At 38.5% G+C, this 71,668-nt stretch overlaps 5 protein-coding genes and 2 pseudogenes across 6 annotated transcripts; all 7 read right to left on the bottom strand.

Moving 5' to 3' along the window:
- Positions 1-4,502: 4,502 nt before the first annotated feature.
- LOC144654395 (histamine H2 receptor-like) lies at positions 4,503-5,505 on the bottom strand. Its single transcript, XM_078514537.1, has one exon. It carries the CDS (start codon positions 5,445-5,447, stop codon positions 4,503-4,505), a length of 945 nt encoding a protein of 314 aa, XP_078370663.1. The 5' UTR covers positions 5,448-5,505.
- A 7,457-nt stretch (positions 5,506-12,962) lies between these two features.
- LOC144654139 (histamine H2 receptor-like) lies at positions 12,963-13,886 on the bottom strand (annotated as a pseudogene).
- A 1,593-nt stretch (positions 13,887-15,479) lies between these two features.
- On the bottom strand, positions 15,480-16,433 carry LOC144654396 (histamine H2 receptor-like). Its single transcript, XM_078514538.1, has one exon. The coding sequence runs from the start codon at positions 16,422-16,424 to the stop codon at positions 15,480-15,482; it is 945 nt and encodes a 314-aa protein (XP_078370664.1). The 5' UTR covers positions 16,425-16,433.
- A 2,631-nt stretch (positions 16,434-19,064) lies between these two features.
- Positions 19,065-26,495, bottom strand: LOC144654311 (uncharacterized; annotated as a pseudogene). Its single transcript, XR_013570895.1, has 9 exons — positions 26,447-26,495; positions 26,094-26,168; positions 25,557-25,631; positions 25,270-25,332; positions 24,660-24,874; positions 23,944-24,069; positions 22,022-23,581; positions 20,332-20,727; positions 19,065-19,183 (listed from the first exon to the last, which is right to left on the bottom strand). The product of XR_013570895.1 is annotated as an uncharacterized LOC144654311 (transcript).
- Positions 26,496-27,344: 849 nt separating this feature from the next.
- On the bottom strand, positions 27,345-32,198 carry LOC144655116 (uncharacterized). The gene is made up of 8 exons (XM_078515333.1): positions 32,171-32,198; positions 31,185-31,256; positions 30,721-30,792; positions 29,939-30,010; positions 29,516-29,587; positions 28,901-28,972; positions 28,037-28,102; positions 27,345-27,429 (listed from the first exon to the last, which is right to left on the bottom strand). The coding sequence occupies exons 3-8, from the start codon at positions 30,789-30,791 to the stop codon at positions 27,345-27,347; spliced, it is 438 nt and encodes a 145-aa protein (XP_078371459.1). The 5' UTR covers position 30,792; positions 31,185-31,256; positions 32,171-32,198.
- LOC144654450 (uncharacterized) lies at positions 31,681-36,316 on the bottom strand. Its single transcript, XM_078514606.1, has 7 exons — positions 36,253-36,316; positions 35,612-35,683; positions 34,028-34,099; positions 33,822-33,893; positions 33,372-33,443; positions 32,656-32,727; positions 31,681-32,448 (listed from the first exon to the last, which is right to left on the bottom strand). The coding sequence occupies exons 1-7, from the start codon at positions 36,300-36,302 to the stop codon at positions 32,373-32,375; spliced, it is 486 nt and encodes a 161-aa protein (XP_078370732.1). The 5' UTR covers positions 36,303-36,316; the 3' UTR covers positions 31,681-32,372.
- Positions 36,317-39,093: 2,777 nt separating this feature from the next.
- On the bottom strand, positions 39,094-49,051 carry LOC144655115 (ovochymase-2-like). Its single transcript, XM_078515332.1, has 11 exons — positions 48,877-49,051; positions 48,354-48,464; positions 46,777-46,902; positions 43,587-43,724; positions 42,148-42,304; positions 41,598-41,770; positions 41,273-41,296; positions 40,973-41,129; positions 40,372-40,544; positions 39,586-39,819; positions 39,094-39,239 (listed from the first exon to the last, which is right to left on the bottom strand). Exons 4-11 carry the CDS (start codon positions 43,693-43,695, stop codon positions 39,094-39,096), a joined length of 1,173 nt encoding a protein of 390 aa, XP_078371458.1. The 5' UTR covers positions 43,696-43,724; positions 46,777-46,902; positions 48,354-48,464; positions 48,877-49,051.
- Between the last annotated feature and the right edge of the window lie 22,617 nt (positions 49,052-71,668).

The following is a 71,668-nucleotide window of genomic DNA, read 5'->3' as shown; positions in this document are numbered from 1 at the left end:
ATTAAGGCCCACGAAATTAAGTAACAGTAAGGTAACCTTTTTGCATACAGTACATCTTACCAATTTTAAGTTTGAGAATTGATTGTCCTTTTAAGGTTAAAGCCACTAACAATATATTATTTACCCAGAATTACAGGTTTGCAAGATTCAGAGTAAACATTTTAAATAGTCATTCAATTCTAAAACGGTTTTTTAAATGCTTTCAAGTTTTCTCTGCATTTATGCTGCTGAAACTCGACAAAAACTAACATTCATTACCAACAGCCTTGAAAAAAATATCCAGTAGAAAGCTGAGCAAACGTGAAAGACGGTTACAAAATAAACCCGCAGAGGCAAAGTCATTTTAAGTCAACACAGACTTTCAAATTAGCAATTTGTGGTGCTGTTGAGCAAATACGCTAGGCCATCTGTCAAACTCATTATTCAAACAAAACACCATTAAGCTTTTAAAAATTTAAATGCTCACTGAGCCCAAACACTCTAATTGTTTATTTAAAAAGACTTGAAGCCTTTTCTATCTACGAAGTTATGTTCTTTGAGCTTTCAATAGCAGGAAATGACCCCAACGTTTAAAATTTATTATTTTAAGAAAACACTTACTCGGTTGTCAGTGAACACCGTTTATGCCGATGCAATTCATAATTACTTAACAATAAAGCTTCTGTCTTTTGAAGTTGTACTTCTAACCATCTTTCTTAGGATAAATTCACTATATTTAAAATGCAATGTATTGCCGTCGTGAAACTTTTCTGAAGTTTCCGTACTTTCTTTCGGCAAATGTGGTTCACTGAGCGATTCCGATGTTTCTTTGCTCGTCTTTGAAGCAACTTTCTTGGTGTAGTTGTCAGTAGTTTTACGCTTAATAAACGGAAGTTTCACAGAGTCACTAACAAACATTTCTGCAAACTTCCCAGCTTTTTTCCTTTTCGAAGGCCTCGCGTAAGGATCTCTAAAAACAAGAGGCGTGTATTTGTGAGCTTCAATTTTTGGTAACTTAAGGCCATAGTTCGCTTCGTGAAAAATGTCAAAATTGTACGGCACCTCATGAACAGTTACCAGATTGTCAGCGAAGCAAACTTTAGCTTTGTTTAAGTCCGTTTTACCCGCGTTTCTGCGTTTAGAATCACTAGAAGCTCGGCGAGATTTTGACTTCATCGCGACGTCTCGATGTGCCCAGTTAGTTAACGTCTCGGAAGTCAAAATCGTGACATTTCAGTTTGTTGTCAGTTGCACCTAACCTGAGCAACCGTTTTCACAGCGAACCAGCAGTCATCTTTGGATTCCATTTTTGGGCATTACACGGAGTAAGAAAAACCATCACTTCATCACAAGGAATGTCTATTTGCCAACAATCCCTGAGTTCATAGCAGAGCAAATTTGCTCGTATATATAGGCAGCACAACAAACACTTAGTTTATGAACTCTTCAAATCCTTTCTGCCTTTATCACCTGGAAAAATAGTGTAAGCAGATAGATATTTTCACAACTTCCAAAACGGCTGCCACCCTCTTGGGAAGAACCCAATTGTTCACTTTATGATCACAAAATGAATTGTAAACATCTTTGGTTGTGGCTTTGTTCTTTTGTGGAAGACGTCTTACAAAAGTCAACTTTGTTAATCCTTCTTTGAAAGAAGTACTACTCTTTTTGTCCATTTCATTTGTTTCACCCAGGATTTTTTTCTTTTGCTGTTTCGAAGGGCAACAGTTTGATATGTCACGATTTTTTAAAATTCGGCTTATTTACCCTTGTAAACTTGCAGTTGATAATCAACTAATTGCGAACTTTTAAGGGCGCGCGAAAGGCCACGTGAATAGACCGATTTGATCACCACACACTACAGAATGTAAATAATCTTAACGAAAAATACTTGTATAGTTTGTTTATTGTCACGACTCAAAGCACAATTTAATAGACCTCTAAAAAGGAAGCCTTTAATCTCTCTAACAATAAAGTAATTAAAATGTCCTTGACTAGTGTTTGCTAATTTCAGTGTTTTGCAAACAATATATAGACCAAGTTTTTTTGACGATTTCATTAAATTTCAAATGCTAAGAGAAGCGGGTTATTTTGTTTAGCATACAGTGAAATCCCTAAAAGTCCCAAAATGTTGAGAGTCCTACAACCGTTTTTTTATTTAAACATTTCAACGGCTTGACTATCCCTAAATGTACAGGTTTAGATAATGCCTTCAGAAAGCACAACCTTTACAATAGCAAATATTAATCTGTGTCCACACAAGCTACGATGGGTGTGTGTGAATGGGGGGGGGGGGGGGGAAGTGGGGATAAGGGGGTGTTAAGGATGGTGTGGTGAATAAAGATACGTAAATCCACTGATTCGTGCTACTTCTTGGCCCAATTTGTCCACCCGCAACTATTTTTGGTCAAATATTGATCTGCGTTACTTGCCTTTTTCAAAAAGTTTCTTGATATTGCTTGGTCATACCGAGGTTACGCTACAATGTTTTGCAAAACATCAATAATGCAACACACCTTGGAAAAAAATGTACGGAGAAAACAAAATCGAACAATGTACCTTTTAGTGAAAGTGTGAGACCTCATGGAAATGAATTCATGCAATTTATTGGCAATTCTACCAGTTTTTGACACTTGTGCTTCGAGGCAGTACGACGGCGCTTTTGAAGTGTTTCAGTGTTTGGCAAACGTCGCTTAGTGCCTACGAGTCTAGGCATAAATAGATTGTGCTCGGCAACTTTTGAGCAACTTTTAGCGTTTTGAGCAACATTTTGTAGTACCAGCAACCTAAGGCAACTTTTGCCTTCCTTGGCAACTTTTGAGCAACAAATCGATATAAAACCGATCCAAATCATAAAAGGTCGTTTCATTTCGAAGGATTTTTATCTTTTTTATCTTTTTTTTATTTTTTATTTTTTATCTATTATTGAAGTTATGTTGAGTTTAAAGAGTATATTGATTACAACAAAGTAATTATATTTCTCATATAACAATGGCTTTTTTAACCCCTTTTAATGATTGTAAGAATATTTTAATGAAAATGTTTAAATGGCAACAAACAAACAAACAAACAAACAAACAAACAAACAAACAAACAAACACGTTTTGAGTATTTATCTAAAACAAAACTGTGGTATTATTGGGCCATAAAACAGGCAGATGCGAACAGCAACACAACAGTTTAATCAAGCGAGTAATAGAACATTACATGGTCGACCACGAGGTCGCAACAACGTCCGCAAAGGCTACTGGGAAATATTGTTACATAACAGATTACACCACGAAAACGACTCTAGACTCTAGAGAGCAAGCAACTTTTCTAAATTATGGTGGCAAATTTTTGATATTTGAGCAACTTTAGAGCAACTTTTAGACATGTTTTTAGGTATATTGTGAAGCAACTTTTCCTGAATTTACTAGCATAATCTATTCATGCCTACCTACGACCACTTTATAGGCGTCCTAAGGATGGCAAGAGGTAGTAAAGAGGTTGAAAATAAGAATCTTTTCCAGAACTAAAAAATTATTTGATATAGTGAACCAGATGGCGAAACGACCTTTTGTCGTAGAGTGGCGGGTATTTTCGCCTGTTGTTTACGGAATAAGTGTATTTACTAAAAGATATATACTTCAAATATTTAAACGAGAACGTTAATTTATATCAATAAATTTAAAACGACCAAAGATGAGCCTTAATTATGTCATATCACAAGGTGAATAAAAGCCTTGTCTAATAACAAGGTGTCCAATAACGAATTTCAAATTCCAATACCGTGCTCATAATTGGATTCCTTATAACAAATTATTCATTATTTATGTATTTTTATATACATTTCCCAAAAAGGGCTTTCTCTTTGACTTCTACCTTACAGAGATGATAAATAGTTTATAGGTTTCTATTTGTCTATTTTTCTTCAACCTCGAATTGTGTTATTGATACGATAAGTTAGAAATAAGACTTTCTGTCTTCTAATTCGTCGAAAGTCGGCATGTAATCATACCCGTGATTAAAAGCGGACTCTAACTTCGCCGAAGTTTAATTTTGTTTAATTTGTGCATAATTACAGAACGAAATTTGCTCTACACAACGATAAGCAATATAACTACGGCCAATAATCAAGTCCTGTTCACCAAGATATAATGTACATACAATGGACATATGGTGTCTGGTCACGAGCTATTCTTACCAAAATGTGCCCAGTAGAGTTACGGTATTTTGTTTTAGAATACGCTACTAGACTCTACGCATAACATTGAAAAACGTAAAGAAGTATAGTGGCGAGGACGCTTAAAGAAAAACAAAACGACTTGTCAGGTTTTCTTCTTACTCTGTGATTTAGATATACACTATGTTAAAATTGATAGAAATTATGAATTAAATGGCAAAAGCGTTAGACGGCCTATTTAATGATGTCCATGCATTCTGCCCTATGTGCTTTTTGTAAGAGACTGGCAAAATCGATTGAGTTAATGACTTATCGTCCTACAAAGACGTTTAGACGCGCCCTTGGACAAATTTTTTAATTAGTTATCACAAGTCAGAACTTTTTTGTAAGCTTGTCTGAAGCGTTTTTGTGTCAGACCGTAGATCATAGGATTAATAGCGGCATTTGCCGCACCAGTAAAGGACAAAATGAGGTAAACTTGACGTTTCAGCGTGTATTCTCCTTGAAGTATGCCCAGAAATTCGATGGTAAAACCAGGGATCCAACAAATCAGGAACGCCACCAATACAGCAAAGAGAATTTTAGTGATTTTGGCTTCTTCCGCAAAGGATTTCTGGATGTTCTCGTGAAGAGTGGAGTCTGCAATTTGTGCGAAATGATTGCGAACTTTACGGAATACTTTGTAATAGCTGAAAAACACTACTGGAAAAGTCACGGCGATAAAAACAGAGTAAGGACCGATGAGACGAGCTTGTTCCTTTTTGCTTTCGCCTTTACAGGGGAAGCAGGCCATAATACCAGGATGGAAGCAAAATTTCTGCCAAACATATGGAATAATAAACACTCCAGAGAAAATCCCACAAACCACAATAGATAATAGGACGTTGTTTTTTGTGTATATCCTCTGATAAATGTTCACAGATCTAACCATTTTGACGTAACGATTAACCGCTATGAGCGTCATATTTAGAAGCGAAAAGCTTGCAAAATAATATGTTAAGCTGCCTTGTGTCTGACAGATTGTATCACCAAAAGGCCATCTTCCCAAAATCCCTACTACCAAAGCCAAACTGACACAAAGTAGGGTCGACAGCAAGTCTGAAATTGCTAATGCCACGATGTAGTAATTCTGGATTGTCCGTAGGGCGCGGAATCTGTAAATTGCTGCACAGAGCAACATGTTTCCGATCAATGCTACTGTTACGACCATTGAAGCTGAGGTGAATTCAACAGCAATTAACCATGTTTCTCTGTTCTTTAAATCCTCTTCGATGCTTTTTTTCCTTCCCAGTGCATTATCCATTTTGTAATTGAAAGATAAATGGGTATTTGCTTCTCTTCTCTCATTCAGATTACAGAAGTGAATTTTACCTTTTAACTCGTCTTCTGTATCGCAGACCTCAATTTATTGCATAATTAAAAGTCTTAGACTAGTGCATTTAAAACATTGCGGTATCCTTGGCGATTAATTTGCAGAGGGTGAAGTCGTAAATGACGTTTTAAAAATTAATGTACGCCAAACAGTCGCGCAGTTTAAGGCACCCCATGAATCAAGTGAAAACACTTTGGGTTATGGAGTGACGTGTCTAAAAAAATGGAAAACATATCGGCTGTATTTTGCATTTAAGGAAACCTCTATTTTACAGTTAAACGTTCTTCCTTAAGACAAAGTCTCCTTGACCAATCGTCATTACTAATTTATAAGTAATTTAATTGCTTTTTTTTCACAGGCAAAGGTAAATAATTATTTTATTCCGCCGCCACTGTTTTATAAAGTTAAGAAGACATCGTGGAAAATTTGTCGCAAAATGTTTTTGTACGGCGATTCAAGTCAGTCAAAGAAATAACGACAAAATAATAATTACGAGACGCACTCGAATACAGACTTATCTTGTGATAAAATGAGAAACGGTGTGTCGTTTAATTGATCTATCCGCTGAAGTTTAATTTTACTTACTTGGCAGGGGAGAAAATTTATTTAAATTGACCAAAGATTATTTTCTATAAGCCGACAGTTTTAATTTGTAGAAACACCTGGTTAGTCTGATAGTTGTAGTAATTATTTACACATTAAGTACGCCCTTTTATCTAAGAAGACGCCAGAAATAGCTTTCATTTTAATACAACAATTTAAACTCTGCATGATGGTCCCTTGTACTGTGCTAGGAAAACTTCTGTAGCTTCCGGTTTCTTAGAAGCTTAAAGGAACTATGTCACAGATTTTGGCTAAATTGAGGCATTGGAAATGACCTTCAAATTCGTTGAAATAAAAAAATAACCTCATAAAATAGTTAAGGAACATTTCAATAACATACCAAATACAAAATAAGGTACGGATGGTCAAAAGCGGCGAGAGATTGAAACGGATTGCGATAACGGGTTTTGAAATATTGTTGGGCTGAACAGTTTTCAAAGTTGATCTTGTTTGCATGTAACTTTAAATTATAATGCCCGGGAGACACATTTGGTTGCAATGGAGCTATGATTTTGTCATTTAGACTCTGTAATGTCTGAACACCAGACAGGTCCACGATGCAGACAGATTCTCAACAAGAAAACACACACACACGTTTTCAAGCCGCCATCTTCCTTTATTGCACTACCCACAATGCCTTAGGGCTTGGCCTACACGGGCAACACAGTTACAAACACACTTCATTTCCCCCCCTTTTAAATGAACACAATGGGTATAATGAAAAGCTAGACACAATCCGATGTAACTGTAAACCGAAACAAGTAAAGGACACAAATCCAAATGCAAATAAAAGCACTGTTTTAAAGTCTGAACTGGCAGTCTCTTGTTCAACAAATTACACTTCTTAGTCAAAACACTAAGTGTAGTCCTCACGGTCCATATCAGAGACTATCTTAAGTAGCAAAGTCCTTAATAAGTTCGCTTAGCTTAGTCTTTCAAGTAACGTAGTCCTTAAGCCAGCTTGGCTCAGTTCTCTTCCGTGTTGATCTTCGAGGTTCACTGGTCTGTTCTGGTACCTGAGTAACAGCGGGTTGTGATGGTTCCGTAGCAGGCTCAGTCACTGGTCCTTGTGTTGAGATCTAATCCAGTTCAGGAACAGGAAGGGTTGCTGGTTTCAGTACTGGTTGCTGAACCAATGGCTGTGCTACTGGCTGAATTCCTAACTGCTGTGGCTGGCAAGCCTGTGGTCTTTGTCCTATGAACCTTTTCACATGGCCTACATTTCTCTTAAGTAGGGTTTCACCTCGCTCAATGACCACTAGGTCCCCTTTTTTGGATATTACACTGTATGGGTCTGGATCATACACTGCAGACAGCTTGTTCTGTTTCCGCTTCAACAGCAACACCTTGTCACCTTCTGCTATGTCTGACTCCACAGCTCTCTTGTTAGCAGTTTCAGCCATTCGCTTCTTCTGCTCTGCACCCTGATCCTGTGCCTGCTGATCTGTGGTACCCGACCTCTCCTCTTCCTCATCCCCTTCAAATTCTGGCATCTTTGTTCGGATCTTCCTTCCATACAATAGCTCAGCCGGGCTGACACCTGTAGTGGTGTGAGGTGTTGACCTGTAAGCAAGATATATTTCTGAAGCTCTTGCTGTCATGGTTTCCCTTCAGCTTGTGCTGCACGCATTGCCTTAAGGAGCGATTTATTCTGCCGTTCAACCTCTCCGTTCGCTCTAGGCCACAGTGGAATTGTCTTTTTGTGTTTGATTCCCAGCTCATCCAAAAATTCTTCCATCCCTCGGCTTACTAGGTTTGACCCATTGTCTGTCATTAGTGTCTCTGGGATGCCATGGCGAGTAAAATGGTTCTCCAAGCACCTGATGATAACACTGCTAGTTGTGCTTCTCACTACATCCACTATAGTGCTATAGTAGTCGACAGTCAGAAGAAGGCACTCCCCTGTTGGGAGTGGACCCATCAGATCTACTGCAAGGTCCCTCTATGGCTTTGTTGGCATAGTCGTTGTCTTCACAGGAGGTATGGTGGCAGCAGGAGTCACAGCTTGACATCCAAGGCATTCCTTGCAGTGACTTTCCACCATACTGTTCATATTCGGCCACCACACTTTGCTTCGGAGGCGATCTTTCGTTTTCACTATCCCTTGGTGTCCTTCGTGGGTTAACTTTAGGACCCGTTTACGCAAGCTCGCAGGAACAACAATCCGCACGCCTCTTATCCGCTCGCCTCACAGTAATTTCATCACGAAACAACCTGTATGGACTAGGCGCTGTAGACCAGTCCCCTGTTTTCCAACAACGAAACACCTCAGTGAGTTCCTCATCCTCAGCGGAAGCTCTCTCTATCTCTCTTGTGGTCATCGCGCGTGGTGTAGCGTTGACCGCTACCATTCTGACATACTCTTCGGTTGCACCATCACGGGGCGAGGCTAGTATCTTTGTCAAACGACTTAGGCAATCAGCTATATTCTGGCCTGAGGGTACATGACGCACTGTGTACTTGAACGGCATAAGACGCAGGACCCATCTCTCAACTCTGGCCGATGGTTTAGATCTAGGACCATAGATAGCTTTCAGAGCTTTACAATCGGTGACAAGCTCAAATGACCGTAACCCAGATAGGTAGAGATAAAATCTCTCGCAGGCCAAGACGACCGCTAGGGCCTCCTTTTCTGTTTGGCTGTATCGACGCTCGACATCACTCAAGCGTCGGCTCGCAAATGCGACTGCTCTCTTCACTCATTGCTTTTCTTGCACGAGTATAGCCCCAAGTCTAACGGGACTTGCACCAGTAACCACTTCAGTTGGTGCATCCTTGTCGTAGAAGGCCATCATTGATGCCTCAGCCAACTGGTTTTTTAGAGCCTCAAATACTTCATTCTCCTCTTTGCCCCAATGCCACTTGGCACCCTGACGTGTCAGCTTTCTAAGTGGTTCCACAGTCGTCGCAAAACCAGGCAGGAACCGTGAACTGAAACTGACAAGTCCCAAAAAGCTTCGCTACTCTGCGACATTGGTCGGAGCCTCAGTCTCTCGAATGGCCTGGACCTTCTCTTCTGTCGGTCCCGTGCTTGTTTAAAAGGAGTCCCATGAAGACAATCTGATTCATTCCCATTCAGTTCCTCCAGCACCTCATCCACTGTTGGAATCGGTAGCTTTTCCCTTCGTATGGCCTCGTTAGCACACCTCATATCCACACAAATCCGTACATCATTCTTGTTTGGTTTGGGAGCAAATACAGCTGGGCTCACCCATGTTGTTGGACCTGAAACCTTCTCAATGATGTCAAGATCAAGAAGCTCATTTATTTTCTTTGTGACTTTATCTTTCAGAGGGTAAGGAATCCTTCTTGGTTTCTGTGCTACAGGTTTTACCTCCGGATCAATGTGCAGTTTAAGTTGGTAGCCTGACAATTTGCCATCTCCCGAGAATACCTTTGGAAAACGATCTGCAATACCATCAATGTCATTGCCCACAGAATAAACATTTGCCACACCCCCTAATTCTGGTCCAACTTTCAACACTTGCAATTGCTTAGCTGCTGGACTACCGATTAAACACCTTCCTTCTCCTTGCGTCACGAGGATCGTTTCCATAGTTTTCTTTCCATTACACTCAATACTCGCCTTAAATTTACGCACAACTGGTAAACAACCATTCCCATACACTCGCAAGTTCCTTTCTTCGGGTTGCAATTTTGCTTTAAGGCCACTCTTCACAAGGTTGTTAAACTGTTTCTCGCCAAGCACAGTAGACTGGGCACCCGAGTCAACAAGCATGCTGGTGGTTGTGTTATCAATCTTGACCATAATCACATTATCCTCACAGGCCCTCTCCCCATTAAAGTTTATGGGGAATGCATAAGGCTCATCCCCACTGTCATATTCAACTTGATTAACTTGCTTGCCCCCTGATTTCGAATCACATTTAACATCATTAGAACGCTTTCCTCCACGTCCTCTGCCTTCTTTCACTCTACCACCCTTTTTGCTCTCAGTATCACTCTTACAACAAGCTGCCCAGTGCCCTTTCTGACCGCAATTTGCACACGTTTTACCCCGAGCTGGACATAACTTATCACGAGCAAAATGTTCCACTTTGCCACATGCATAACACTTCTGGGTTCCAAATCCACTTGACGGTTTCTTGCTGTCGCGGTCCTTGACCATGTTCACGTTACTCTGTCCCCCCTCTCCTTCGGCAATGTTGCTCGCCTGACGCCGTGCCGTTTCCCACGCTCTCGCCTCCTCTATCGCTGCAGCAAGCTGTATATCTGGCTCCTCAAACAGCTTGGTCCGTAATTCCAAGGAAGAAACTTTCTCCAACAATTGATCTCTCACGGCGAATTCAAGTTCCTCGGGTCCGTAGCTACAATGCCTTGCTTGTTTACGAAGTCTGAGCACGAATGAGTCGACATCTTCTCCCGTTTCTTGCTTCAGCTGGCGAAGAACATGCCTTTCGTAAGCAGCATTTTCCTGCACTCGAAAATAAGCGTTCAGTGTTCGAACAGTTTGTAAATAATCATCATCATCTTGGCCTCCTGCACGCCAGAACCAGCTCGATAAAGTAATGCCTTACTCTTTCTCGCGGCGTTTTGAAGATTTGCTTTCTCTTCGCCAAAATATGTAAACCCTCGCATCCAAACACGCCATCGCTCACTCAATTCCGATTTCGAGCCCGAAATATCAATCGGTTGGATATTTGTCGACGCCATACCTCTAGAAAAGATCATTCTTGCAATCCTCGTCGCCAATGTAATGTCTGAACACCAGACAGGTTCACGATGTAGGCAGATTCTCAACAAGAAAACACACACACACGTTTTCAAGCCGCCATCTTCCTTTATTGCACTACCCACAATGCTTTAGGGCTTGGCCTACACAGGCAACCAAAAAACACAAAACAAACACACTACAGACCCAAAGAAGTAATTTCTTTGCAAACAGTAAGTTTCATAGCGAGTATTTGGCAAAACGTAACACAATAAACTTAACCCAGCCGTGACACAGTCCCTTTAAGCGATGATGCATAAAATCGTACTTACTAAATATAAATGGTAATCGAACGAAAAGAAGTTTAGAAACAAACAAACAAACAAACAAACAAACGAACAAACAAAACGAACAAACAAACAAACAAACTAGTAATAACAACACAAGCATCCTACTCATAAGACTTTGTTTTGGTCGGTCACATTTCAAATATTTGAACGAGAATATTAACTTCTATCGAGAAATTTAAAAAGATTAATGAGAAGGATAAGCCTTTAATTATTTTTCTTCACACGGTGAATAACACCCTTGCCTACTAACAAGGTGTCCAATATTAAACGAATTGAAATTCGCACACCGTGCACATGATTGGATTCCTTATAACCAGATATTCCTTTTTTTATATTGCAAAACACTTCCATAAAAGGTTTTGTTTTTGAGTTCTAACTGACATGGATGATTAATAGTTTATAGGTTTTACTTTGATTGTTTTCTTCCTCGAATTGTATTGTTGATACGATTAATTGGTAATAAAAGTACCTTTCCTCCAATTCGTCAAAATTCGGCGTGTAATCAAACTCGTGATTAAACATATCGGACTCCTGCTTCGCGAAGACCAAGTTTATTAAATAACTCGTATAATTACAAACCTAATTTTTTGTTTTACAACACGCTAATAGATTTGGCACAAAACATAAAAAACGTAAAGATATTTAGTGGCGAGGACGCCTAAAGAAAAAGGTGGCCGAACACAGTTTTCCGCGCGCTCTCTGAATTCGAGTTCGAGCGCGCGCGCGCGCTCAAGGCTTTGAGACAAACTTCAAGGGACAAACTTAGGGACAAACAAAATTTAAATGCTGCGCGTGCGCAGTTAATCCAAAAGCTGCGATCGCGCGTTTTATTGTCTTTCCAGAAAGGCGCAATTTCTAACGAACCAGTCATCGGGTTGTACTTAAGAAAGCAAGAAAACTGTTGATAACAAAAAATCAGAAATTTAACAAAGGAACTTTTAAACATTTTAAGACATTATAATTATGATAAAACAGCTGCGAAAAAAATTCCCTCTGTTAAAACTTTACTACTGCAGTGTTAAATGTCAGAATTTTTCCGAGTTTGTTGTACACAAACGATGAAAAAATCATAATGACTGAATGTTCTAAAATCGAGCGGAATTCAACGTTTTTGGTTGATTTTTAAATGGCTGGGTTGCCATGGTAATGCAACACTGCCATACGCGAACACGCACAAACTTACAAATGCAGTAGCTGTTCTTGTAAACTGCCAAATTTGAGCTCGTCAACTGTAACGGTTTCGGCGTGAGAGCAATATATAGGACACGTTCTCCAAAGATCGGAAAACTGTGTTCAGCCACCTTAAGATATATATGTTAAAATTGCTAGAAATTATGAATTGGATAATTATGGCGAAAGCGGAAGACAGCCTATGTACATGAAGGTGCTAAAGACATGTTTTTAAGCCGTTTTTAAGAGAGGCAAAATTGATTGCGTTAATTACTTATCGTCCTATTAAGACGTTTAGGCATTGCCTCCTCAATGAATGCCATTGGACACAATTTTTCAATTAGTTATTACAAGTAAGAACTTTCTTTTTAAGCAAATGAAAGATCATCGCAGTAATGTACTCAACTTAAACAGTTGAGAAAAGCAAGCCTGCAAAAATTCAGGCTTGAACGGGAATCGAACCCATGACCTCTGCGATACTAGTGCAGCGCTGCACTAGTATCACAGAGGTCATGGGTTCGATTCCCGTTCAAGCCTGAATTTTTTTTCAGGCTTGCTTTTCTCAACTGTTTAAGTTGAGTACATTACTGCGATGATCTTTCATTTGCTTAAAATGTATATCCGCAGTACAACTATATGAATTTCATATATTTATTTCATAAGAAATTTCTTGTAAGCTTGTCTGAAGCGTTGCTGTGTCAGACCGTAGATCAAAGGATTAATAGCGGCATTTGCCGCACCAGTGAAGGACAAAATGAGGTAAACTTGACGCCTCAGAATGTATTCCCCTTGAAGTGTGTCCCAAAATTCGATGGTAAAACCAGGAATCCAACAAATTAGGAACGCAATCAATACAGCAAAGAGAATTTTTGTGATTTTGACTTTCTGCAAAGGATTTGTGAATGTCTTCGTGAAGAGTGGAGTCTGCAATTTGTGCGAAATGAGCGCGAACTTTACGGAATACTTTGTAATAGCAAAAACGCACGACTGGAAAAGTCACGGAGATAAGAACAGAGTAAGGGCCGATAAGAACGGCTTGTTCCTTTTTGCTTTCGCCTTTACAGGGGAAGCAGGCTAAAATACCAGGATGAAAACAAAATTTCTGCCAAACATATGGAATAATAAACACTCCAGAGAAAATTCCACAAGCCACAATTGATAAGAGGACGTTGTATTTGGTGTATATCCTCTGATAAATGTTCACCGATCTAACCATTTTGACGTAACGATTAACCGCTATGAGCGTCATGTTTAGAAGCGAAAAGCTTGCAAAATAATATGTTAAGCTGCCTTGTATCTGACAGATTGTATCACCAAAAGGCCATCTTCCCAGAATCACTACTACCAAAGCCAAACTGACACAAAGTAGGGTCAAATTGCTAATGCCACGATGTAGTAATTCTGGATTGTCCGTAGAGCGCGGAATCTGTAAATTGCTGCACAGAGCAACATGTTTCCGATCAATGCTACTGTTACGACCATTGAAGCTGCGGTTAATTCAACAGCAATTAACCATGTTTCTCTGTTCTTTAAATCCTCTTCGATGCTTTTTTCCCTTTCCAGTGCATTATCCATTTTGTAATTTAAAGATGAATTGGTATTTGCTTCCCTTTTTTGGATTACAGAAGTGAACTTTGCCTTTTAACTCGTCTTCTGTATCACAGATCTAGACCTCAATTTATTGCATAATTAAAAGCCGAAGACAAGCACATTTAAAACAGTGTTGTATCCTTGACGATTAATTTGCAGGGGGTGAAGTCGTAAATGACGTTTTAAAAATTGATATACGCTAAACAGCCTCTCAGTTTAAGGTACTCTATTTCATACAAGTAAAAACACTTTGGGCTTTGAAGTGATGTGCCTAAAAAAATGGAAAATATCATGGCAGTACTTTGCATTTAGAGAAACCTCTATTTCACAGTAAAGCGTTCTTTCCTAAGACAAAGTCTCATTGAACATCATCATTAATTTTAATGCATATTCATATTTACACTGGAAAGTGTAAATAATTCTCTAATTCCTCCGCCACTGTTTAATTAAAGAAAGAAAATATGTCGCAAATTAAATTAAAGGTGGATCAAATAAGTCTGTCAAACAAATGGCGATGAAAAACAATTATTATTTCACAGTTACAACTGGTGAGTTCGGTTCTTTTCCCTTTTGGTTTGAATTTGTTTTACTAGATGTATTTTAAAACTGGTAGAGCTGAATAAAAGGTTTCGGACTTTGCACATGGCGAGAGATAGAAGATTACCGCCGATTGACTTAAAAGTATTAAATTTGATGCGTACGTGAGCAACCCAATTCACTACAACGATTCCAACTACCATTTCAGGTTTAGAACCAATCACAGGCCTGAAAAGTGTGACGGCAATACCACCAGATATTGACGTCTCTTTGGTCGCGAGATTATTCGTTCCGCAGGCGATTTTTTATTACTAAGTCCGGTCCAAAGAATCTGACAGTGCTTAAAATGGTTCTAGCTATGAAATAGACCCGATTTTTCGAAGCCTCAATTTCTCGAATTCCCCGATTTTTGGAACCAATTTTCTTTTACTCTAGATAGTACTTCTTCATAATATTACCCCTGATTTCCCGAACCTCCCGAATTCTCGACGCAATTTTTGTCCCCCCCCCCCCCGAGGTCCGAGAAATTGGGGTTCTACTGTACTCTAGCCGATTCTGAAAATAGATTAAATATGATGTACCGAGAAACTACATCACTGTTCTGCAAATGGATACATTTTGCTGAGTCACGATATTTAGAACCTTATGGAAGAAAGTACAACGCTAATGTTCATAAAGGTATACTAGGGGTTCTTGAATGTTCTACATATATCGGTTAGTTTCTAAAGATCGAAAGTTTTAGGCGGAAAAGAGAATAATTATCATAAATATTTAGATACAAACGTATTTCTGTCTTTAAAACCAAAATGCACGATATAGCCTCTTGTTTAAAAACATTACGCAATTCGATTCTCGTGAATCTTGATAACCTTCCACTACACTCTCTCAAGGGAGGATTGCAATACTATTTTCCATTTTCGCGAGTTTAAATTTGGTTCTGCGTTAAGATTATTTGTTGTGTGGTCGTGAGACTTATCATCCTATAAAGACGTTTAGTCTTTGCATCCTCAATTGTGAATGCCCTTGGACACATTTCTTCAATTAGTTATTACAAATAAAAACTTTCTTGTAAGCTTGTCGGAAGCGTTGCTGTGCCAGACCGTAGATCAAAGGATTAATAGCGGCATTTGCCGCACCAGTAAAGGACAAAATGAGGTAAACTTGACGTCTCAGGATGTATTCCCCTTGAAATATGTCCCAAAATTCGATGGTAAAACCAGGAATCCAACAAATCAGGAACGCAATCAATACAGCAAAGAGAATTTTTGTGATTTTGACTTCTTCTGCAAAGGATTTGTGAATGTCTTCGTGAAGAGTGGAGTCTGCAATTTGTGCGAAATGAGCGCAAACTTTACGGAATACTTTGTAGTAGCAAAAAAGCACAACTGGAAAAGTCACGGCGATAAGAACAGAGTAAGGACCAAGAAGAAGAACTTGTTCCTTTGCGCTTTCGCCTTTACAGGGGAAGCAGGCTAAAATACCAGGATGGAAACAAAATTTCTGCCAAACATATGGAATAATAAACACTCCAGAGAAAACTCCACAAGCCGCAATCGATAAGAGGACGTTGTTTTTGGTGTATATCCTCTGATAAATGTTCACCGATCTAACCATTTTTACGTAACGATTAATAGCTATGAGCGTCATGTTTAGAAGCGAAAAGCTTGCAAAATAATATATTAAGCTGCCCTGTATCTGACAAATTGTATCGCCAAAAGGCCATCTTCCCAGAATCATTGCTACCAAAGCCAAACTGACACAAAGTAGGGTTAGTAGCAAGTCTGAAATTGCTAATGCCACGATGTAGTAATTCTGGATTGTACGTAGAGCGCGGAATCTGTAAATTGCTGCACAGAGCAACATGTTTCCGACCAATGCTACTGTTACGACCAATGAAGCTGCGGTGAATTCAACAGCAATTAACCATGTTTCTCTGTTCTTTAGAGCCTCTTTGATGCTTTTTTCCCTTTCCAGTACGTTATCCATTTTGTTATTTAAAGCGAAATGGGGATTTGCTTATCTTCTCTTTTTCAAATAACAGAAGTGGAATTTGTCTTTTAACTCGTCTTCTGTATCGCAGACCTCAATTTATTGCATAATTAAAAAGCGTAGACTAGCATTGCGGTATCCTTGACGATTAATTTGCAGGGGGTGAAGTCGTAGATGACGTTTTAAAAATTGATGGACGTTAAACAGTTGCTCAGTCTAAGGTACTCCATTTCATACAAATGAAAACACTTTGGGTTATGGAGTGATGTGTTAGAAAAATGGAAAACATCTTGGCTGTATTTTGCATTTAGAGAAACCTCAATTTTCACAGTTAAACTTTCTTCCCCAAGACAAAGTCTCCTTTCTTATTTTTAATTTATAAGTAATTTAATTGCATATTCTTATTTTCGCAGGCAAGTGTAAATAATACTCTAATTTCGCTGCCACTGGTTAACAAGTTAAGAAAACATCGTGGAAAATTTGTCGCAAAATGTTTTTACAGTGATTCAAGTCAGTCAAAGAAATAGCGACAAAATAATAATTACGAGACGCACTCGAATACAGACTTATCTTTTCACGAAAATAAGAAACAGTGTGTCCGCTTAAGTTTACTTTTAGTTACTTGGCAGGGGAGAAAATTGATTTAAAGTGACCAAAGATTATTTTCTATAAGCCGACAGTTTTAATTTGTAGAAATACCTGGGTAGCCTGATAGTTGTAGTAATTATTTAGAGATTAAGTATGCCCTTTTATCTAAGACGACGGTAGAAATAACTTTCTTTTTAATACAACAATTCAGTCTCTGCATGATGATCCCTTGTATTGCGCTAGGAAAATTCACAGCATGAAAATTGGGATTTACATGCGTGCGGAGATTAAAGGTGGTTAAATCTGGTGTAAATTAAAGTTGATTATCCAACTTAACACTATCAACTCAATGTTGTTAAAGGTGGTTAAACCGACCTTAACACTACCGTGTGTAAATGTGATTTAAAGTATAAAAGTGGTGTAAAGGAGTCTCTTTATCTGCCTTTAAACTTGAGTGTAAAGCTAGCATAAAGGTCAGCTTTCAAAGAACTAAAGTCAGCGTAAAGTTGATCAAATTCCATATTTACGCCAGCTTTACTTGAGCTTTACACCACAGTAAAGCTATGTTTTCATTCAAATTTTCAGACGCTTAAGCGATGATGGCATAAAATCATATAAACAAGCATCCTTCTAATCAGAATTATTTTTAACCGGTCACTCAAGACTAGGGCCTGTTTTATATGGAGGAAAATTGGCCCATGCTCTGTATGCACAGACTTGTCCCTGGTAACATTCTCATCCCCAGAGCCCGCGATCCATTTGGACTGCGCCAAGGATCGAGACCGCTGGACGGCTCCAACATCGGAAGTCCGCGATTCACGGACCCATTTTCAAATAAGGCAAACCTCTTTGTATGAAAATACACAACGAGCACTCGGCTTTAGACAAACGCAATCCTTAGGGTAGTCCAAATGGATGGAGTGCTCTGGTGACGAGAATGCCCTGGCTGGTAGGTGTGTCAAAATTGCCAATCTTTTTACCTGGAGAAAAGTTGGCTCGCCACCCCCCCCCCCTTCCCGGGGGGTCTCCCTACCTTCAAACCGAGTGACCTTCGGCCCAGGGTCACCATACCCTCCCACACGAACCAACTTTGCGATATATCATATTAACGAATCGCTGTTTTCTTGCACGAAGTCAAGGGTAACCCCCTTACCAGGGAAACCTTTTCTCCGTATAAACAGGGTACAACTAAAACCAAGCACTAACATGAAATAAGAAATAGACCATATTAATAAGCATTCACAAAAACAGTTCAAACTATTATTCCTGCTTTTGTATTTTATTAACATTACAGAAAAGCCTTAAAAAATATACACATATCCCTTCACTGGCAGGCGTAAGTATTACATACCAGTGAGAACGTAAAGATTTTTTTAGGCATACAAGAATATTACACAGCGAGTAAATAAAGTTTAACTGTTCTCTTCATAATGACGCATGCGTGCAACCTCGTTGAAAGATCTGAGATACGTTAGCAGCGAATAAAGAGATAATAGAGTGCTTCTTTGTGCTGTTAAAATTAACAGATGAAGTATACAGCTCACCATTATTTGTTAAACAGCTTACTTAAAAAAAGTCAATGAAAAGGTTACATATTTCCCTTGTCTTATCCTAGTTAAAGCATATTTTCTATGGCAGGTTTAAGGGGTTTATCTAAGAAGTAAAAGATTCATTCTGACAGCTTAACAGGCGGGGCTCGCAGTTGTTCTGTGGTAGATATCTTGCACTTAAACAAAATAAAATAAACTTAAAGGAAAGTTTGTTTAATGAAAAGACAGACAGTAAGGTTGTTTAGTTTCATCTTGACCGAGCTCCATTTATGTACAAATGTCAGGGGTGTTAGGGGTGATTGAAAACACTCGGCTGTTAGATGATTACTGTAATAATCATAACTGACAAATTGCGACCTTTTTGATATCTTTACACAATCTCTTTCCCAGTGTTATTCTTCTCATACTCTTAGGAACGAAGTTGTCTTTATCTTTTACACTCTTCTATCGATGCGTGTTAGCTAAGATGTAGGCAGTTATATACTTTGCCTCTGAAGTTATTTTCTTAAACGTTACCATAACCTAGTCATGTTATATAGCTTGTCATCTCGTTTTTTCCAGATCCAGTACTTTTTCCTTCACTGGTTTCAAAGCCAGGCCGATTTTGGGAACCGAGACCTGCAGAAAAAATTGTGCACATTTAACAGTTAAACCTCAATTAAATATACACATCGTTAACATAAAGTTCAAGTTTACACCCCAAGGAAGTCAAACACGTATTCGCAGAATTATTTTCTAGAATGAATCCAATCCGTGAACCCTGAACGATAATTACTGTATTTTTTGGCATAACGTTCTAAATGCCATGGTTATACTTTAGCTGTCACACCACTGTTTCATTCTATGGTACACTCTTTTTTTTTATAAGAATCTAGTTTATAAGAATATCGAGGCTGAAATTTGCGAATTTTTAAGAATATTCTAAAAATAAACCCGAGGCTGAGATTTTTAAAAGAATAGTTTAGTTGAAACAAAATCAGGTATTTTCATTTCCGTCACTTTATCTCTGTGAGGAATGCTTTGTTTGAAGCCAAAACGGCCAGGCTGCAAGAAAAAGCAATTGTATATGTGCACAATGTAACACGATACAGATCTGGACACCAAACACTTGTAATTGATTACCCAATACTTGCTAAAACGGAAATATCAAACGGTAGAAAAATAAGAATATTCAGCCTGGGTCGGAAAAACTGTATTCTTATATAAAAAAAGAGTGTATTGGTAATGGTTTCCTTCTTGTATAGTACATTTCCCAAAGCTCAATGCACTTCACAATTACAGTCACGGGATGAGATGGCGGGCATCATCAGGCGCCTTTGCCAGCCGCTATCCGTCCATGTATATGATCTCGTCTCACCACCCAACCCATGGATACGTGTGAATAGGACAGACCACAACACCGGAAAACTTCGTGCCCTACTCTATACGATTACTGTGTGGGTTTTTTTTTAAGTCCCCTGCTGACCATAACACTGGAGATGCAGGAGACGGGGCCTACGGTTTATCGTCACGGTCCTTATCCGAGAAAACTCGAGTATCTAACCATTTGCAGATGTCATTGCAAAGGCAGCACGTTCTCTTCCACCTAATACCCTAATCTTTCTAAGCTTCCACCGATGGTTTGGCGCTCCTCACTAAATGTTATACTGGCAAATATATCATTCAATAAAACGCCCCTGTTGATTTATAATCAATTAAACAAATTACAATGTAAATTACTGCAAGTGATATATATTGCATATTGTATGTCCGCACTTTGCACTTACGGGTATTTACTCTTGGTATTTCGTCAATTTGCTCGTGTACAACGATATCAGCAAACAATAAAGACAATGGCTCAGTCTGTGTCCATCGGTGGCATTGCTTGCTTCTGTATTCGGCTTGACAAGTGCCATGTGCCTTTATTGTACCATCGTCACCTTGTTCGCTTTCTTCAAGAACAACATCAATAGCTCCACTGTTTTTCACGGCAGCAAGAATAGTTGGAACGACTAACTCATTTGCCTGCAGCTGCTCATGAAATAAATTTGTTGCAGCTAAACCACTGATTTCTCCTTGCAATTCTTTGAGAGGGAGAAGCAACGCCAGGCAGCAAGACAGTGACCAATGCAGATTTTTTAGCCATTCCTTGAGGTTGTGATATAAGTTTAAAACGAACTGAACTAAAAGTAAAAAAGAAACAGAAAAAAAAACACTTTGTGGAACACAAGACAAGAACAGACCGACAGTTGTTAGCTATTCCGGTTTACACTGGAGTCTAACAGCAACTTCTACCTATAACAGTACCGCAATAGCAATCGAAATTGCAGTCATAGAATTCATTTTAAATGTATTGATGTTTCTCTGGTTTAAAAGCATTCTGTGGTTAAAAGCATTGAGAGAAATGAAATAACTTGAAATAGGGCTTGCATTATGTTCAGATATTTGATTCCAGCAATAAAAACATTGTTTTTCTCAAGAAAATAAGAACTTTTTTAAAACCTTAATAGAGGGTCTGAATGGGGGTACCTCGATAACACTAAACACTTAATTTTTTGGCTCTGTAATATGAAACAGTTAAATTTTAGGTAATTAAACACTAACAGTAAGAAATTCACTGAAACAGTAAACTTTCACCAGAAAGAAACAAAAACGGCTCAAAAAAAGGCCAATATCATTTTTGTTTAGTATGTGAAGAAGTTTTCGGCGATTTCCGATCATTTCGGGATATTTCCGAAGACTACCGAATATTTTCGAAGAGTGCCGAAGATTTCCGAAGACTACCGAAGTTGTCCGAAGATTACCGAGAATTTCCGAGGGGAATTCCGAAAATTTTCTCAACGTTCGTGAGATGATCCGACCATCAAAACAATTAACAGTATTTTCTCCGGAAGCAGTAAAAATGAAAAAAATTGGCCAAATTAACAGCAAACCCTAAGAATTATGGGAAAATAACACTAAACACTAAACCCCATTCAGACCCTCCAAATAGCCTAAACTGATCCCAGTAGACACCATTTATCATGAAGAACCTATTTAGGCTTCCTCGAAAAAAAACAGGTTCATATATGCGGGGTTTTTACTGTATTATATAAGATATATATGATACTTAACGGCACACTAACATTGTCAAGAAGTGCTTTAATTTGATCAGTGACCTCACATACTCGTAAACACTGATAAACCATCTAGCCTAAACATTACAATTACAGTGCAACGCGCCTTACCGTGGCCTCCCATCAAACCTTTTTACAAGTGTCCTCTCGTAATATTATTATTTGTTTGACGAACACGACTCATTGCAAAGTGGAATACGATCAAATATATACTTGTAACATCATATTTATCAACAAAATCTAGTGAAAACGTAAAATATTACAAGATGACACTTGTAAAAAAGTTTGTTGGTTGGCCACGGAAAGGCGCATCGCACTGTAAAACCAGCTAGCCTAATTAGTAGAAAAAGTATTATCTTACCAACAACAAGGCTGATAACCAAAGTATTTGCTAGAAGTATCAATATCTTAAACAAGACTGCGTCCACGTACGGGTCACTTGAGGCTGATATGTTCTCGGCAGGAATTCTACCCACAGCTCCAATACCCAAGTTAAATACGGTAACGGCAAGGGACACTGTCATCAATCTGTTTTCAGTTACGTCCTTTACGGGTCTTATCCAGGAGAAAAGCATGCCATACATCCCGGCCATAACCCATGCCAAGCCAATGTAGGACCTACTCTCTTGTCCCACAAGAATCAGACCAGATGTAAGGATGACTTTACGAGACATTTCAACCAGTTCCCAATACCACGAAACATTGTTGTAATTTTCAAAGAGAAAACGCAATCCTGTGATCATTTCTGCATTAGTGTTCAGATGGTGAGAGGTTTTGGCGTCTTTTGAGCCAATTGGAACTCTTTGTTGTCTCCAAAGGGCGACGAAAGAAGCGACAGGGAGGGCAACGATATAGGCACAAGAAACGTATGCGACGATCACCATCTTATTGTACCTTGAAACATTGCACTGGATGCTATAGTCTGCTTTCAAGTACTTGTTACAAATCTCGTCCTTTTGATCTTGGCAAATTGTTCGGCAAGCAAATGGCAGGACATTGGCGGTCTTGGAACACGTGCTTAGGTACGTCACGTACAAGAAGAAGAATAAATTTTTATACACGAGTTCTTTTGTCTGTGAAATTTCTCGTGACTTTACTTCGACGCCCATGCTTTCAGTTCGTAAAATGATCATTTTTTGTACTCCGTAAGCAACACAAGAAAGGCCAATGACCAGAGCATTTATTGCTAACATCGCAAACAAATTTCCAAAGGCATCGGCGTTTAATCCCGGAAAAAGGCAGCTAGCGGGGGCTATCTGAAGTATATTCAGCTGGAGTATTTCTGAATACTTGCCAATGATTTGAAGGGAATCTGGCCATTTTATGTACGCAAAGGCTTCCAGTATACCATAAGTGACTTGATAAAAGCCAATAACGATCTTGAGTTTGGATAAAAACATGTCCATTACAGAACAGCCTCGGTCTTTCTTGGCCTTTCTTTTGCTCGTCCACGCCAAAAAAGTCACAGTTATCAATAAGATCACTGCAATGATTGACAACTGCACCATCATCAACTTCTTTGATGGACATTTTTTGCACGTTTGCAATTGCTTAAAGTATCCTGAGCTGCAGACTCCACAGAGAGGTCCTTTGTAACCATTCTCACACGGGGAATCTAAACCACCCTTGCAAGATCCTTCTATTGGGCACCTATAAGGCGTTGGCATTGGAAAAGGATATTGTACGCTGAAACTATCCAGTGCTGGTAAAGGTGCCAACAGATTTGCCTGAAAACTTCTGTAGCGATCTCTGTATGTCTCATTCCTCCACTTCCACCAATATCCAGATTTCAATGAAACATAGTCATCTTTGCATTCCAGTCCTCGCCCACATTTGTGACATTTCTTGAACAGATGAGTTCGATAGAATCCTATCAAGCATTTACAAGCACGGAGTCCAGCGAAGAAGTCTGTTTCTGTCCCTGTCAAATAGAAATAGAATGTTTGCGCTTAGCTTTTATTTATAAGTAAGGGCCGCATTATTTACAAATAATGTAACCTTAATGTAGTATTTGTCTCATAGACCCGTGACTGATTGACTCATTTGACCCATAAGGACTTTATAAATCTCTGTCCACCTCAATGAACTTAAACACACCACCAAGCGAGCGTGTGCTTCACAATGCATTTAAAAAATCGTGTATACAAGCCCACTTGTCGAACGATATGCAGCAGTTATTGAACTCGTGCTCGCTTATTGGAAATAATAATTACTTTCCTGCATTTCGAAAATCTATTTTTTCCCTTGTCTTCGGCCAAGTAAATGATTATCCTCGTTGTTTACCTTCAGGACAAGCCTTGCAATCTTAAGCTCGTGTTCCTGGTGCTTTGTCATATGCAACAAAAGAACCGTTTGGGCATTTCATGCAGCTTTCTGACACATAGCCAAAGGTATCAGAGTAAAACCCTCCTGAAAAGGAAGCATAATATAATTTAATCTTGCCCTCTTCAATGCAAAAGAAAGACTGTAAGATGTAATGGAAAGACCATAAGAGATGTGCTGAATGGAGGGGCGGGCGTTAGGGAGAGGGGGAGGGACGGTGAACGCAGTGGGAAGTAAAAGGCGTATTTCAAAGAATAAAGCCAGCTTGCATCAACAGCACCATCTTGAGAAAGAGGGAGAAACGTTTTTGTTTTGCTGGTGCTTTTTCTCATTTTCTTTCTTATTTGTAGGGTCAACGCTCACAAGGAAAACAGAGGCTTTTTTAAATCAGCACTTAAAATTACCACAGAGTTTCTGCGCTATAATTGAATCTGTTTGGCTTCTTTGGGAACAAATTGTCAGTTGATACATCATTCCCAGCAAAGAGCTGTAATTGTAGATTTTGTATGTTCTTTCCTTTACGGAATCGTGCAATGACGAGACTGAACTTTCATTTGTCTTGTCAATTCTCTAGGCTGGATGTCGATATCATTTAATAGACAACAAACTATTTTATATTCATCGTGCTCAGCCAATTGAGCCGGTCAATTGCGCTGCAAAAAAAGTGCACAAGATACCTGGAGGACATTGTGTACACCCACGCTGTCCTTTTGAGGAAGAGTTGGAAAATGTTCCCACCGGACATGGTAGTAGAAGTGTATCATAATCAGTATGATTGTTAGAAATTTGTTTGAAGCCTGACGCCAATAAAGCGGAAATCAATGCTTCCTTCACTGATGCGTCCATGTGTCTCTTCAGTTTGACAGCTTCTGCATCGGAACCAAGAGAATTTCTAAAAAAAACGTAATTATATGCGTTACTCTTGATCTATTTGTCAGTATATTTGTAAGATATTGAAGCTAGGGAATGAGGACATGTAAAGAGGGAAACACAAGTTTTGACATAAGGGTCCACAGCGAATTGTCATGCAGATTTATACTTTGAAACCTAAAAATGTGAAAGTCCCGGTGGAGGTTTACTGAGTTACCACCGTGTATATAACTGTATCCCTTTTGTGCTCAGGAATGAACCAAATGCAAAGTATCTTAACATGCTTCTAACACTGAAAATGTAGTATATGTTCCCCCTAACTAGTGTAATCTATGACTTCACGCGAATTATTCCTTGTCTGTACAGGGCTCATATGCCTTACGAAAAAAGAACTGTCTGAATTATTAAGGCACTAACAGATATATTATGCTGCCTTCTGCGCCGTATTTCAATGTTCCAACCATTCCATTTCTGATAAACCTGAGGCCAAAAAAGGCAAGTCAGCATCGCCATTTTATTTTCGTCACTTGATTTTTGCTTAGTATTGAACAGATATTTACCGAAGGAGACTGAGGTGAAATATCAGTGGAGGACTGATTTATCTAACATCGAAGCCGTCATATTCTATTAGCCGATACTCTCACAGTACGGCACTCCCACACACGTACATAACTGCAATATGCATCAAAATTAGTAGACGTTACATTTGAATGTTATGACCACGGAAATTGACAAAGGACTGTAGGCTTAATATCTTTAGTTTCGTCCGCAGCAAATATCTGTTAAAAAGATCGAAAGTAAATAAATATTAGTTTAATCAGTAGATCAACCAACCAACCAATGAATCAATGAATCAATAAATCAATGAATCAATGAATCAATAAATCAATGAATCAATGAATCAATGAATCAATGAATCAATGAATCAATGAATCAATCAATCAATCAATCAATCAACCCCCACCATCAATCAATCAATCAATAATCAATCAATCAATCAATCAATCAATCAATCAATCAATCAATCAATCAATCAATCAATCAATCAATCAATCAAAACTCAATGGCCATATGATGAAATACTTATTGTTTAAGCTTATAAGGTAAGATCGGACGGGAAAGTATTTGGCTCTCGATGTGGACGCACAGAATTCGAATCGACCTCGAGTTAAATTTTCTTCGTCCGGCCATCCCACTTATTCAACTGAAACATATTGTATTTACTGTTGTATTAAACTTACACTTGCAGTGGAAAGTAGTCAGTCTTCCTAAATGCCTCTGGATCGATTGTCGTTATAGGATTATCCGATAACATTCTTAAAAGTAAATCAGCACAAATCAGCACTGTTAAAAGTAACACAGAAAGCGCCTAATTTAGTCCGTCCGTCCGTCCGTCCGTCCGTCCGTCAGTCAGACAGTCAGTCAGTCAGTCAGTCAGTCAGTCAGTCAGTCAGTCAGTCAGTCAGTCAGTCAGTCAGTCAGTCAGCCAGTCAGTTGGTCGGCGGACCTGCAAGACGGTGGTTCCTGTATGCGTACTGCTGTGCACTATACTTTATGAAGAAAAACTGAATTGCCACTGTTCATAAATACTCACATTATCCTATTCTGATAAAAAAAGGCTCGATATGGAATAGTCTTCAGTCGGTTCGCGCTAAGGAATCTAAAGGTTAAGAAAAATAAAAGATGGCACTCAAAAACAAATATTAAACCAAAATTATGCAAATTCACCTGGGTTTCAATTAAAGGAGGTTTTACGAATTAGAAATATTATAATATAATAAAGATGATTATAATAATAATGATGGTAAAGTTGATGATGATGATGACGACGACGATGATAATAAGTATCACCAACTTTCAGCTTTAGTATTAAGCGATTTTATATTTATTTAATTAGTAATTTATTTATTTGTTGGTTTGCTTTAATTGCAACTTTTGGTTAAAAAAGCGGTTATTTAATAAAGATTGTATTTTCAAATTATTGCAGCTCGAGGGGCTTCTGGTTTAAAGGGACTATGTCACGGCTAAGTTAATCTCACGTTATTAAATTTTGCCAAATATTCGCTATGAAACTAAATGTTTGCATAGAAATTAATTCTTTGATACTAAATGACAAAACCATAGCTTCCTTGCAGCTAAATGTGTCTCCCGGGCGTCATAAATTGAAGTTACAAGCAGACAAGATTAACTTTGAAAACTGTTCCGCCGGACCATATTTCAAAAGCCCACATCGCAATCCGTTTCAATCTTCGACACTTTTGGCCATCCGTACCTTCTTTTGCATTTGGTGTGTTATTTAAATATTCCTTCACTGTTTTAAGAGGTTATTTTATATATTTAAACAAATTTGATGGTCATTTGCTATGCCTAAGTTTGGCTAAAATCCGTGACACGGTCCCTTTAAGGTTTCATAGAGTCATACAGTTGGTCGAAGATGGAACTGGCGTAAAACGACATTTGTTGCTATAATTAGTACACTTACAAACATCTACTTATAATACGTACAGATAAACAATCTCTTGATATTTCACAAAGGTCTCGTTTGAAATGAAGTCTATCATGTTATTCTGCAAGCCCCTAGTAATCAGCAAATTAAGTGATAAGAACGAGTAATATATACATAATGCAATCCTTGTTAATGAAGTTATGTAATGTGTTTTTTTTAAATGTTGACATAACGAAAAATTCTTTAAATCTTTTAAAAATTTCTCAATTTTTTCCAACATTCATGCATTAGGTGGCCTAATGTCTAGCGCGCTGGAATCCGGATCGAGCGGTGCGGGTTCAAGCCCTGGTCGGGGTCATTGTGATGTGTGGGCAAGACACTTTTAAAAACACTCTTGGTTCCCTTTCCTCACCCATGTGTATGGTACCGGTGAATTTAATGCTGGAGGTACCCTGCGATGGACTAGCATCCTATCCAGGGGGAGTAGAAATATTCCTAGTCACTTGAAGCTAGCTACAGAAAACAGGATTTGTTACAGCGGTATGGGCCGCTTGGCTCGAATGCACCCTTGACCATTCATACATTAGAACAATAATGACAAAGGGAAGGGATCTGCTGTTGACAAAAGTGGAATTTATTTACAAGAAATAATTTTCAACGGCCTGTGAAGTGTTTTGATGATTCCAAATAAATATTTTTGCTATTGGTCTCATGAAACCATTTATGTGAGATACATACAGCATCTCTAAGTTTACTCCGAATAATTCGTTTGGTAAGTATTGAATTCTGTTGTAAGAAAGATATCTGTAGACAAAAAAATTCGAATTAGTATTTGGGCTAATGGTGGCTGGTTTAACAAATTTATCCCAGGTATAAAAATTATAAAGTAGGCGAAGACTTACGTGCGGTTACAAATTTTTACAGGTATAAATCTTCTTAATAGACACTTCTACTAAAAATGCTGGAACTTCATGGGTTCTCTCATTGTTATCTATTTAACAAATAGATTCCATTTTGCCGTGCGTCTGTTCAGTTATAGATCACAGATGACGTCAAAATGTGGTAAGAACAAAAAAGTGGCCCACGAGCCGCTAGGCGAGTGGGTCACTATTGTTCTTACCACATTTTGACGTCTTCTGTGATCTATAACTGAACAGATCCACGGCAAAATTGAATCTATTTGTTTTATATAATAAAACTCTGATTTGGACTTTGAACTCTGATCACGCGCGCGAGTCACACCACCGCGTGACGTCATCTATGCGTCTGTACTCTAATAGATCATGAGTAAGAACCAATCAAAATGCGAGTAGAATTCAAGTTATTATATAATTGCTTATCGATCACGATCACGCCAGCGATGCCATTAAAAGGGAAATTATTCTAGTTTGGTGTAAGCCGTCTGCACCTTGTCCAAAGAAAAAATATCCTAATTCGAAACCTCTAATCTGTCATGTAATTGATATTGTGACATCTACCAATCAAAATGTCATCTTAATAAGTTACATACTTGCTGAGATAAACCACAACCTCTATTTTTGTGAATATTTTATTTTCTATTTTATTTCAACCTTGAAAAACCTGAAATTGCGTCAAACTTACAGTACTTTTAAAGCTGTAAGAGGGTAGAATAAATTCTCAGTGAGGTTTTGGATCTTATTCGAGGCTAAGTTCCTGGAAAGAATAGGAAATAAGCAAGGAACAGAAGATCACAAATTAAGATACCAAATCTAAGAGTATGTTATGGTGTAAGACGAATACCTGACTCAGAGCGGGGAGGTGGAGTATGTCCACACAGACTTTAAACTTAAGGTTTGTAACTTTTTGAAAATGTTTCTTTCGTTAGGGGCAATAAACTAATGTGAAATCCTTCGTTGCTCCACGATCCAACAAGTGGCAACAGCAATCTATAAAAATTATCCTTTGTTACTAGGTCAAACAAAAATAAATTATTTAAAAAGTAAACCATCTTTACTAATCGAAGTTATTTGTAACATTTGATCCTCTAGACATCTAATCATCTGATCATTTCAGCGGTAATAATTTGGTTCGACATCTTTCGTTGCTCCACGATCCAACAACGGAAAGCTCACAATCTATGAAAATTGTGTTTTGCTAATAGGTCAACCCAAAATGAATTATTGAAAAAGCTATTTCTTCTAGTCGATAGTAGATGATAGATCTGATCCGCTAATATTATATTTGTGATACACTTACAGAGACTCTAAACCTTTCATACAACAAAACAGCTCCTGTGGTAAGTATTGTATTTCGTTATAAGAAAGATCTCTGCAGGTAAAAAGGGAGTAAGTATTTAATCTCACGACTGGCGTACACCTTTGTTATGCAGGCTTGGAATTTATTATTTTATTATCGCCTGAAAAAAATCGGCTTTAGTTTTTTCATCATTTCACGAGATAAACCGACAGCCAAATTATAGTAAAAAAATCGCCACCAGGTCATGTCTCTAGAAAAATGCGGGTAGAATAAAGCATTATTGTTATCGCCACGCTATTGCGTTAGAAACTTTAACACGAGAGAATAAAACAAATAACCGGGGATACTGACCATGTAGCTTTTTGCAAGGTTAATATTTATCCATGTATGTTTAAATTGCAATATTGCAGGTGCTTCGCTTACAGGAGATAAAGTCTTTGCGTATATTGGAATAACTTAGGAGAAAGGTGTTGAATATTGTTTGAAGATAGACGCCTGAAAAGAAGATAACGAAAAATCACAACAAAGATCACAAAACGGGAAGTTATGTTAGTCCATGACTTCACTGCATGGTTGATTGAATATGTGTATGAAGGCGGCTAATTAACCCGAACTCATTTGCTATCACACCCCTGCAGGTTGACCTTAGGTCACAAAAGAGAAAGTTATCACACTTGAGAACAGACGTTTGGCACAAATTTAAGTTTCAAGGCCTTATTAATCTGGATTTTCCTTCCTTTGGGGGTCAGCATTCCTACGACACAATTTAAAAGGTCTGCATGAATGAGGACTAACTGATAGCTGCGAATTATGAAAATTTTAACAAAAGCTGAGAAGTGACAATAGTAAGATCTGATATCCGCAAAATTTAGTGAGAGCTGTACGTGTTATGTACATGTTTACGGAAGTCGATGCACTTGGCTACACCAAGCTAGTTCGCGGAAAGGCACCAACATGGCGGCCGAAAATCAATAAAAACATCTGGAATTCACTTCATGCTAGAAGATGCTCTACTTATAAAGACGAAGGATGCAATCGAGCTGGAAACCTTCAAAAACGTATATATTTAGGACCTGTAATAAATAGTCAATAAAAGATGAACACTCAGAGCCTTTAGCTTACAATTTTTGGAGTTTGGAATTTTAATGACGTCGCGTGGAAACAGAGAAGAAGTTGTTAGGTCTAAACAGTTTTGTTAAACTTACAAAAAATATAAACTTGTAAGAGTGGAAAATATATCCTGGTCAAGATTGCGAATAAAGTTAGAATCCAACATTCTGTAAAAATTTGGGAAAGAAGAACACAAAATGATAATAAAAGTATACACTTTTAGCCTATTGGAGGCCAAAAATTTATGTGCTCATATAATCCATATGGGAGCATCCATATTACTTTAGTGGATCTACATCTCCATACACATTGACTGTTCTACAGTCCCATCCACGGCTCCAATATGGTTTGTATGGGACTGGGGTTTAAAGCAACCTTCGGGTTCGCCTCTGGAATAAACGGCAGGGTCGATGATTTAATATGACACCCTTGCGTCTGGCTATTCCATACTGATGAGTTCTGACAAAGACTAATCACTATTTTTTCAGAACATATATAGAAGAAACTTGGCCTTTGCAGTCTTGTAATGAGATACAGTACTTTGTTAAAGTTTGCTTACAGGTATATCAGATATTTCACTGCCTTAAACACTCCATCAGTTAAAAATAAGATGTTGTTTGTTGAAATATCTCTGTGAATGATAGGACTATTGGAGTAAGTGTTACAAATTTCATTGAAGATTAGGGCGATTTTTTCCAGATAAAACACAAGAAAGTTTGTCACAGCAATAAAAAAGTAATTTGTATAAGGGGATGTATTATGAAACACGATACATAGAGGATAATACATGGTTGCGCGGAGATATGAAATTTATCTTCGAGTGTTCAAATCGGTAGCTCACGAGTGAGCTCAGCGAACGAGTGAGATATCGATTTTAACACGAGAAGATAAATTTCATATCTTCAAGAAACCATGTACCATAGGTTTTATATTATTATATAAACCTACTAATTACGATGTTTTTGATTTTCAAGATTTCCGACCATTTTCCTTAATATCGATAAACTTACATTTTCCTTAATATCGATAAACTTTGGCTCATTGACCATTAAAACATGACAAACTCTGCGAGCTGATTGGTCAAAAATGATATCAAACTTGCGTGGATATCATTTTTATCCACACATGTGTGATACCATTTTTATCGATTTGCTACCACTCGCTATACCACTTCAATTTATATAATAAACGACATTAACACACACGAATCAATTTTATGCACTTGGGTTATAGATACCGTAAAAGCCTTATTTATTCCTGCAGGGTCAGGGCTTATAAAGAGGGGTTGAGGGCATGGGTGGCTTATTTAGATTATATGTCAGTTAGGGTACAATTTTTATATTTTAGTGCCGTCTGGTAAAAGGATTTCCGAAAAATAGCAACAATAATAAGTTAATGTAAAGGACCTTTGAAGGAAAAATTTCCTTGTTCGTAAATTGTCATGATTTTCTATCTAGGGAAGGAGAGAAACTTAATAGAGAGGGATAGCCTAAAGAACGAAATCCCCCGGACTCTTCCCCTGCATCCGCCACTGATATCCCTTACAGCCATTCCAGATATGTCAGTTTGCGAAACAATCCATCTGGTAGAAATTGAATAGCGTTGGAAGAAAAATGCCTGTCAAAAAGGTATCCATAGACAAGAAAAATAAAGCAATGGAACAGTCAGTGTTTATGAATCTTGTTTAGCCTTTTTAGGCTAAAAGAGTCAAACGGAATGACTGCTGATTGTATCTTTCTTACAGTGCTTACAGTATTTCCAGATTTGTTGCCTTGTTGAACACCTCACTATGTAGAGATGTAATAGCGTTTGTAGAAAAGTCACTAAAAATGAGTTGTAACATAAGTAGGCACATAAGACCGCTGACTAAAATATATCACGGATCAGAGAAGGCTGTTTTTGACTGACTAACTAGACCTGGAGAATCTCGGGTGAAATGTGTGTTTTTGCTCATATAATTATCTTGTGGACAACCGAGTTTAACGGAATGAAATTTTTAATATTTTCTGAAATGTCTGTTATGCACTTACAGCACTCTTAGTTTTTTCAGGTTGTTAAACACTCCTTCAGGCAGAAATGTAATAGCATTCGAAGAAAAATTACTATAAAAATGATTGATAACATAATGGCTTAAAATTATTAAAAACGTGCTTGTTTAATTTTAAAATTTTGAAAGGTTAAAAGTCTATAAATTATTTAAACAGCATTTGGTTATTCTAATAATTTTCAGAGTCAATGCTATGAACACGCGCATTCATTATAGTACTCGTAAGCACTCATTATAGGCCCAAAGGGCCGCAGAACGGAGCCCCATAACCATGGATAAAGGACAATCATGTGTGCATTTGATTTTTCAAGGTCGTCTTGCTAGCGGCATGGCTCGCGGGCGCGTACGTACTTACCAACAACGCCCAACATGGCAGCCAGTGTTACAGTACACCTGATAGTTTTTTAAGAAAGATCGCTTTAGCTAAATAACAAGTCTTGTGCTTAATAATGGTAATAGGACTGAGTGGAGTCCAATTCGGCCTGTAATCATACGAGTGATAAACAAAATCGGACGACCGCGAAGCGGGCGTCCGATTTGTTTAATCACGAGTTTATCGGGCTGCTGATAACCAATCACCGATCGAGAATTTTGTTATAGTTTTGATTAAGGTGAAAATTGACCAATATGATCTATTGCCTGGACGACAGAGTTAAACGGTGATCCATTTCTTATGTGTTTGGTATGCCATACACTTACAGCCACACTAGTTCGGTTGCATTGCCAAAAACCCCTTCACGTAGAGATGTAATAGCATTGGAAGAAAAATCACTGTAAAATGATTCATAACATAAATGACATGATAAAGCTCTCGATAAGGCAAGATATTCGTCTGTTTAATTTTTTAAAAAATCGAACCGCGATTTTAAGCATTCTTAAATTAGCAGATGTTTTTGACTATTTAATCGTCTTTTTGTAAAATAGTAAGAAAACGTTCACGCAGTTGATCCTCAGTTTTGCAAACTTGATCCTCAGTATACGATTTTCGTAACTTTACCGAAGCTCTAAAAATAAACACATACACGACCTGTTCGCAACATCGGTGATTAGTAGCTACTCGTCTATAATTTTTTGACAGTTCCCAAAATTTAACGAGGCTACTTCTGTACTAATTAGGGCTCTACATTGAAAAAACTGGATTTTGCTTACAGAAAGGTCAGTTTTACTAGGTTGTTAAACACCCCATCTGGTAGAAATGTGATGGCGTTCAAAGATAACTTCCTGTGAAAAAGAGTAATGCAGTAAAAGAGAGGGAACAAAAACAATAGTTTCGTAGTTGAAGGCATCGAGTTTGTTTTTACTGTTTTTTTTGCAGCAAAAAATAACTTATTAAACTTCAGCCACACTCCACTTACAGGTCAGTAAGTCTAGTCGAAAATTTGAACACATTGTACGGTAGAGATGAGAAGGCGTTACCGGACAAATCCCTGTTTTAAACCAAAAAAAGGATGAGAAGGAAGTCGAAAGCAAGAGCGAGGAAAAGAAGAATGAAGATGAGAATTAGAATGAAAATGTGAATGAAGTTGACGATAAGCTTGAATATGGCGATGATAATGATGATAAGGGTGAGGACAGGGGGGGGGGGGGGGGAAGAAAGTCGGCAATTTTCTTTGAATACATAGCAGTGCCTGGAAACGGTGCAAGTCTATGTCAATCAAGCCGTTGATAAGAAAGACGTCAAACCAAAGCTTTGATTTTTCAGAAAGATTTAAATGTCAATGACTGCGTGCGTGTGAAATGCGAATAGTCGCGGTGTTTGCATTTGATGTTTTACGCCGCGGAGATGTTTTTGGCATTTTCAGCTAGATTTCTCACCTAATGTCTCACGTCACTGAGAATGTTTTGGCGGCGTGGAATAACAAGCGAAAAGTTTGTCACGGTTGAAATTTAACAACCAAAAAATGGGAAATAATTCAGAACCATTGGAGTTATTTTTAATTAGTATAATTCACAAGCCTTAATTTTGCCAGACTGGTCACCGTTATCACTGTTTGTTGTTTTGATGTCCGGAAGACTTCAAAGGAGCAATCAAAATGCAAATAACTATTGTGTTTTGTGCACGGTCAAGACCAAATCATGCGAAATAAACAATGAACTTTGTCAAGCTATTCTCTATGCCCTTAGCAAGCATTGAATAGCTACTGCGCAGTCTCGGTTGCCCGGCACCGCTATGATTACTTTTTGAGTCGTGTAACAAAGGAAGTTTCTTCCCTTCCCCCTGGGTGAGAAGGACGGGAAGAAAATTTAGGTGGAGACGGAGGAGACGGGTTAGTGTGGAGGCGAGGGTTTGGATGAATGTGATCGCGAGGCTGAGGTAAAAGGTAAAGCCTGCTATCGAGGCTTGTTGCTCATCAGGCCGGAGCTTATCCCGGTTTCTGTAGCATTAAGCGGCTAGGAGTATTGCTATTCCCCTCTGGGATGCTATGCTATCGCAGAGTTACCCCAGCAGAAAAATCGCCGGTACCCATTTATACACCTGGGTGGAGGATGAAACTATGAGGGTAAAGTGCCTTACCTAAGGGCACAACGCCGTGCCCCGACCGGGGACCGATCGATCCGGAGTCTGGAGCACTATCCATTAGGCCACCGCAGAAGCACGCCTCATGGCGAAGGTTGAGAGATAGGATGGAGAGGATGAAGATTAAAATGAGGGTAATTGTGAAGACGAGGATGAGAAGCAGAAGAATTTCCCCTTTCTATTTACGAAACGTGATCTACAATCAGAGGAGCCAGGTGTTTTATGAGGGCCGTTGCTTAAATTCTTTTCTTGTAATCATCATTCCTTAATTTTAATACTGCAGCTTATAATACTAAATAAGAAGTGTCCAAGTGGCCCTCAAATAAAGTAAAGTCAATTCCCTCCAAAAACGAGCTTTAACATTTTTGTAAAGCTTAAAAGTAAACCTTTAATTTATTCGGGGTGTGTTTGTTCTACTTACAGCCATTCCAGATACTTCTGGTCATTGAACAATCCGTCAGGCAAAAGAGTAATGGCATTGGAAGCTAAATTTCTGTGTAAAACATTACAAAATGCATTACTGCTCATTTTAGATGATTATTTATCTTCCGACGCTGATTCCGCCTTCTCCTAAGCATAATTGTTCTGAATTTTGTAAAGGCTTTTAACTCTAGAATGCTTAAACGTTGCAAAGTTGTTTATTCATCACATTTCGATGTGACAATTAAATATCCAAATTTGAATTTCAAGATACTTTAACCTCTACTTTTCCAGTAAATTGGCAGTGCCACTGTTATAGTATGTTTTTCAGAACTTTCCATTGCTTTAAAACATTTTGTGTTGCTTTGTGCTATTTTATGAAGTTATGAGTAAAATGCAAGTTAACTTGTTTTGACGTTATATGACTTATAGACGTCTATGACATCTATGACGTCATATGATGTAAATTGTTAATGAAAGTATAGAGTTGAGCTTTAATTTTTAAGAATATTCAGAGACAATGTTTTTTATTACTCAAGTTTTGAAATTTTCTATGGCAGAGCTCTTACAGATGACGAAAAATAACTTCCAGACATTTGTCGTCTGAACGATTTTGTATTGGGGGTGCTTTATTTTACTTACAGTGTTATTAATCTTGTCAGGTTTTTAAACACCCCATTAGGTAAGGACATAATGGCGTTTGATGATAAATCCCTGTAATTGAAGATTCAGCTCCTTCCAAATTTTTTTTTTTTTTTTTTTCCTTTTCCCCCCCCCCAAATAATCCTTTAAACCAACGAAAACCAATCGAGCGGTAAAATGAAACCGTATCCGTGTAAACGTAGCCTCAAAATTGCATTAGGACGCAGTAAGTTTAACCGAGACATTTTTATAAAAGCACTGACTCTGACTCTACTTCCTTAGCATTCCAAAAATTTACTATAATAAAGCTTGGAAGATGACTGGAATACTGAAGTTAATGTTGTATGCTGGTTAAAAACGGTTTAAAACCTCAAAGACCTATTGTATAGTCGAACCTCTTATGCGGGCACCAAAGGAAACAGAGATAATTTTTCGTATTATAGAGGTAGAAATGATAAGAATTCTGCTTTCTCTAAGACCACGTCAGTGAAGTGCCCTCATAAAGAGGCCTCTGTAACGGTATTACAGGTATTTACAGTACTTCATTTCACTTACAGTCCTCTTAGTTTTGTCAGGTTGTTGAAAACTCCGTCAGGAAGAGACAAAATTGCATTCCAAGATAAATCCCTATGTACAGTAAAGGAAATGCATATATTTAATCTTATCCAGTCACTAAATTAAAATATATATATATATAAAAATGATAATCTTCGCAAGATACTACTTCATTTCTGTTATAAGTATAATTTCCAGGGGTGAACTCTAGAATGGGTCATTCTGATTGGTCGAGAAGCTCGGTTTATGATGCTGTGTTCACCACGCTAGGCGGTGAATAAAGCATTTCAAGGCTTGTCTACTAAGCCATGCCAACGTTTCCATCCAGGAAAGTAAACATGGCGGCTTTTGCTGAATGAAATGTTCGCTTATTCGAAAGAAATCACTCCAAGTCCTGGATGTTTAAACACTGGGAATTTTGCAAGTTGACTACCAAGGCTTCTGGACCGAAAATATTTTGAAAGGCATTAAAATTGATCGTAAACACGGTGGCTTTGGAGATCGTACACGGCCATGAGAAACTCAGTCAGATATATCGATTGACCAAACATGATTCAGTTCTGACCTCTTTTGACCGGAGCTGCTCATTTCGAGAGAATTCGCACAATTGTTCAGAAGTCACCAACAATTAAGTAAAGGTAACAGACATCTTTCTTTTCCGTACGTAGTGCTTGTTTTGTCCCGTTTGTCACGTTTGCAAAGCGAGAACTTGTGTCTGTTTAATATTTTCGTGTTTTCTACTCTAATTTTGCATTCTTAGGGGGATTATTCAACAATAATCACTTCGCCTTCGGCGAATAATTGTTAAATGTAACTAAACGTTTCCACGAAAACAATTTTTTGGACTGACTGCTTCACCCGAACAGGGCATTTGTCATACACTGCTTTCATTTTAAAAAGTATTTCAGTGTCTCTTTATGACATCGTACACGAGGACGCATTGTAATGCCAAAACAGGCAAAGACGAATCCCTTCAAATAAGATTTATAATTATAAAAGATGGAATACTGAAGCTTTAGTTCGTTTTTGGAGATGAAAGGGATAGTTTTTCGTTCCCCCTCCTTCCCTTTCCCTCGCTTACGACAAAACGGTCAGGGCGGGAAAAAAAAAACCGATTTATTATTTTACTTACAGCCATTTTAGTTTGTAAAAGTCATTAAAAATCCCATAGCGTAAAGACGCAATAGCGTTCCGAGAGAAGTCTCTGTGGAAAGGTTTCACACAGTAAGTGAAACTAATTAAAAACAATTATTGGATGAGGTTGAGCATGATATGATAGCGAGCGTTATCAAGGCCAAAGTTTGTGTTATTCACCAAAGCCAAATGCTAAACGTGGGCAACCAAGAAGAAGCATTAATAATCTCGCTATCAAGCAAAAACCGAATCCAATATTTCTTTAACCATTCATCTTAACACTAATTCCCAAATTTTTTTTTAAAAAAAATATTTTTTTAAAAATTTTTTTTTAAAACCCACGACCCCAAATCTCCCCTGCTACCCACTAAGTGTTTGTTTCCAACGTTTTGTAAAATTTAGAGCACTTGGTGACTTTTCGCCAGAGCCTTTTTTCGCTGATCACAATCTGCCAGATTGTGGAATTGTGCATTTCTTCGCCACTTGTTTAGCGGATAATTTTACATCAGATGTTTGCTTTGCCACTCTAGGAAACCTTGAGCTTGTAGGCGGAAATTTGCACCAAGAGGTTCCCAGACGTCACGCAATATTGCATGCATAAACTTATTAATCATTTCTACGTGCATGAATTCCAGCCTCTAATGCTGAGACACAATGCCAACTTGAATTCTGCGGGACTTAAATTCGGGCTGAACAACGACTGAAAAACGAGAAGTCTAAATTATGTAATTGATTTCATTAAAACAGTTATCAATGCATGTAAAGAGGTAAATAAGTACACACAGAAACCCATAAGGGTTGAAACGTGCCTCCCTGATTCGCTGTCGCGTTGCACATCGTCACTGTACCATATTTGGAATCACCGAACATTGACCATCAAAAACATATGGATAAATTCACCGCGCCCCCTCGTGGCGTCTTGTTTTTGCAAGCTTGGTTGAATAGTAATTGGTTTTCTCGGCTGTTTCTCTTCTTGAGGTCTGGACTTCGCTTCGTCACTTAATGTTTTCTTTTTTCTTGATTTCGGCATTTAGGTCGTTCCCTACCGCACCATTATGTTGCGTGTGTCATTACGTGTAAAGCATTCGCGTGAATTCTTCGGTTTCCTTGGTACTTAGCAATGAATTTCACGCTGTGCGCGTCGTTCACGTTTCACCCTTGGTTCGGTACACAATCATACATTTTATCAGTAAATAATGGTGTGCATTTAATGAGTTCTTCAAGTGGCGCCATATTCCTGCATGGGAGAACATTGCCCCATTCTTGGCTCCAAGAAGGATAGCAAAAAGGTCCACAATCTGAAAACAAGAATGTAGTCAATAAATGGCTCACCAATTTCATAGAGAAACTGCTTAAAAAATCAAAAGAGGGCATTTGAATGATTTCATCGCTTGCCTTTAACTACCATTTCTCTATTTCTTACAAAAACAAAATTGCCATTAAAAAGCCATTTTAAAAGGAAAATCATTCGTTATAGCAACTTGGAACTGCCAGCAATAAATTATGACCTGTTAGAGGAGTTAATCTTTGTTTAAAGAACACACTAAGCCGCTTCGTACAAGTCGTTTCATTCAGTGCTCAATTCTAAAACCAACGTATTGTCTAAACCTTAAACAATATCGTTTTCTTTCCAAAAAGTCTTACCGTTAAAGATGACTAAGAAGTTTCTCACGTCAGTTCCGTGCTTGTTGGTGGCTACGCAAGTGTAGTTTCCTTCCTCATATAACTCGATAGTTGCTGTGTTTGTGGTGTTAATCAGAGTGGTAGATTTCCATACTATTGCCGTGTGCATTGGAGGACTTCCGGTCGCTGAACATGTTAGCCTAAAGTTTAATAACGATCGCACAACAGCAGCAGGTGATGTTATCTTGGGTAAGGCTATTGAGAAAAAAACCGTTGTAACACAAGTTATCGAGTCATATTTTTTTGTTTTTAGAGGGAGAAAGGAATACACATCTTGAAATAGCAACAAAGAGCATACCGACCGACAGACTGTCAGAGAGACAGTCAGTCAGACAGACAGACAGACAGACAGACAGACAGCAGACAGACAGACAAACAGACAGACAGACAGACAGAAACATAAACATACAGACAGATGGAATGAAGGGAGGTCGAGCCCACACATAGACGTACTGATCGTTGGATAAATAGGTAGCTCTATTTTGTGGACGGTTTTCCTCCATTTTTGCTTTTTCAAACATATCTGCCAAGGACTGGCCAAAACACTTTGTAAAAACTAGTGGGAAGATGTGGAAGTTAATCAAGCAGAATCAGAATTCAAATAAACGGCAGCGATACCATACAAATTCCAATAAAACGTTCACAACACCCTGTAGTTAATCTTAGTTAACACTTAAAAATATTGTAGATAAATTTAATTGTCAATAACTGGCCCATCAGGTATCCATTGCCATTTTTTATACCTACCGATTGGAATAAAGGTAACAAATACCAGAAATCCCCTTCTTTCAATACTGTAGTCTGAGTGAAATGTTATTACTGCGAAGTCTCCACTCACAAGAACATTTCGGCCAGTCTTCATACCACAGTACGCGCCAAATGTTTTGTTCTTTTCATTTGTTATTTTCAAATAGTCACAGCTAAGGGAGAAAAGTATTTGTTAAAATGTTTTCCCACACACCACATGGACACGCATGAAGCTGTTTTCTTTTATGTTATAAGTGGGAATTAGAAGGATTAACGAGGGCATTTTTACAATTGGGATATTTGTTCAGCTGCACAAAATTCTTTTATCTTAACTTTTTTTTCATATTGTCTTAACACATTGTTTTTTTACTATAGCTCAACGTTTGGATTTTTTAATATTGTTAGCAAATTATTATACATTAGATCATAACTTTTTATCATAGTTTTATTTATACCTTAACCTTATATCTTAGTTTTTAATTCAGTTTGCATAGAGGAGCCAATATTGTTGGAATGCAAATAAACCATTATTATTATTATTATTATTATTATTATTATTATTACAAAGTAATAATGCAGGCAATATTGTACTGTTACTTACAAACATGAAGGACCATCCTCCATTTCAAAATCCTTGAAATCAATTTTCATTTCCATGTCACGTGGAATATTCACTGAATAAACGCAGTGCATATTTCTAGGATATTTCTTTGGATGCCCAGGACTTCTCAGCGAGTTGTTTACCACTTTTCCACATTCTAATATTAAAGCAAAAAGTCATCTGTTATTTTACGCATATCTTTGTTTTTAGATCCTTTTCTGAATCACTTTAGGGTGAGCTAGGCATTCTCGATATAGACTTTCAATTTGACAGGAGTTACACATTTTAAACGTTACATACCAGCCGTGGGTTGCGTATCATTCCCTGCCAAGGTAAAAGCATAAATTACTGACGAAGAAAATTTGGCCATAATACTATTCATAAGCATAACACATATTCAGAACCTTCATTACAGTTCAAACTAAACTAAAATTCAAACTAATTACTTTACGGTGTTTACCTATAATTGTTGAAATCGTTGTATTAAGACAATCTTTTTTCTGAGGTTTGAATATTTTTGTAAAATCAAACTTGTCCTATATAGTCAGTACCTCGCATGGAAATCAGACAACTTTAAGTTACCCCGCACTAAATGATGGAAAGAAGACATTACAGCTGTACTTACCATGTGGAACGGGAGTAAAAAACAATTTAAATCCTTTTTTCTCTAAAAAGAAGTCTGAATGAAATTTTATGACTGCCGACGTTCCAGTTACTAGAACAGCTTTTCCAGTCCTGTGACGACAGAACACACCAAATGCCTGACCTTTGTCGTTAGTTATCTTCAAATAGTCGTCCCTGCCAAAAAAGGAGGAAGTATGTGGCGCTTTACAAATAAGATAATCTGTGGAAAAATACAATTTTTGATATAATGTGACAAAGTGTGTGATGACTTATGTGTAAAAAAGTAAGAAGCATACCACCCAGCTGTCCACTCGTTGCAATCGCACGAGTGCATAAATTTGAATAGGTCATATATCAGAAGCTTATTGTCAGCTGCCAACTGATCGAAGTCTTGTTAGGTTTGTTGATGAGATTTTTTAACACTGCATGACTTTTTAATATACCGTCTGCGCCTTCTTTAAGTAATGTTTTCTTAAGCCAGCATCATTTGGGAGAAGATGTACTTATTTTGCATTTCAAGAATTGTATTATATGGTTTCACCTTTACTTACTTGCAAGATGAAAGATACCCAACGTCGAAATCACGAAAGTCAATTTTCATTGCCTTTCCATCTGCAATCGGGACTACGTAACTACAGTCCATATTGCTTGCGTAGTTGTTTGGATAGCCAGGACTTGTCAGTGTATTGCTTACCACTAAGCCACATCCTGCTAAGAACAAAGTATAATTCTTAAAACTCTCTCTCACAATTTGAATGGGCAAACCGTTGTTGTTAATGTCACAATCTTAGTTTGCAAACAGCTACCACTACCATTACAAAATAAAATTACACACGTCATTTGTTAAAGCATAGAATATAAAAATGGTTTAAACAGATCTAAAAATATAAAAAAGGATACTCTAAATTTTCGATCGCCTTCTGCGGTCTTCTTCAGAGAACGATGGATTTTGCAGGGTTCGCAGAATTCTAATAAGTTATTGTTCGCTGCCCCTCTGGGGAGCAACTAGCGATGCGTAAACCCTGGGAAGGGCGCTCTTTCGTTTATAGTGTTTTTGTAGAGGAAAGAATGTAAAGACTCCAGAAACAGTCTTTAGTTTTATTTTGTTAAAGCATTCAACATATTATGGCTAACCCTACTGTAAAACTAATTACACGTATATAGCACCATGAAAATACCGAATCTGGTGAAAATAATTGAGGTTTTGCAAATAGTACCGAAACAATATTGGCGTAATCGCTCCGCAGACTTATAATAGAAGACACGTTTATTTGGACAGATAAGTCTCCCCCCCCCCACCCAGCCCACTCGCCTGCATCTCGAAGTGTTGGTTGGCAAGTTTTCATGAAAATTGAAATAAACAACGAAATCCTCCGGCTTGAACACAGGGACGTGTAAGGGGAATGACTAGTAACAGAGAGACCTGACATGAAGAGATGCGTAGAGCACTCTGAAGTTGGAGAACAGAACATCACTCTTCAGTGACGAAAAGAGGAAGGCTATTTTACGAGATTTCACGCACGGCACGGCAAACGCTGCTACCACCCAGCAACAACCTTTACAGCATGGACTTTTTCCTGACGTATGCTTACTACACTATTGTCTAAGTCGACAAATCTTCGGATCTTCCTCGGCAATCTTCGGCAATCTTCGGATATCTTCGGAAAAGTTCGGAAAATGTTCGGAAACATTAGTACGTCCTTCGGACAACATTTTGCAAATCTTCGGAAATCTTCGGAAAATGGTCGGCAATCTTCGGAAAATTGTCAAAAACATCGTAACTAGTAGGTTTATATAATAAACAGAATATTACATGGTTGTTTGGAGATATGATATTTATCTTCTCGTGTTTAAAACGATATCCCACTCGTTGGCTGCGCTCACTCGTGAGCTATCGATTTGAACACTCGAAGATAAATTTCATATCTCCGCGCAACCATGTAATATCCTCTATTTAATAACAATATAAACAACAAATATCTGTATTCACCTTGTATGGCGAGAGCGTTGTCCTTTTCACTCCACACGGAGGCCAAAAGTAAGAAAAGTATTTTTATGATGCAGAAGCTAAAGGGCATGTCGTCGATAATCGCACACATGGCTTACGTTTTGAAAGGAACCTTCCTACCTGTGGAAGCAGAAGAAAAATAATTGAATAGTTATGTAAACAAAGCTTACTGTTTACCACTCAAAGTCTCGCTTTATACATGTAAATTTGGTAAAGATTTGCTTATGTGAGCATAACGTTAAAAAGAACCTGTCTGAAAGATTTTCACGTTTTGTCGAAATAGGAGACAATTTAAATAAAAAGCAGAATTTATGTAAAACGTATACTTTAAAACGTATGTTTAACTTGCTCATATATAAACAGAAGGGATATTTTTGTACAGAATTTCTATAGCATCATTTGACTGAGGATTAAAGGGGAAGTATCTCGTGGATTTTGTGTAATTTCAAAAACTAAGAAACAATTCAGTGTTAACAAAAACCTTAAATAACGGCCCAGGTTTGTTATAAATTACCACCCAGGGTACTAAAACTGTCGACGAGTGTCTCTGGTCAAGGAGGTAGAGGATCCAAATGAATTACAACTTGAAAAAGGTTAGGCTGACTTTTTCAAGTTTTCGCATTTTTGTTTCCAAATTACGTTAGAAACGATCAAGACTTGTTTCTCTTTAGAGATAATTTGGATTATATCTTTCACTTTATTCTTTAAACAAGCAGAGGTATTATAGCACAGTTTCGACGAAAAACAATCAAAATCCCCTTGATACTAGAACAGTTTTGGTCTAAGACAAAATAAGCAAGAAGTAATTTGCGTTCTTTCTTTTTAACATTCCCATCACCATTTGTTCCAAAACTGTTAAATAATAGTATTGAATAGATGCTGTATGTTTACTGGGATTCCATCTGTTGAACGATAAAATTTTTTTCTTGACTCCCTAAGAGTAGCGATGATTAAAGCCGTAGCAAGACAGTGAGTAAGGAGGACTGAGTCTGCGTTCAAGGCTACTTTGGCCACCATGACCGGAACAGGTTTCTGACTCTTCTCTTTAAATTTGATTTCCTTCACTATAATGCAAGGTTGGAGTCGTTGAAGCCCAGATACATTTCAACTGTTGATCGCCAGGGAACCGCGGCTATTAATTTTAGTATCAAAGTGCTAATAAATCTACCATCTGAAGAAAATAAGAGGGACATACTGACTCATGTTTACCAAATGACCGTCAGATAATGGACAAAATTTATTCAGACTAACATCCCCTATTGTAACGACTCAACCATGTGGGCCCTCTGATCGGGGACATTATTATCTGCCAATATGTAGCTGAACGTGGGTTATAACCAAATGTTATTTGACTTATATTTAGCCTGAAAGCAGAATTAAGCATATGATTTCCTGTCAATTCAATCAAAAACTTTCGATACAATAATAATGAACATTTGTCTTCTGATATTTATGATATACAAGCGCAGCAGGAGGGCATTTTGCGTGCGCATGCGTCGATATGGGCTAGTGCGCACTACAGAGAAGTTCTGCTATCAATTGTTTACATATTTTTCACAATTTATGGCCTAATTTTCAGCTCAAAATAAAAGGTGTTTTAAGTTTTATTTGCTGTATACGATACTAAGAGTCCTTGCTTTATCTTCTGACAACAACAAGCATACTTTGGTGTCGGCGTGCCGTTTATCTGATCGACTTTGGCTATGTGTATTAAACATTGCGCGTGGACAAAATGGCGACCGAATGTCGAGAACCGTAATACCTTGCCCATGTTTTTAATAGCTGGGAGATCTAAACGGACAAAGCGCTACGGCTACTTAGTACTAAAATATAAAACAGCAGTTTTAACTATACGATGTTATAATCAAGTATCCCGGGTTTGAGCGAGTGGTCATGATTTTGTTCAGATTTTTCATAAAACTGCAATTTCATCGTTCTCACGATGCAAAAATCTCAAAATCTAACCTTGATCTCCAGCGTCTACCGATGATATATGGAGCATGAAGTACTTGAACTATCGTCTAATGCTGCGAAGGTAGCGTTAAAAAATGGTCTATTGTGGTAATTTTTAGCTTTCTTTAACGTACGTTCTCGCTGGTTTATTCTAACAGAGAAACTATCGTTTGTGATTATTTTCTTAAACTTAAGCATTGGTCAAAATAACTTCACATTTCGATGTACCACAATCAATCCGTTGAACAAGAAAAGAATTACTGAGATCGGTCTTAATTTTAAAGTGTTATGGTAATTCTTTGCTGGTAGACTATTTGTTTACATTTTACTATGTTAATTAGTACATTTTTGGCTCCTTTATCAAAATCTAGCCTTGATCACCAGTCAAAAAATAGCATGAAACGAACAAGCGATATATATATTTTTCAGAAACGTTCTAATAACTGCTGCATAAAATGTCTTAAGAAATAATTTTTAACTATAAACAATGTTATTTTCAAATTTTCATTTCAACGTTTGTTTCTTTAAGATTAATGTTCGTTCTGTTATAACGGCTGTTTTACTTCTGTGTCGCCTAAATGTGATTTAAAGAACTGCAGTTCTTGTTCCAGGAAACCCTGTTTGCCAGTAGAGGGCAAGTTGGCCTTGCTTTAGAGTCATCAGTGAGCTGCATTATCATGTGCAAAACACCCAAACATGTCTTTCCCCTCAGGGAAAACCCTTTTCTTTGGTGGCCGTCCCTTTAGGCAAAAAATCTCTCCACAAGCTATAATATTGCTCGCACTCTGCTTGTATTACAGCAATTGATTTGATGTGAAGTTTTGATCCTAATATATCACACTCCAGCACACGAATAAATGTTTTCCTCTTTTTACGGCCTGTTTGATTTTTGTCGGTGAAGGCTTTCCTACCTGTCCCACATATTTTCCCATTATTTTCAACGATCCCGAAGCAGGTCAGAAAATCTGCTTTATAAGAGCCTTGCCACACACAAAACACTTTTTCTTAGCGAAATTTACGTCTCTATTAAATTATGTGACGATAAACAGTACAAAAAACAAAGTTTGAATCTTCCGCGCCATTTTTATTCCCAAGATCACGCGGGCTTTGTACAGCAGTTGCACGCATGCGCCCGCAAAATGCCCTCCTGCTTACAAGCGCAAAGTCGTTGAATTGTATTTGGTTTACTTTTCTAAGCTTCTAAGTCATTACTTCTCACCTTTATTGATAAATGTAGTCAACAAATGGTAAGGAACAGCAATCCAGAAATGCTTGGCTCAAAGTTTCCCAGTCATTCCTCAATGAACGCAGGCTGCAACCCACTCTTAGAAATTCATTTGCATAGCTAAAAACAGGTAGAGAAGTTTATGTTATTCGAATAGAGCAATAGGGTAGTTTCGAAGTACGTTCTACAGATCCCAAACAATGAAATGAAGTCGAGGTTGAGGGGATAAAACAAAAGAAAGTTCAAATTATGCCCCCGAACCTCGACTGAATTCTTGTGTTTGTGATCGGTGGAAAGTAATTTGAAACTAGCCCCTAAACGATTAAATATTTTTTTGTGATAACTGACTAGTGCAAAAAGCATGCGCGAGCACAATAATGACATTAACAAAGACCCCCAGAATAGATCTTTTCATAAATAGTTTTCTGTTTCTCTGTTATTATTAAACTTTTCGCAGAATAAAGACCTACTGGAAGCTAAGTCTTTACTCAAAATGTGACCTTATTGTTTTTTGTTTACACAAGTTTTGATTCAAATGGTGTGAGCTCAATAGGGAAGCTAAGGTTTCAGATTATATGCTCCCAAAGTGATATAGTTAGTAATACATCTCTTTCAGGGACAGACGGGAACATAAAAAATGTTGAATATTTAAATTCTTGAAAAGCAAGCATGGAAGAACAACTGTGGCACATTAACGCGAGTCACTTGATTCGTGTTATTGTAATGATTCTTTGCAATGTGTTTGATAAAACCAGCATACAGGGGGGAGAAAAAAAAAATATTTTAAAAAAAAAAAAAAAAAAAAAATTAATAAAAAAAGGGGGGCGTTTTGAGTTTTAATTATATTATATAGGGGGGAGGGCTGGGGGGCATTTCCCTTTAATATATTTGTGTCTCAGGGAAATGTCTTTTGTTCTATTTTTTTTTTTTTTTTTTTTTTTTTTTTTTTTTTTTTTTTTAACGAAAAAAAAAAAGAGGGGGGAAATTAAAAAAATGATATCTGATATATTTTTTTCCATACAGACTTCCTTAAATAAGAGGGGGGGCGGAGAAAAAAAATTATTTTAAAAAAATTAAAAAAATTTTATATTTCGGTGATAGACACCCTGTTGATCGAAAAGTTCGCAATAAGATTGGCGCAATTTCTTCGCGTGGTTTAAGCGATTTCCCCAATCATATGTAAACTTCTCTTGAAAAAAGCGTTAAGTTTCAAACTGAGGTCTGCGTCAGTTCATACATATAGGGCGTGAGTTTAGCCTTTCAAGCGCAATACAGGCTATAGAACGCAGAACACCTTTTTTTAGAATGCTCGGTGGGCCCTGGAAACTTGTCGTCAAATACTAGCCAGTTTTTCTGACAAGTTTAAAAATGTTTGTTGATGTTCGTCAAAGTTCCTAAATTTAAGAAGAAAGAGCTCCGTTGTATCAAAACAAAGTTATTAACTCAGATAAAAGGGATAACTTAATACTAAAGCTTTGAAATGGCTCTGACTAAGCAGGTGTTTCGTAGAAATTAAAACCGTCTGCTTACAAAATAATAATAATCCTTGGGCAATTTAATTGTCTCCTCACTTTTCATCCCAGACATCATCCCACGCACGTCTCGAGATACCCACAGACTTTTTCAAGAAAAGCACACTTTGTTCTGAAGTTATACATCTTTAAAATTTGAAGAGGGATTACCTATAATCACCATCAGTAAAAAATTAAAGTAAAAAATCAATCAACAGTTCAAACACGGGTTCGGTCCTCGATCGCGTAACATTAAAACAAGAGAAAAGCATGCATCAGAACTGAACAAACTGACTTTGAACTTTTGAGGTTCTTCTGCCTTTGATTGCTTATTAAGCTTATCGACCGTGCTGTAGTCGACCACAACTGAAAAAGTTGACTCAGTGATTTTCTTTGCTCAAGTCGTATCCCAAAACATGATAACAAGTGCTTGGCCGCCACGCGTTTTACCATAGTCCTCCCCAAAATTGTGAATAGACATTTTGAAGGAGAATCAAGCAAAAGTAAAAAAAGGAGATAATAAATGGTTACAAAAGACTACAAAAGAAGCCATGCGTCAAGAAACTGAAATAGAATTTCTCACCTTGGAATTCGTTCATTTGTTTGTGTGATCACGAACCTAAGCCGAGCAATACTGAACGATTCGATGTAAAGACGAACTATCTAATATCTTTGTCAACGTCGCTTTGAAGCTAATTCGTCCCGGGGGTGCTAGAAGGATATTTAAATATTACGATGCAATGTGGACACTGCAAAGAACTGCCGAAAAGTCAACACTTTGTATACACAAAAGGTATTGTTTGAGAAGGATTTTTTGTGAATTTCCGAAGCACGTACTTGTTCGAGACCACGACTAAAGACATCTCAAGTCCGACAAGTTAATGTTAATCCACCACCCTTTTACACGTTGCTACACGCATACATTTATTCCTTTCACGGCAAACTCCTCGTTTTAAAAAGTAAATATGCGTAAAAAAGAATAGATTTGCATACAGAAAGTTAAAGATCCGTAAAGATCCGTAAAATAAGACGCTTAAAAAGACTTACCGTGCAGAAAAAGAGGCATAGGTACGTAAAGAACAGCGCGTAGACATGCATAAAATATGTAAAAGACGAGTACAACGTTTGGAGCGAAGCAGGTTAAAATGGTTAGATATAAACATTTCACTTTTTTCTATTATGTCTTTGAATAAAAAGTAGTGAATTTATGACCATCTTTATCAATAGCCTTTCCGAAAATGAAATATCATTATTTTTATTCTTTACGCCTTCTCTGTTTTTACTCACCTTCACCAAACGCAGAGTGTTCGTTAAGGTAAGCATTATAATTATTGTTCTTTACGCAATAGGTAAAGATGCAGTGTCGCGATTTCATGCTGCGTTATTTACTTCAGAGAGGAGATTTCGTAGCAGAAAATAACCCTGACAGTATAATAATTAAAAAGCCGGTTCCCTGGCGATGAGTAGTCGAAATGGCCCTGGGTCATCATGCTAGGTTTCAAAACAGTTGTGGTTCATTGTTTTCTCACATTTCAAATGACTGGTGGAACAGCTCCAACCGTGTTTTATAGGGAAAAGTAGTTTTAAGAACAAGAGTCAGAAATCTATTCCTGCTTAAACGTTGCCCGTATTAAATAACTTGCTGCAGCTTTGTCATCGCCAATCTTTTGGAGACTAGACCAACTTTTTTTTACTTATCGTTTAACAGATGGAATCCCAATACAATTCAACACCTATTCACTATTGTTTTACTATAATTTTCTGTTGATTACATATTCGTTCACCTTAAACCGTCATCAGTAAATCCTAACCAAAATTTACATGTAAATAGGTGCGATTTTTACATGTATTTTACTCCGTCACAACGCGACAGTATATTAAAAGCCAGTTACCTGGCGATCATCGGCTCTGGATATCATTGCTAGTTTTCAAAAGAGTTGTGCTAAATCTTTCCTCGCAAGTGAAATAACTCCAGACATCGTTAACGAGTGAAATGGCTATGAAGCACAGCAAACTTGAAAGGACCAAACAAAGATTCCGAAATTTAACGAGCTTTCGAACAACGAGGTCTTGAGAGGAAAGAAGCACTGTGGGAACATCAGTGAAAGCAAGTAGTCTAGCACCCACTTCTAATTTAACTTCTTCGTTCCAGGCGTGTGTTTCTTGAGCGCAAGAGCTACTTTTTGAATATCACTTTCTAATAAATGGCGGTGTAGTTTTAGGCCTACGACTGGTCCTTTATGTTTCGAAGAGGTTAGATTTCATTGATCACTTTAAAAGTCAACAAAAACTGAATCTTTGTTGGTAAAAATTCTGTAACAATATAGCTTTCCGGGCCCGAATGTCTTGAGGGGTGTGAAACGCACGCCAGAGGAAATACTTATGGGCTATACTAAAAAATGTTATAATGTAACCCCTTCTTTTCGCGAAATTTGTTAGAAAAAGAGTTGGTGCCACCATTAGTTACCATACCACGTTGCGTCCTAACAGCTCACGTTTTCGTTTTCGCTCTTTAGAAATAGAACACTTGTTGAAGGAACAAGACAGACGGGTCAAAAAGTGGCGGGAAAATGAGGACAACATACATGCATTGCTGCCCTGAATGCTGTAACATGATCGTTGGCACTTCAGTGCTGCCCTATGATTTTACATTTTACCTCTAACCTTTCTTTGAACAAGAACATCAAACAAATTATGCCTTGCTGTCAAGACACTGGGACGTCGAAAAAAGAAAAATCACGGAGCTCGTCATATTTTCTGTCAACTTTACTTTGACTGTCCGTTACATATTTATTTACGAATTGTATAAACACTCCACGACAAAGAGGAATAAAGCACTAAGTGCCATTATTTTCAAAAAAATAATGGTCTTATGTTGTCATTAATCCTTCCCTCCCATCCTTTCTTTCTTTTCTTTTCTCGGTGCCTCCCTTCAAGGTGCCTCTGTCAACACATCAGTTTGAATGATCAAGTGCCGCAATTCTTTAAATCACCTTTCGGTGAAGTCCACTAAATAAATACCTGTCACAAAGTTAAAAAATATAGTCCGTTGGGAATATTCTCAAATTAATAGCCCTGCTAGTTAAAATAAACAAAGGAGTGACATCTAGTTCAGCTTTCGTTGTTTTATGAGCATAATGCTATTTTTACTGCAACGTAAACGTTTTTCAAAGCTGCTCATTTACCATCTATTATTGTTATCCTCCTAGTATTAAGGTGGCTCTACCTGCGGCGCTCACCTTGGCACGCCGCGACACGTGCGGCGCCGCGGGCCGGCGCGTCAGCCGGGGTGGCCTGCATCTCTCTGTTCAGTATCAGTCCCACTCCGGAGACCGCAGGAATACTGATAAGCCAAATTAATTTCACCGGAAGTAGAAGTTTGTCAGGAACGTTGACAAGATATGAAATTCTCTATCTTTAACTCAAGAAAGCACATTTCATTCCGTGTAACCTTGCTTCTGCAATCTGGCCCTCGATGATGCTAGTTAAGGGGCAAATAACCAAGATACAAGCCTTCATGTTGCGCTGCTTGGCTGTCATTACGGATCACTACGTTGTTTTGGAAAATTAAACCCTTGCCAAATCCAGCTGGCAAAACAGCGAGTACATCGCGGTTCATCAACAAAAATTTAACAGCGATATCCTGCTCCTTTTTTAAGTCGTTTTTCACACCAGAAACAGACTGGAACTTTGCTATAACATTAGGAATACATGCATACAGTACGCACTTATCATATTGTTGTTTGTTGACGACTGATTTACGAAAACCCGCGGCAAACTGTATGACTCCGTGGGGAACTAAACGCACCTCTCGCACCTCATCAAACGAAACAAATGGACAGTTTTCTCACCTTTCTTGCCTTTCGGCCAATGGTATTTCACTTTGCTCAGGCAAAGCAGAAATGAAACATTTACAGAGATCAAAGCAGGCTCACTTTATTGGTGTCTCTCCACCAGTCTCTTCCCCACCGTATCGCTTCGCTCGCCACTCGCCAGTGCCCCAAGACAAGGCTGCATTGTCTTGGAAACACGCCACTGTGGAAATCTCAAGTCTATCAAATGAACCTTAGCTATTATGTATTTTTACAATTACTTCATATACTAAAAAAAAAGTTCATAAAAATAAACTGACATTAATTTTTTTGTCTGAAACAATTCAGAACCTGCAGTTTACGTCTTTTGGAGCATATGCAAAATTTTAATTTTTACTTTTGCAGTCATGGCACGTTAAGTCAAACATTCTAAAATCGAAACATGATTCAAAATCTCACGAAACCAGTATATATAAAACAGAATAAACTACACAAATTACAAACGTAACTGAACATTCTCACCAAAAAAATGAAAAGCATTTATTCGGTAAAAAGTGTCAGCTGTTTACGTTTTGATCAGAACGTCCTCTTTAAAATCAAGCGTCTCAGTCATATTCAGTAATATCCACAAGAGGTCTCCTTTGGTCCGTGAGCTGTTGAGGGCTCCGAAGCTGACGCAAGCATCCAGTGACTTGCTTGATCAGAAACACGAGCAACCTAGCCAGCTGAGACAGAATCGCAAAGATGACCAAACCAGACACTAACAATGGGACAAAAGCAAGGGCGCACACCTCAAACCATTCCAGAGCGTCCAAATAAGATCGGTAAGGCCCGTCAATAGTGACACCAAATGACATCAGGGTCGCTTTTGTCAGATTGATGAAAGCAATCATAGTTAAAGCGGTAAGGGACAATGTTTCAGCTATGTTAGCCAGTGCTTCTCGAAATGGTTTCTTCGAAACGTGATGAATGGTAATCAGTAAACATGCTGCAGCCATGGAAACCATACGTAACATCGGACTTCTTATGAACGAATGGAACGCGAGGAGAATAAATCTTCGACCGATTAAAACGCTCTCCCAGTAAAGCGTTCCTTTGTCTTCATTGTTTGGCGGACGGAAAGGACCATGAAGTACTTCCAAAACATCTTTGTTCTCAACTTGCGCTCTGATGCAATTTTTCCCTGTTTGTTTCTGCGTTTTCTTAACAGACCAGTGGACGAGAAATGGCAATGGAAGCATGCAAGCAGCGAGGAACTCACTCGCAGTGATAGACGCACTGTAAAGCTTGGAGGATCCGCAGTAGAGAACAATAATAAAGGGAAACACGAACAATGCAATATAGGCCAAAAGAAAATACTGCCACCATTGCATACATGGAACATTTGCATCGATGAAGAGCTTCTTTGCAGACCCAATCGAGACGCAGTGCATTAGCTTCAGGGACGTTTCTGCCAACCTTTCGTAGCCCAGTAGCAACACTTCCAGGACAACGGCCATGTAATGGATAAGGGCTGGTTTTTCCTTTCGCCTTAGCGTGTTGAAGACACAATGGACGCAATAGATGAGTACAATGTCCGTCATTGTTATGAAAACTGTACCAGAAAGGACCAACTGCTTAGTCACTGCTGTCACCCCTACGAAAGGGCAACTCATTCCGTTGTTTATAGCTCGAACTTGAAAATTAAAAGCTGCAATCACTGGATAAATAAATGACATTTTGTCTAGAAGGTTTTCCGTGGAACTGACCATGAGTAGATCTGCAGCTTGATAGAAATAGAATGTGATCTTAATGAAGCCAGTGCCTCCGCCCGATTGTTTATGGATGGCACCCAAGTCTTCTTTTCCAGAGTTCTCTTCGTTTCTTCTAAACCATAATATCTGGTTTGCAAGAAGACCTAAGATCGGAGGTTTTATAAGCATGAAGAGAGCTAGTCCAGTTGTCAACGAAATCGTCAAAATCCAAAAATAATAGTAACCGCATTTCTCATTCTTATGGCATTCAGCTGAAAAGAGAGTTTCACTGTATCCTTGAGTGCATTTACCACAGAGAATTCCCGTTCTGTTTCCCTGACAACTGTTGTATCCTTCTGAGTCTGATGATGGTGCTTTACAGTAATGTTCCGGACAAGATATGAATCTCAGTGATGGCGGATGGCTCGATGTGAGATAACCCCAAAAGTTTCTCTTGGCAGCTATGTTCCTTTCAATGCAATTGGCACCGAACGGACATTGTAGACACTCAACTGTGTTGTTGACAATTAAACCACGCGAAACTCCTTTTCGCATACTATAAAACCCCGGAGAACACAACTGACAAGAGTACTTCAAAGCAGTGATATTTATTCTGCAAAAGCTTTTGTTTTGCTCTGTATAAACAAAATGTGTCATATTGTCCAATAAAAGCTGGCTTCCGATAGGACATTGGATTGTCGAATTATCATCCATGTGTACGTAACCTCCGTTGGAAATGTCTAATACGGGATAGGGATTCTTTTCAGCAGCAAACGACTCCAAAGTTGTATTTTGAAGATTTATAGGTCCCTCACTTTCTGACTGCAAGAAGGTCGATTTTTGAAACGTAATGCCGTTTCTTGTTAAATTTACTTTTGTTGAAGAGAATATGCAGTCTTTGAAATTAACTTGACCAGTTCCATATGCTGAATGAACATGTCCCGAATGCTCAGCAGCGAAATTGTTTCGGAACCTGCATCTTTTAAAAGTTGTGTAGCTATTACATATGTACACAGCACCAGCGATTAACCCTCCATTGCCCTCAAATAAGGTATCTTCAAATGTCACGTGAGTCTGATAATGCCAAAGAGGATGAACGTCCTGCTCTGTTTCCTCATTGACACACCCTGGACTTAGCTGTGTATCAGAACTTGAGACGACCGATACAGCGCCAGACGACATTTTGTAAACGCTAAACATGCTAATATTAATCCATTGGAATCGATCGAAACATAAACCATTAATAAATGACGATCTTCTTATGCGTAACGCTTTGTAACCTCGAAATAGCAAACCAACAATGTTGCATGGTTTCGAGTCAAATGTTACGTTATCCAGCTCGATAATGGCTTTCGAAAAACTCAGTTTTTTCAAAGGTTCTATATAGATTAAAAATCCGAATGGGTTCGTTACAGCCTGTCTCTTAGTGAATTTGAAGATGGTGTTTTTAATTGTTAATTCCACCTGAGTTGGATCGGGTGATGTTGCCACCATATCACGGACATTATCAAGGAAGGTGCAGTTATAGATTGTCACGTTTAAAGGGTAGGCTTCAGAATATGCATTTGGCAACAAATCTTTTATCATGAGTCCGTAATAATGTGAAGTTACTACAATGTTTTTCAGACTGATATGAAATTGCGAAGATGCAAATATGGCACAAGACTCATTGCTAATTTTGCGTTTACTAGATACAACACTGTCTACTATCGTTAATGTGCCCGCTTGTCGACTGTTGGAGACTACACCAACAACGGCTATTTTTTCGTTGTTGCGAACAAATGTGCAGCCAGATATAGTCACATCCGTGTTGTCACCTGTGGTGATTACTGTCAGAGCACTTCTTATGGATTTGATGTTGTTTTCCCAGGAAGAGTCATTTATGATCACTTTGCCATTAAATAACTTGAGGATGATACCGTCGCACAGACCGTGAAATCCAAAGCAATCACGCACTTTGATTTCTCTGAAATTTGCAATCAACGTGTTTGTTACTGTTGCCTTTTCCGTTATGCGTGGCTTTTGCTCAACAAAAATTGCACATCCAAAGCCAGCGGCACATTCAGTGAAATTAACATGTGTAATATTTAGACTCAATGTTCCAATCTCACTATTAGCATACAATGCTCCACCGCTTTTAGCTTTATTTCTGCGAAACCTGCTGTTTAATATTGCTACAGACCCACCTAAGGTCGAGGAAAAAAACATCGCTCCCCCTCTTTCCTTTGTAAGACGCTGTCCGACGAATGAGGAGTTCTGAATTTCTACTTGGGCTTCTTCAGACTGAATTTTTATACATCGTAATAACTGGTTGTGAGAACATCTGAGGTTGCTGAACTCAACATGCGTTTTCTTTGTATTAGAATTGTACAAACTGTTCACCAGTTGACGCGCTTTACTACCAGCCGTTGCCTTAACCAAATCGGAAATGGTATTGTTAAACAGCCTGACGTCATTATATACCTCGCTGGTTTCGGCTGATGGCAGATCAAGATTAATAAAATGGCCATAGTTCCTGACGGATATAATGTTAGAGCAAGATATTATGACATGTATGCTGGACGGCAGCGTGGTTTCTGATTGGATTGTTACTACACCTCTTGCAATTCGAAGATTGTGAATTCCATTTTCCGAAAACTTTGTCTCGCTGATATTTATGGCTAGAAACTGATCTTTGACTAAAGCACCACTTTGCAACGTGATCTCCACACAGGTAGCTTTGTTCTTAAAGAAGAAAGCCTGCTGAATGTTTAAGTGCATTTTGGCGTTGTTTCTTATAAAAATGCTAACAGCAGTGGCCGCGTCTTCAAAAGAACAGTTTGTAATCGTTAGAATGTCACAATCTTGAAACATCAGTGGTGTTTGGCGGAAAGCAATACCAGATAAAGTTATGTTCAGTGCCTGAGTAGTCGACCACTTTATAAAATGAAATCCATCAAAACATGAAATTTGTGGCGAAGCTTTCCAACCCTCTATTTCCAAACTTTTCTGGACAAGAATTCCCGGTCGTTGTTCGTGCGTCATGTCAAGATGACAGTCATAAGGATTTTCCTCGGTCCCAGTGCCATCAAGATAAATGTGTCCGCCCCAGTCCACTTCGTGAACTGCTTTAGCGATAGACCTACATGGATGACTGACTGTACCACAGCTTTCGAAATCGTGTCCACCCAGGGAAACATAGACATCAGTAAATCCACTGTATTGAGCAGCTAAAAGAAATGTAATACGGTATAGTTTAATTAACTACGCTTTTTGTATGATCAGTATATTTCATCAAACTACCGTATTTACTCGAATATCCACTGCAGCGCTTATTAAATTTTACGCGCCTCATGTGCGGCCCTTATTTGATGGCGGCGCTTATTTAAAATTTGGACGACACAAAAAACTAATATTTTGCAGTTATCTAAAATAGCGTCTCTCGAGCGTCAGTATTCGTCTCTTGCTGAAGAGAGAAGTGGCGCTAGTTGTCCTGGCAAAGTTCGCGGCTTTCAGAACATTTACAGAACTGCGTATTGTAAGAATGTTGGATAGAAAACAAATGAGCGAGCGGTAAAACAAACACTTTGAACTACAAAACATCGCTTTTGATGGAAAGAAATGTTCAAGTCTGTTTTAGAGTTGCTTTGTAGTGCTGTTTTTAGCTTGAAGCGCCGTATCGGGAGTGCGGCGCTTATTCGGGGGCGGCGCTTATTCGAGTAAATACGGTATTCAGTAATTACACGAAGTCAAGAACGTGTGAAGATAAACTAAAAATATATATTTTTGCAAATGTCCAGATCGATAGTGTCATTCGTTTTTAAAACAGAGCATTTTGAATATTTGAGTTCTCCGTCGTATGTGACATCAAGCCGAGTGCCGTGACATAGCTGTTTTGTTTGAAAAAAGGCCTTTCCTTTCCATTTTGTGCAGATTGAACATTTCAGATATAATAAGTGGTGTTTATGTGAAAGTGTACTAGCTCTTAAGGGAAGGATAGCCGCTGTTGTAAACAGAACTGAGTTCCAGATGGTTTCTCTGACATCACGGCGGCCATTACTGTGTCCCTCGGAAGGACACAGTTATGGCGTCTCCATACTAAGCTTTGTAAATTTGCGTGGAAAGGTTCGGCAAATAAGTCGCGAACGGTACACCATACAGACCCGAAACTTGGAGAAATTGTTTATCTATTTATCATCTATAATATTTGAAATTCATAGCTTCAGTATTTGAATGGTTTCGAATTTATTTTTTGATTGCGTGACAGTGAAAACCAGCAATAGTAAAAAAGTGAACATACATAAAATTAACGCGAATTTTTAAAATTCGCGTTAATAACATGTATCGTAAATTTCCTATAATAAGGTAATCAAAGAAGTGGCTGGCAAAAGAAATGAAATTGTGCAAACTGTTTCCACTTCCTTAGTATCAAAATATATCAAGGACAAAGTAATTTTCCATTTCTGTTACATGTATTAGTCACCTTCGGCCAATACTGCTTAGTTCATATTGTAATTTAATTAACGCGTAATCCTTCACGAACCAACAGATGGTCCTGCAAGCAATGCTTTTAAAAACATTACAGAATTCATCCTTAATTGACACGAAAACCAATAATAATAATTTTCGATATGTAAGATTTCTTAAGGAATGTAAAGATTGAATGAATATTTTTTTAATTCCATTTCCCGAGTTTGTTTTATTCCAACACTTTATTTTTTTGAAGACGGCTAGGATTCAATCTCCTACAGCTTCACTTTTGTCAATCTCACATTTTAATTATTCGTTCCCGCATCCAAAATTTTAAAGGAAATCACTTTCTCGTTTTTCGTTTCGAACGTGGGGACTAAACAACATAAAAGCCAAATTGTTTTTCTTTTGGTGTCGTGTAACTTGAAAAAAACAATCCTCAAATGCATTTCCCATCACACAGTCCCCACTCACACGAAAATATTGCGCTCTCGTGGTTACATTTACGTCGTTTTTGGTGCTTTATTAAAATGATTTCCTTCCTTCTCTGGTTCTGAAAACTGAAAGTTGCCGTCGTCAAACAATTCTCTCAAAATAATATGTAATGGATGAGTCCTTGGTGTTATTGTGGGAAAATAACCAAAGAGCTCTTCAAGAGCCACGACAAATTTTTTTTCACCAAGGTTTACGGTTAGTTTTCATACCTTGAATATATATGAGCAGCAAGTGATTCAAACATTTTTTTGATGCAACTGAATAAGCAGAAACGAGGAAACAGCATGACAATTGCAGATATCATCGGTTTAATAGAACCCACGATGTCTATTACATTGATATAGGATACTTTCGTCGCGCATAAATGTAATGAGTCTGTCGGATTAGCTCACTAGAGTGGTTGTCAGGATGTAGCGCGAGGTGTTGTGATTTCAGATCCCGGAGGGGTCAGGGTTTTTCTTTTTCCTTTTTTTTTACCCCGTGGCACTAAAATGGTTTGTTTATTGTATCGCTTCGTAGGTATGCATTAGAGAATAAAAGCATTTACATGTAAGCCGTAAAGTGATTACGCTGTAAATAAATATATCAAGACATATAGACTGATTCAGGTAAAAATGTACTTTTGTTCTTTAAACCCCTTTAAATTTAAACGGTCGCCCTGCTACACTCTTCCTACTATTATATCCGCTGGTCAGCAGAGTTGCAAAAGTTGTTTACAGCTGATGGACCAACTAAATAACCATGTGAGTGCGACTGGGCTAGCTACTATACTTTCTGACTAAAAAATTCAGTCGTAAAAAATCAGTACAGTGGAACCTCTATATAACGAAGAGTCAAGGCACTGGCAAAAAACGTTCGCTACATCGAGGTTTCCTATATATCGGGGTTCTTTCACGTATATTTTACTATTAGGGAAATGGTAAAAATTATTGTGCTCAGACAGGACCCACCACTCTGCAAAAAGCCAGGTGGTCTCTTTATGCCCTCCCTCTTCATTTTCCAACCTTAAAAGATGATGTCTTGTTTGTATAGCCCCCACTCTATCAGGAGTAGAAATTAAAAAAAGTTTCAAATCTCCTTGCGCCATTCCTCCAGCAATACAAGCTTCATGCACACCGAATAATAAAGTCTCAACTCAAATTTTGCCCGTTTGGCTAATCACACAGATGGTATGTTGCGTAGCCCCACCCCTACACACGGTGGGTCCTCGTCGAGGACACTTCTTATGACTGCTTCCTTTAATAGGACAAGGAAAGCCATTCACTATACCGAGGACTTTGTTATGTAGAGGTTCGTTAAATCGAGAATCCACTTTACAAGAAAAGAAATTTACGTGTTGAAAATTTAAATAATCCCTAAATGAGACGAGAAAGGCTCATCAATGACATTTCTCTTGTCAACTTTCGACTGATTACTGTCGAATATATTCTCGTTGAAATTACAGGAAATTTGATCATTTGATCAGATAACTTTGTTCTGTAACATAATAAGTTTACAAAGTGCCTGTTTGCTTCTGGTAATTACCTGATTTCTTGCTTGAGAGTGAAAAGAAGATCCAAACGGCCATAAAATTTCGCAAATACGCCATTGAAAATCACTTCCCAAGTGACGCCGAAAACCGAACTCGCTTTTCTTCCTGAAGTTGTACTACATTTTTTACTCCCGCTGATGTGAATGCAGGAACACTTTTGAATGTGTGGAGATTAATATGGTCAGGAACCGAAATATCTTTGGCATGGAAAGCGAAATATAGTCGTTTCCGCTGAGCCAACCAAGCTAAGTTTCCAATTATATTCCGTTCTCGTTTTTGAAACTTTTAAAGGTTGACACGTATATGCGCCATTGGACATCATAGTTGAATTTATTTTATGTTCCTCCAGTTTCAAAGGTATAGTTTAGGACTTAGTCTCCCTCCTTTCCATAATAACCAGTAACTTAAAAGTTGGGCGCCTCCCAGAGGCTTTGGTCATTAATTACAAGGGGGTAAGGAATATCTTCATTGCTAGTACTATTAACTGGAGCTTGGTACGGAAAGCTTTAGTGAACAACTGATTTTTTTTATCGCTGACTTCAATACAGCTGATGGCTTGAAGAAACATTTCAGGTCAATGCGATCTCAGCGTTTTTTTTTTCCTTAAAAGTAGGGGCTGGAGGCTGCTATTTTATTAGAAATTTTGAGTTTATTTGGTCGGGGAAATATTATTTTTATCAGGAAAAGTCAGGGAATTTTGAAAACTTATGTCTGTGACAACCATCTAATAGCCCTGTTAGTTAAAATAAACAAAAGACTGACTGACAATTTTAGTAAATACTGTTATATTTATTCATCTGGTTCACCTTGCATTGTTTTACGCTATTTTAACTGCAGTATTAACTCTCTTAATAGCTGTTTTAACTATTTCATGTAAATTTATTAATATGTCGTTCTCTTAGTATTACGTTGACTGCAGATCAGGGGGGGGGGGGGGGGAGAAAGTCGGCACTCTTCTTTGAATACACAGCAGTGCCTGAAAACGGTGCGAGTCTATGTTAATCAAGCCGTTGCTAAGAAAGACGTCAAACCAAAGTTTTGTTTTCCCAGTAAGATTTAAATATCAATGACTGCGTGCGTGTGATATGCGAATAGTCGCGGTGTTTGCGTTTGATGTTTTACGCCGCTGAGATGTTTTTGGCATTTTCAGCCAGATTTCTCACCTAATGTCTTACGTCACTGAGAATGTTTGGGCGGCGTGGAATAACAAGCGAAAAATTTGTCACGGTTGAAATTTAACAACCAAAAATGGGGAAATAATTTCAGAACCATTGGAGTTATTTTTAATTAGTATAATTCGCAAGCCTTACTTTTGCCAGCAGACTGTCACCGTTATCACTGTTTGTTGTTTTGATGTCGGGAAGACTTCAAAGGAGCAATCAAAATGCAAATAGCTATTGTGTTTTGTGCACGGTCAAGACCAAATCATGCAAACTAAACAATGAACTTTGTCAAGCTATTCACTAAGCCCTTAGCAACCATTCGATAGCTACTGTGCAGTCTCGGTTGCCCGGCACCGTTATGATCACTTTTTGAGTCGTGTAACAAAGCAAGTTTCTCCCCCCCCCCCCCCCCCCCTGCTGCAGATCAACATTTTCTTGGGAAAAACATACTGTGGAAATCTCCACAACAAATTAACACTCCGAAGCTAAACCTAAGCTATTAATTGTTTCAACAGTTATTTTATGTACTAGTCATGTCAAAAAACTTTTGTTAAATGAAACTGACATTTTTACCTGCCTAAAACAAGACGTTTCCCTACAGACAGAACCTAGAGTTTACATCTTTCGGATGCATATACGAAATGTTAAATGATACTTTTACAGACACGGCACGTAAAGTCAAACATTCTAAAATGAAAAAATGCTTCAAAATCTCACGAAACCAGAATATACTATAAACAAAATAAGCTAGACATTTACAAACGTCGTAATAGAACAATTTCACCAAAAAATGAAAAGAATTTATTTGGTAAACAGTGTCCTTTTTCGGCTATTTACGCTTTGACAACTAGGCGTGAGAAAGGCGAGGTCCAGGACCCTTTGATACCGGAACGTCCTCTTTAAAATCGAGCGTCTCAGTGATATTCAGCAACATCCAAAAGAGGTCTTCGTTGGTCCGCGAGCCACTGAGGGCTCCCAAATCGGCGCGAACATCTAATAAATTGCTTGGTCAGAAACACCACCAGCCTAGCCAGTTGAGACAGAATCGCGAAGGTGACCAAACCAGACACTAACACTGGGACAAAAGCAACGGCGCACAACTCAAACCATTCCAGAGCGTCCAAATAAGATCGGTAAGGCCCGTCAATTGTAATACCAAATGACATCAGGGTAGCTTTCGTCAGATTGATTTGGGCAATAATCGTTAAAGCGGTAAGGGACAATGTTTCAGCTTTGTTAGCTAGTGGTTCTCGAAATGGTTTCTTCAAAACATGATGAATGGTCATCAGTAAACATGCTGCAGCCATGGAAACCATACGTAGCATCGAACTTCTAATGAACGAATGGCACGCGAGAAGAATAAATCTTCGACCAATTAAAACGCTCTCCCAGTAAAGCGTTCCTTTATCTTCATTGTTTGGCGGACGAAAAGGACCATGAAGTACTTCCAAGACAGCTTTGTTCACAGACTGAGCTCTGGTGGAGTTTTGCCTAGTTTGTTTCTGCATTTTCTTAAAGACCCAGTAGATGAGAAATGGCAGTGGAAGCATGCAAGCAGCGAGGAATTCACTTGCAGTAATGGACGCACTGTAAAGCTTGGAGGATCCGCAGTAGAGAACAATGATAAAGGGAACCACGAACACTGCAATATAGGCGAGAAGAACATACTGCCACCACTGCATACATGGAACATTTGCATCGATGAATAACCTCTTAGTCGATCCGATTGAGACGCAGTGCATTAGCTTCAGGGACGTTTCTGCCAACCTTTCGTAACCTAACAGCAATACCTCCATGACAACGGCCATGTAATGGATAAGGGATGGTTTTTCTTTTCGTCTTAGCGTGTTGATGAGAGAATGGACGCAATAGATGAGTATAATGTCAGTCATTGTCATGAAAACTGTACAAGAAAGGACCAATTGCTTAGTCACCGCTGTTATCCCTGGAAAAGGGCAACCAGTTCCATGGTTTATAGTTCGAACTTGGAAATTAAAGGCGGCAATCACTGTATAAATAAACGGTAACTTTTCAAGGACGCTTTCTACAGAATTGACCATCAGTAGTTCGGCAGCTTGATAGAAATAGAATGTGATTTTAATATAGCCGTTGTCCGCACCCGAGTGTTGATGGAAGCCACCCAAGTCTTCATTTTCATAGTTCTCTACCTTTATTCTAAACCACAATATATGATTTGCAAGAAAACCTAAGATCGGAGGTTTCCTCAACAGGTAGAGAGCCAGTCCAGTTGTTAACAAAATCGTCAAAATCCAAAACCAGTAGTTGTCGCATTCCTCATTTTTTCGGCATTCAGCTGAAAAGAGAGTTTCACTGTATCCTCGATTGCATTCCCCACAGAGAGTGCCCGTTCTGTTTCCCTTACAGCTGTTATATCCTTGTGTCTCTGATGTGGGTTTTCTACAGTAATGTTCCGGACAAGCCATGAATCGCAATGATGGCGGATCGTTGGATGTGGGATAACCCCAAAAGTTTGGCTTGGCAGCTATGTTCCTTTCAATACAATTGGCACCGAACGGACATTGTAGACACTCAACTTTGTTGTTTACAATCAAACCACGTGAAACTCCTTTTCGCATACTGTAAAACCCGGGAGAACACAACTGGCAAGAGTACTTCAGAGCAGTGATATTTATTCTGCAAAAGCTGTTGTTTTGCTCTGTATATACAAAATGCGTCATGTTATCCAATACAAGCTGGCTTCCAATAGGACATTGGATGCTCGAATTATCATCCATGTACACGAAGCCTCCATTGTAAATCTCCAATACGGGATAGGGAGTCCTTTCATCAGCAAACGACATCATAGTTGTATTTTGAAGATTTATAGGTCCTCCGCTTTCTGAATGCAAGAACGTCGATTTTTTAAACGTAAAACCGTTTCTAGACATATTCACTTTAGTTGTAGAGAATATGCAGTCTTTGAAATCCACTTGGCCAGTTCCATCTGCCGTAGAAACATGTCCTGAATTCTCAGCCGCGAAATTATTTCGAAAGCGGCATCTTTTAAAAGTTGTGAGGCCATTTAGTATGTACACAGCACCAGCGATTAATCCTCCATTGCCCTCAAATAAGGTATCTTCAAATGTCACGTGAGTCTGATAATGCCAAAGAGGATGAACGTCTTTCTCTGTTTCCTCATTGACACATCCTGGACTTAGCTGTTTATCAGAACTTGAGACGACTGATATAGCGCCAGACGACATTTTGTAAACGCTAAACATGCTAATATTATTCCAATGAAATCGATCGAAACACAAACCATTAATAAATGACGATCTTTTTATGAGTAAAGTTTTGGTACCTCGAAATAGTAAGCCAACAATGTTGCATGGTTTCGAGTCAAATGTTACGTTGTCCAGCTCGATAGTGGCTTTCGAAAAATTGAGTATCTTCAAAGGTTCTATATAGATAAATAACCCAAATGATTTGGGTACAGCCTGTCTGTTGGTGAGACCGAATATGGTGTTCTTAATTGTTATTTCCACCTGACATGGATCAGGTGATGATGCCACCATATCACGGAAATTATCGAGGAAGGTGCAACTATAGATTGACACGTTTAAAGGGTAGGCTTCAGAATATTTATTTGGCAACAAACCGTCTATAACGAGTCCGTAAAGATGTGAAGTTAATACAGTGTTTTTCAGACTGATGTGAAAGTGCGAAGCTGCAATTATCCCAGAAGACGCATTGCCACTTTTGACTTGACCAGATACGGCACTGTCTACAATCGTTAATGTGCCCGCTTGTCGTTTGTCGGAGGATACCCAAACAACGGCCTTTTTCACGATGTTGTGAACAAATGTGCAGCCAGAAATAGTAACGTCCGTGTTACCACCTGTGGCCAACACCGACAAAGCAAAAACTATAAATTTAAGGTTGTTCTCCCAGGAAGAATCATTGATGGTCACTTTGCCATTAAATAACATAAGGCAGATAACGTCGCACGGACCGAGGTAGCCAAAGCAGTCGCGCACTCTGATTTCTCTAAAATTTACAATCGACTTGTTCGTTCCTGTTGCCTTTTCCTTTATTCGTGGCGTTTGGTCTCCAACCAAAATTGCACATCCGGATTGATAACTTGTTGCGGCACATTCAGTAAAGTTAACATTTGCAATGTTAAGACTCAAGGTTCCATTCTTACTATCAGCAAACACAGCTCCACCGCCTTTAGCTATGTTCCTGCGAAACCTGCTGTTCAAAATATCTACAGACATGCGCACTGTTGAGTTTAAAAACATCGCTCCCCCCTCTTTCCTTTTTAAGACGCTGCCCGACGAAAGACGAGTTGTGAATTTCGACTTGGGCTTCCTCAGCCTGAATTTTTATACATCGCAATAAATGGTTGTGGGAACATCTGAGGTTCCTGAACTCAACACGATTTCTCTTTGTATTGGAATTGTACAAACTGTTCACCACGTGATGCGTTTTCCTATCAGGCGATGCCTTAAATAAATCAGATATGGTATTGTTGAACAGCCTGACATCATTATATACCTCGCTGGTTACGGCTGATGGCAGATCAAGATTAACAAAATGGCCATAGTTCTTCACAGATGAAACATTGGAACAGGATATTTGGACATGTATACTGGACGACAGCGTGGTTTCTGATTGGATTGTTACTACACCCCTTGCAAACCGCCGTTTGTGAATTCCATTTTCCAAAAACTTTGTCTTGCTGATATTTACAGCTAGAAACTGATCTTTGACTAATGTATCACTGTTCAACGTGATCTCCACACAGGAAGTGTTGTTTTTAAAGAAAGAAGACCCCTGAATGTTTAGGCACATTTTGGCGTTGATTCTTATGAGAATACTTAGAGCAATGGACGTGTCCTCAAAAGAACAGTTTTTAATCGTTAGGATGTCACAATCTTGAAACATCAGTGGTGTTTGGCGGAAAGCAATACCAGATAAAGTAATGTTCAGTGGCAGAGTAGTCGACCTCTTTTTAAAATGAAATCCATTACAGCATGAAATTAGTGGCGTGGCTTTCCAACCTTCTATTTCCAAACTTTTGTGAACAACAATTCCCGGTTGTTGCTCGTGCTTCATGCCAAGATGACAGACATAAGGATTTTGCTCGGTCCCAGTACCATCAAGGTGAATGTGTCCGCCCCGGTCCACTTGATGAACTGCTTTACCGATAGACCTGCATGGATGACTGACTGTACCACAGCTTTCGGAATCGTGTCCATTCAAGGAAACATAGACATCAATATGTCCAGGGTATTGGGCAGCTAAAAGAAAAAAGTGTAATACTGTACAGTTTAGTTTACTACAGTTTTTTGTATTAGCTGTATATTTAATAAAAGATAGAACGGCCGATGTCAAAATATCTCAGTAAAAGTCATGAACGTGCGAACGTGCGTTGTAACTCTTAATTAACGAAGTTGCTGGCGAAAGAAATAAAATTGTGCAAAGTGTTTTCTCTTCCTTAGTATCAAGATCTATCGAGGACGAAGTAATTTTCCTTTCTTGCCACATGTATTAGTGACTTTTGGCCAAAATTGATTAGTTCCTACCGTAAACTGATCAACGCGTAATCCTAGGCGAACCAACAGATTATCGCGCAGGCAATGCTTAAACATTACAGAATTTATCCTTTATTACGATATGTAAGATTTCTGAAAGAAGTTAAGGCTGAAATGAATATTCTTTATTCTATTTCCCGAGTTCGTTGAAGACGACGAGAATTCATCTCATGCAGCTTAACTTTAACTTGTCAATCTCACAATTTTATTATTCGTTCCCGCATAAAATATTTTAAAAGAACTCTCTTTCTCGTTTTTCGTTTCTAACGTGGGGACTGAACAGCATGAATATCAATTTTATTTTCTCGTGGTGTCATGTACCTTAATATTAATTACTCATTCTAACAATGAAACAGTCCTCAAAATTTATCCTTTAGTAATAATAATTTACGATATGTAAGATTTTGAAAAGAGGGTGAGGCTGGAATAAATATTCTTTATTCTATTTCCCGAGTTTGTTATATTCCAATACTTGAATGTTTTGAAGTCGACGAGAATTCATCCCAGCTTAACTTTAACTCGCCAATCTCGCAATTTAATTATTCGTTTCCGCATACAAAATTTTAAAGGAACTCACTTTCTCTTTTTTCGTTTCGAACGTTGGGACTAAACTGCTTGAATGCTAATATTTTTCTTTAGGTGTCGTGTACGTTCAACATTTCTCATTCTAACAATGCAACATTCCTCAAATGCATTTCCCGTCATACAGACCACAATCACACGAAAATATTGCACTCTCGTGGTTACATTTTCGTCGATTTTGGTGCTATATCAGAATAATTCTTCTGTTTATTTGATGATTTTCTACCTTTCTGGTTCTGAAAACTGAAATTTGCCGTGGTCAAATAATTATCTTGAAATAATATATTATGGACAAGTCCTTGGTGTAATTGCAGGAAATAAAAAATCAGTATAGTGGAACCTCGATATAACGAAGGGTCAAGGGACTGCCAAAAAACTGTCGCTGTCGAAACCGAGCTAACATCAACACCATCAGTGAGCAAATCTTCCGGCGGCGCTGGAAGTTCATCGGCCACATCCTCAGAATGGATCCAAGCAAACATCCCAAGACGGCATTAACATGGGCCCCTGAGGGAAGGCGAAGTCGTGGCAGACCGAGGGAGACTTGGCGAAGAACTGCCGAAAGAGAAAGAGCGGCTTTGGGTTGGCTGTCCGCGACCGTGCAGCATGGCGGAGGAGGATGTCCGGCCCTTTGCCCACTTAGGGCTCTGGACATAAGTAAGTTAGTTATAGCGAGGTTTCCTTATATCGGGGTTGTTTCTCATATATTTTCCTATTACTAGGGCAAAGAATAACATTCGCCTTACCGAGGACTAATGTAGAGGTCATTAAATCGAGGTTCCACTGTAGAAGAAAGGATATTTACGTCTTGAACAGAATTAAACTAGTCCCTAAATAAGTCGAGAAAGGACAATTCGGCTGATCAAAAACCTTTCTCTTGTCAACTTTCGATTGATTGCTGTCGAATCTATTTTCGTTGAAATTACAGGAAATCTGATCAATTAATCAGATAACTTTGTACACTGACATAATAAGATTACAAAGTGCTAGTTTGCTTCTGGTAATTACCTGATTTCTTGCTTGATAGCGAGAAGAAGATCCAAACGGCTATAAAAATCCGCAAATAAGCCATTGAAAATCACCTCCCAAGTGACGCCGAAAACCGAACTCGTTTTTCTTCCTTTTGTAGTTGCATTACATTTTCTACTCCCTCTGATGTGAATGCAGAAACACTTTTGCATGTGTCGAGTTTAAGATCGTCAGGAACCGAAATATCTTGGGCATGGAAAGCGAAATATGTAGTCTCTGAGCCAACCAAGCTAAGTCTCCAATTATATTCCGTTCTCGTTTTTGAAAGTTTTTAAATGTTGACACGTATATGCTTCATTCGACATCATATTTTTATTTATTTCGTGTTCTTCCAGTTTCGAGAGACTAGTTATGGTCGTTAAGGACTTGGCCTCCATCCTTCCATAATTACCAATAACTAAAATGCTGGGCGCCTGCCAGGGGCTTTGTTCATTAATTTCAATGGAGCAAGGAATATCTTTACTGTTAGTACTATTAACAGGAACTTGGTAGGGAATGCTCTAGTGAACAATTGATTTTTTAAAAGAACAGGCAAGAAAATGCAACTGTTGGTAACTTGAAAAGAATCTGTTCTAAATTCTAGCTAGCGACTTTTAGTGTTGCACTAGCCACGCTAGAAACGGAAAAAGATCGCAAGGCAAACAACCATAGTTTGAGAACCTATATCTATTTAGGTAACTTCAAGTGTCTTTCAATCAGCTTAACTCAGATATTTTATTTTAATTACGCCGACATTATAGTTGTCTGTATTTCAGAATTGTCTTTTTTTGTTACTGAAACTAAAGTTAGACTATTATCTATTATTGCGTTCGACGAAGGAGAGCGCAAGCCTAATTTTGTTTTTGCGTCCTGTGTCTTTTGAGTTGGTATGCCTGTGTACTGTTATGCGGGATGAATCGAGCTGTAATGCGCGCGCAGATGTATGGACTCCAGATTGGCCGCCCCGATTAATTTTTGCAGGGGCCATTTCTCGGCCGGGAAACTGGTAGCCACAGATTGCCTCGATTTTATGCAAAACAAGATGGCGTCCCAAACGGAGCTTAGAAACATTATTTTGCTTGAAAAAAAGGTCAAACACGTGTTTCCAAAATTGTAATTTTGCCAATGTTGCCATGGAGAACATTAGAAGGTTATCACCCAAGGTAACAGAGTTGTCTTCAGCCACCGAACGTCATAAAAAGAGTGGAAATCGAGTAAGTCGATGCGTAGTTTCGTACGGAGTTCGTTCGTAGGTAAACCAGCGTATTTTCCTGCAATTATACGTTGCACAAAACTGAAAACTGTTAGAATTAAATGCATCGAGAGTGGGTATAGAACGGATCGAAATTGTTTTATCACTTCTTTCAATTTGTGATATATCGTTATTCCTAGAAACACTAGACGTTTTGACGAGGAAATCGTTGTGTGAATGTAATATGCGTGTAATGGATTACTGTGTGAATTATCTGTATTTTTAAGTACTTTGTGGAATTTTAAATCGAAGTAAAACTATTTCCAGAAGTTTGTGGAAGTTTAAATCTCGTTAGTGCCAAACGATAACAGGTCAAGTGAAATAAATAATTATTTTTGTGTAAATATTATATTTCATTCATTCTATGTTCTTTTGGCTCGTCACATCTTTCTCACACTTATCCTCCTCGCGTTTAGTGAGGTATAAGCATGGAAACTAACTCTGACATAAGGCTAACTACTAGTAGGCCGATCATGTCGGGGTTTTTTTTTGCCACTGCCAGTGCTTACCTTGGGTCTATATTTTACCTATAGGTCGAACGCACTCCCCCAATCTCTGATTACTACTAGTCTATTGTCTATTGTCTATTTACTGGGGAGAGTTAAAAGTCAATAATTGAAACTTGAGACGTATACATTAAATGGGCGAGTCGTATTTACGAAGCGGCAGACAAGGTAATGTTTAAAACTTGCGAGGTAAACCGTCTTAATTTAAATCGCCTCTAAAACGACTCAAAAATACACAATAACACAGGTAAATATTTTATATTAATAATTATGTTAAAGCTAATACAGCGTTTGGCTGTCCTGTGGTGCTCACTCGATTTCAGCCGGTTTTTCGCAGAAGTTAATTAATTATAGCCAAGGATACACCGGCAATATTTTTGCTTACAACCCAAGGGATTTCTAAAGTGGCGAAGTGGCATCGTAAATTCATCACCTCGAAGTCGTGGGTTCGAATTTCCTAAACAAAGCCAGGGAGCCCATACAAGCGGCGTGACTGTTTTTATGTTCGAAATATAAAGAAATGTATGGGGATATTGAAAGGGTCTTCTTATCGCAAACTTATTTCGAGTAATGTCTATATTAAGGTCAAAATAAACGTAAACTTACCTCAGCTGTTGTCTGTTGTCGTTATTGAGCCTCAGAATGCCGAATTTGGGCGATTTGGAGGGTTTTGCGTTGAATGTTACTTCACGTTTATAAGAAGAGAACAAGGGTGGAAAGCTCGATTTCGACCGCTCCAGCGGTGTGGGGTTTATGGGGCTTGACGGAAAACCCGACGCGACACCACACGACGCCGACCCTCTTTGTTCGTGTGGTGTCGTGTCGGGTTTCCGTCACGCGCCATAAACCCCACACCAGACTAGTCAGTCGATGAATCGCCGTTGTGAATATGACCCTGGCTCGCCTCACACATGAGGCTTTTGTAAAAGGGCATTGTTTACCATCATCCAATCAGCGCGGAACAAACAGCGTGACGGTTGCTCACTGGAACACTTAATCACGTCCGCGGTTTCTGTTCGCTTCGAAAGCTGCATTTCTAGAAAATTATTTGGCGGTTAGCGCTTGGATTTTGAATGGATCTTCGATTGAAAGCGAGGAAAAGAAGCTTCAACCTTTCAGCTTGGCGCTTGTTGACGCTGATGTTTGATCTCGTCCCATGCTGTAATTGTGAAGCGCACTGAGCTTTGGAAAGTGCGCTATAGAAGTATCATTACCACCAACGCCACCACTAGCTTCAAGTCTACGGCTCCAGGAATTGCTCTCCGGCGGGCTTGGGGGGTAAGCAA

The sequence above is a fragment of the Oculina patagonica genome, chromosome 5, assembly GCF_052425735.1.
Source record: "Oculina patagonica isolate OP01 chromosome 5, crgOcupat, whole genome shotgun sequence".
Classification (NCBI taxonomy): domain Eukaryota; kingdom Metazoa; phylum Cnidaria; class Anthozoa; order Scleractinia; family Oculinidae; genus Oculina; species Oculina patagonica.
This window is presented reverse-complemented; position numbering and strand designations above follow the sequence as displayed.

Excerpts from the sequence above, each read along its gene's own strand:
- LOC144654395 (XM_078514537.1), bottom strand. The coding sequence starts at position 5,447 with ATGGATAATGCACTGGGAAGGAAAAAAAGCATCGAAGAGGATTTAAAG.
- LOC144655116 (XM_078515333.1), bottom strand. The coding sequence starts at position 30,791 with ATGTTGGATTCTAACTTTATTCGCAATCTTGACCAGGATATATTTTCC. Across the intron at positions 29,588-29,938 it reads ACGCAAAGACTTTATCTCCT|AGATCTTTCTTATAACGAAA; the intron begins GTAAGCGAAGCA and ends TTTTACCTGCAG. Across the intron at positions 28,103-28,900 it reads CTTACAGCTTTAAAAGTACT|ATATCTTTCTTACAACAGAA; the intron begins GTAAGTTTGACG and ends TTTTGTCTACAG.
- LOC144654450 (XM_078514606.1), bottom strand. The coding sequence starts at position 36,302 with ATGTCCTTACCTAATGGGGTGTTTAAAAACCTGACAAGATTAATAACA. Across the intron at positions 33,444-33,821 it reads CTAGTAAAACTGACCTTTCT|TGATTTTTCTTCCAATGCTA; the intron begins GTAAGCAAAATC and ends ATCATTTTACAG. Across the intron at positions 32,449-32,655 it reads CTGAAAAAACTAAGAGTGCT|TGACTTTTCTACAAACGCTA; the intron begins GTAAGTGCATAA and ends ACTCATTTTTAG.
- LOC144655115 (XM_078515332.1), bottom strand. The coding sequence starts at position 43,695 with ATGTGTGCGATTATCGACGACATGCCCTTTAGCTTCTGCATCATAAAA. Across the intron at positions 41,771-42,147 it reads GGGTATCTTTCATCTTGCAA|GGACGACTATTTGAAGATAA; the intron begins GTAAGTAAAGGT and ends CTTTTTTGGCAG. Across the intron at positions 41,297-41,597 it reads TTTTACTCCCGTTCCACATG|GGAATGATACGCAACCCACG; the intron begins GTAAGTACAGCT and ends TTACCTTGGCAG.
- LOC144654396 (XM_078514538.1), bottom strand. The coding sequence starts at position 16,424 with ATGGATAACGTACTGGAAAGGGAAAAAAGCATCAAAGAGGCTCTAAAG.